Source organism: Barbatula barbatula, assembly GCF_947034865.1.
Source record: "Barbatula barbatula genome assembly, chromosome: 1".
Classification (NCBI taxonomy): domain Eukaryota; kingdom Metazoa; phylum Chordata; class Actinopteri; order Cypriniformes; family Nemacheilidae; genus Barbatula; species Barbatula barbatula.
This window is the reverse complement of record NC_136766.1, coordinates 29379639-29451727: the sequence shown is the minus strand read 5'-3', so window position 1 is coordinate 29451727 and position 72089 is coordinate 29379639. Positions and strand designations below refer to the sequence as shown.

Genomic DNA, 72089 nt, shown 5'->3' with positions numbered 1-72089 from the left:
AATAATAATGGATAATACTATTCAGTAGACAAAATGGAACTTGGATGTCCTGATAGCAAGCTTAAAGGTAAACTTTATTCAGGTAAAATGCAAATGTACTTCTTTGTTTTCATTATAACCCATTGTGCTCGGGGTGGGCAAGTTTTCTTACTCGTCTCTTTTTCTCTTCATACATAAACAAATTGAAAAAGAAAACCTCTTGCTGGACATCCATTTCCCAAAGTGCACACCGGGGTGGGAATTTTTGCAGACTATTGTCTACAAACTCTCAGGAAAAGAATCCTCCGATGATATGTCAGGTTAAGAAGTACTGGAACCAAAACATCTAACTCTCTTTAAAATGTTCTGTGAGTTTATATGAAAAGGAAAGTTCTCAGACTAATACATTCCTTGCAAATGTCAACCAATACCACAAAAAAAAGTTTTACCAAATGGTTTACTGTACTATCAACATATCAACATTGCTTGAGGTTTGTACATTTTAATTCACAGAAATCCTACAAAGTTTGTCTTTTCTCTATTATTCTTTTATTTCTCTATTATTGTCTATCCAGGAATTTATTTACTTTTTTCATTTTTACATCGTGGTTTACAATGGCTGGACGTCGCCTCACTTTCAGCACCCCGAGACTATAACAGGGTGCTGCCTATAGCTATCACTGGCTTTTCTCGTCAGTTGAGCGAGTTTGCTGCAGATGTCTCCCGGGAGTTTAAATAGATCAACGAGAGACTAAGGTTACAGTCTCTGGAAGATCGACTTATTCAACGCGAGTCAAATGACTGCTCGACCGAGGAGTTGAAAAGGAAGAGACGGCTGCACAATCCTAAAATTGCAGTAAGCCAAAATCTTTCAAATGAAATAACCCATGTTTTAATTTGGCAGAAGTGTAAGTTTTGTATCAAAGTATTGGGGTTTGAGCCCGCAGGGCAAGAAACCTATTGTATTTGTCTGTTTTATTAGGGTTCGAGCCCGTAGGGCTAGAAACCTATTGTATTTGTAGGTTCCCTTTCTGTCGGTCTCGACGTTGTGTCGAACCGACAGATGGGGTTCGCCCCTGAGAACCTATCATCTTCTGACTATTTTGAAAAGGCCAATGAAATTGGCGAATGAAATTTGCATGCCGGGCTCCGCCCCCCGGATATCCGGGTATAAAAGGGGAGCCGGCGTGCTCATTCATTCATCTTTTGTTCTTCGGAGCCTTCGCATCTGGTGACATTCTTCGAATTACCGAATTCTACGACGCGGTGCAGCGGAGATTCCCATGGGCGTCCTGGCAGTTCCAGAGGTGTTTTTCTAAAAGAGCAATTTCCTCAGCGTGGCATTGCCCGCTGATCTCTTGGGTGCAGTACACTCATCGAGGACGGGGACGGACACGGTGGTTGCCGCAGGTGTTCGGGGGTCCGACCACTGTGGCAGCCTCGTGGCACTGCGGGCGGATGGCTATTCAGACGTTACGTCACGGTGGCTGTGTTCTGTCAAGATCCAGCCACCACCTTGTTTGCTTCCTGTTCTGTGACCGCAGCGGCTACGGCCCTGCCGTCAGCGGCGGCGAGGGTGATGTGGGGATTATCGTGAGCGTTAATCCGTCAGCCGGCCGGCTCGCGGCCCGCTCGCGCCCCGTCTCGCTTGTTTAGCAGTTCCCCAAAGATGGTCCTAAGCCGTCTTATTCCTCAGCCACGCGCTCGGACACGAGCCGTGGAGATGAGGTGTCTCTTGCAACATCGGAGCACGACCTGCTGGCATCAGACTCTGGTGATTACCTGAAGCTCCCTCCCTCGGGAGGTCGAGCACAGGTGAGAGCAGACGTCAAGATGTCAGCCATGCTCGCTCAGACCGCCGTGAGTGTCGGATTGCGGTGCACCGCAGCCCTGGTGCTCGCGACTGGGTACTTCGCACATTGGGTCCGGGCGCGACTCCAAGCCATCTGTAGAGTTGCGGGTTGGGCTACGCTATACCTCGCAGAGGCTTGCAACCTCCGTGGGGAACCGGCAGCTCGAGTCTTGCCAACAGGTGAGACCAGCGGTCGTAGGGCGTACGCCTGCGCATAGCGCCATTCCCCTTCTTAGGTGGATCAGTGCGCTATGGGCTGCCTCCCTTCTTTCCCAAAGGGTGAAGAATAGGCAGTCCGTCCATCCATCAATAAGCACTCAGGGCGGCGGGCCCGGCGGAGCAGACCTGCTGCCTATGGCCGTGTATTAAGCTGAGTTATTACATATAGCTATAACCGGACCTAGTGCCCCACACGTAGTAACCCCCCACTAGGGTGGTTCCGTCTGAGATGTCGTCATGAGATGGTTCCCCGCGTGGCAACCCATGACCTCCCCCAGGTGGACATCCACCTTGCGGCATTCCGCACATACCTCCCATGAGTTCTCCCCTATTTGGTGAGACCATGTTGGTGTCTCCACTGTATTCCCCCCTATGGTGGGGTGTAGTCCCCGTAGCGCACGTCCACATTGAGGGAACAGCGCTTACCCAGTAGCCCTACGGTACTGGACGGCTTCTCGTGTAGAAAACAAAAGGCCTCCGTCTGTGGTGGCCGAGGGCAGGGGCTACTCATCTTTGCCAAAAGCTCTGGGAGCCCCTGCCTGCTCACTGGAAGGTTACAAATTTCGTGATAGCACTCACGTGTGGCTCGCCCCGGCCGGTCAACGTCGCCTCGCTAGAGATTGTGACGCGGCTTAGTGCTGTGGCGCTTTCAATAGGAACCCCATCTATCGGTTCGACACAACGTCGAGAGACCGTCTGTCCCTCATGCCACAACACTAGCCGTCCGCTGCAGCGATCGTGAGATGCTCTCAGGCTCCTCAGCACAAAAGGTGAATGAATGAGCAAGCCGGCTCCCCTTTTATACCCGGATATCCGGGGGCGGAGCCCGGCATGCAAATTTCATTCGCCAATTTCACCGGGGGGCGAAGTAACGTTTTTGGAGTGCATAAACAATTGTATATCACGTGACATTTGACATATACTCAAACTATTGTTATGATATGATAGCTCTTCTCATTCTGAGCAACTTTGCCTCTGGACATGCTTCTGTCGATTGAACGGTTTGTGAGTTATCGTTGACGTCAAAAACCTACTTTCGCGAACTAGTCCTAGGTTTTTTCGACCGATCGGATCCAAACCAATGCAGATAACATCTCTGGAGTGTGAATGTAAATAATTATCAAAAAAGAAATTCCTTTCATGGTTGCTTAGGGGCGTAAACATTTTAAATAGGCGGAGCCTATTACATTAAAATGCCCATAACTCGGGCACTATTAGAGATATCATCATGGGGCTTGGAACAAATGTGTAGACCATCACTCCGAGATGACTTACAAAATACCGCTGCGTTTGGACACTAGCTGGCGCTATAACAGTAAAAATGGCAAAATTGACACATCTTGGTTGCCTTAACAATTGTGTATCACGTGACATTTGACATTTACACAAACTATCGATATCATATGAAAGATCTCATAATTCCAAACAAATTTGGCTCTTGAACCATTGATGTCGATCAAACAGTTTGTGAGTTATCTGTGATGATGTTAAGAACCTGCTTTTGCGAACTTGTCCTAGGTCTTTCAAGCGATTTCCAAATTTCCACCACCGTACAATTCTCTGGACTCTCTAGATCAATAACTATCAAAAACATGTTCAACTTTTTCATTTGCGTGACCATTAAAGGGTCCTTTATTATATTCAAGTGAACGGTGTACCTGAAAGCTCGCTACTCCTTAAGAAATAATCCAATTGTCTTGCCATTAAGTACAATCATACATCTTATTACACTAAACAAGCATGTTAAATATGATGGTGATCGGACAAGGGATACGTTTCGTGTCTCACAGGAACAAGGTGTTAGACATATAATGCATTGAAGATTAAACGTTGCTTCATATTTACACATCTATAAATATAGAATATGTCTGGCTGGTTGTAAGATGCTGTTTTGCTAAACATAACACACACCTTTATTATGTACACCAGTTTAATTGCATGTAAACCCAAATAGCTACTCAGCAGTCACATGGCAGCAACTCAATGCATTTAGACTGGATAATTTCTTAAATGGATGTGACCAAATGAACCTGAAAAGATGATTCCTCTCAAGTATTTTTCAGGTGTTGGGAGTATCGTCCACTTGGTTGTTTTAGTATGAGAGTCCTCGGCCTACTTGATGCTTTAGATGCCTTAAAAGTGCTCGAACCCGCTAAATGCTGCTTGCAGCTTTAATTTTACTTATATTTAGCAGGAGGCAGTCCGTCGGCTACAAAATCCGAGGCAAATTGTAGGCGTTATGACACGAAGCAAGGGTACGAATGAAAGAAAGGCTAACATGTATACTGTTGTTTCTGAAGCAAATAAACGTGTTATTTTAATTCAATAAATTTAACTTCCACAGATTATGCTCACCATATAATGAGACAGTCACCTCAGTTGTAGTCGGAGCACTGGCTACAATCCCGGAATTGCGCGACGAAGGCCTGGATAAAAATCTGTTTGTTGGTTAGTAATTTTCACTGTTGTTGTTATTTTTATTTTGGCCTTTTCTGTGTAAATATGTTTTGATAATTTTTTTGGAACAAACGCATTTACTTGTTTCTAGTTGCCTGCGCAGAAATTTCCACTACTGCCAGCCAGAGCTAGTCAGTGTTGCCATAGCTAATATCAGGGGTGCTGGATAAACTGGGGTTGGAGATGGCTAACTGTAGTGGGCAGAGCTATGACAATGGTTCAAATATGAGGGGTATACACAAGAGTGTGCACACATTGGTTCAGCAGAAGTGTCCAGAGGCACTATTTATCCCCTGCTGTAGCCACAGTCTGAACCTTCTGTTATGTGATGCTGCATCATCAAACAGAATGTGTCTAACCTTTTTTGGCACTCTCCAAAGACTGTGCACCATTTTTTCAGCTTCAGTGAAGAGGTGGGATATTCTGAAGGAATTTGTGGACATAACACTGAAGCCTCTGAGTGATACCAGGTGGGAAGCAAAAATAGAGAAGTTTCCAGTTAGGGGGCATTCTTGATGCTTTGGAAAAGCTTAAGGAAGTCAGAAAAGACAGCAAAACCGTCTCAGAGGCAAAGTCGCTGTCTAGCGAGATTGTCATCATGGAGTTCCTCGTGTGCCTCCTGGTTTGGTAAGATCTATTGTCAGAGATCACCTATGTCAGCAAGGCAATGCAAGCAGTGAACATCTCGATGGACACTGCCATTGGAATAATAAAGTCTCTAAAATAATTCTTGCTTAAGTATAGAGTGGAGGGCTTTCAAAAATCCCTTGACATTGCACGCCGAATAGCCATTGAGATGCTTCCCCTGAGTTTAGAGAGAGACGTTTCAGAAAGCAAAAGAGATTTCATGGTGATGATTCCAGCACTGGCCATTATGAACAGGAACCTGAGACCCATCTTACGTGCATGGTTTTCAATGCAATTGAAAGGAGTTGTCTGACAGATTTAGCAATCTTCAGCTTATGTCCGAAAAGTTCATTTTTAAAATGGAAAACATGACAAAAGCTGAGTTAGAGGAATCATTGACAAGATATGCCCTAGCTACCAATGTTTCAAGGGATATCATTCAGGAAATGTATCCAGCGAGCCGTCTACTTAGGGGTCATGAAAAGGCTCTGGATAAATTAAATTTCATCCCACTAGAGAACCTTGATTTTGTTTTTTTCCAAATGTAACAGTGGCCCTAAGAGTTTTCCTGACAATGCCTTTGACAGTTGCCTCTATGGAGAGATCATTCAGCAAGCTAAAGCTGATAAAGACATACCTTCGTTCCAACATACGGAAGCCGTAAAGTGCCAAACAAAACAACAAATATAATGGAGTTTGTTCAGCACTACTTTCAAGAAGGACATTCATATGGTGTGATTCTAGATATGCTTCTAACATATCATGATATTAAGATCAGCTTGCGCTCTCTTGAAAGACACCTCAAGAATGCAGGTTTATTCAGACGAAAAAACGATTCCCTATTAATCGATGTCAGGAATGCTTTCAGAGCAGATGCAAAACACCAAATTTGAACCCACAATAAGGACAGTACATTATATATTTGTGTACACTGCCGCCAGCTACTTCTTCTTGATATTCTGTACCGCTAGCTACAGAACTGTACTTCCTTTTTATCTTGATTGACAGGGGTTCCGTCCAATCAGCAGTAACTACCCCGGTTTGACCGACTTGTCGTTGTGTTTTCTGACTTGTCGTTGTGTTTTCTGATTTGTTATTTTGTTTCCGGATTTGTCGTTGTGTTTCCGGAATTGTTGTTGTGCTTTATGGTTTGTTAATGTGTTTTCAGATTTGGTGTTGCGTTTTGCGATTTGTTGTTTTGTTTGGCACTTTACGGCTTCCGTACCAACATGACTAATGAGCAGTTATTTAAATTGAAAACAGTGTTGCACGAACCATTTAATTTGATGCAATACTAGATAAATGGGCAAGTGAAAAGGCACGCCATGTTACAATTTAGTAGAAACTAAAGAGCTCTTCTGTGCTTTTGAATGTTTGGTAGCAACATCGTTACTATATCGGGGATTGAGAACCGGTGACTGACTAGTTCTAACTGTTTATTCTGTTTGTAACTGTTTATTCTGTTTGTAACTTTTTATCATTTGTTAAAATTGTTAATTATATGTATATATTTGTGCACATATACTGTCACAGGTTAACCTGGTGACTATAAACTTGGACTTACAAACACACCCATTTCACGAATACTTCGCATGGCCGGCAATAGTTACATCTGTGTACACATAAGGAAAGTGTTATGGAGTTTTAGTTTGTTTAGTCTAAAGTTTGTTGCTACTGTGTTTTGTTATAGTTTTCAACTCTTTATACATTTTCTTTAAAGATGTAATTATTTTTTCTAAAAATAACAATGCCAGAACACATATTAACTCGTATGGGAATTACCTTTATTTTTCCACATAATTTCCACAAACCTTATTGCAGTTTAACTTCCCGGTTCACACTCAGTACAATCAAACCCATAATCCAGCTTAAACAGTTTTTTATAGAAACCGCCACATCACTTCCGGTGGAGGATACCATTTTAGGGTGATGTCAGAGGGGGAGGGGATTTAGAAACAGTTGCTTTTGCTATTTAATTTGTTGTTAAACTCTTCCTCTGTTAATGGTTGCTGTTTAACTGGTTTGAAAGGTTTAAGTGTTGTTTTGAGTATCTATATTATTTAATTGGATGACTTCAAACTTAATTGTTTGTCGATTGACTTGGTATGCTCTATAGGAGGGGCTTCAGCCTATAAATAGGCTTGCTGGCCGAAAGGCTGGCAGTTCTAATGGTGGACTCTAAGACAGTGTTGCAAACTTGGGCCCTTTGGTTTAGTCAAAATTAGCACATTGTTGCTGTTTTCAATTCCTTTTGTACAGTTTTATTTATTTTTGTTTTCTCCTGCACTGTAAATATTTATCACCTTCCAATAAAACACCATTTTTGGATTTTGCATCAACTTTTTGTACAGCACGTCATTTCCCTTTTCCACTCCAACTGGTTGGCCTCCCTACATATGGTGTCAGAAGTGGGATCTCCCTCCAGTGAGTGACGTGCCGGCATAAGGTAATGCCCTGCTGACATGCCACCCAAAACGAGGGGTCAGCCTGTAGAGGGCACAGATGCAGTAATGGACCAAGGTGCTGTTGGAGGTGTTGCAGAGGAGAGATTGCTGCCTGCGGAAATCCCAGCTGTTGGGGGAGATGCTGCCATTACAGCGCTGGCACAAATGTTCCAGTCATTCATGCAGTAACAAAAGGATGGGGATGAGAGGCAGGAGAGGGATGCTTCTCGCCGTGAACAGAATTACAAGGTCCTCAGCCACCAGGTCACCCAAATGCAGCTAGACATGGAGCGTAGAAGAAATGAAGCTTCGGGAGGAGCGGCAAAGCGGGTGATAGACCATGAACCTCGAATTGCCAAGCTGGAGGACAGTGATGATATTGAACACTACCTTACAACTTTTGAAAGACTTGCAGAGGTGTATCAGTGGCCAAGGGGCGACTGGGCGGTTCGTCTTATTCCCTTGCTAACGGGCAAAGCCCGAAGTGCTTTTGTGGCTATAAACCCCACACAAACCAGAGACTATGACCAAGTGAAAGCTGCAATTCAAAAAAAATATGAAATCGGTGCGGAGACATACCGATTGAGATTTCGGTCCCTTAGTACCCCTGCCGATGAGACTCCTACAGAACTCTACATCCGACTGAAGGACTTGTTCTCCAAATGGGTACACTACGAACAAAGTAATAAGAGGGACATTATGGAGACCCTTGTGCTGGAGCAGTACCTGCGAGTGTTGTACCCTGAGGTGAGGACTTGGGTAAAGGAAAGGGGTCCGGACACCGCTGCAGAGGCTGCAACCTTGGTTGAGGCCTACATTGCTGCACGGAAGGGACCTGTAACTACTCGATATGCTGGCATCCTCCACTCTTTGAAGGGTAAGTCTGATGGATTGGGGGTGGGTTCAAGCTCTCAAAGTGGCCCTAAAATCTTTAAGCCCAGTCATTTTAAACCCCCAATATCAGCCACAATGGCCCAGACAACAGTTAAGGGAGAGATGATCATGTGTTATAACTGTGGTGAGCCAGGTCACACTAGGCCCCTTTGTCCCCTCAAAAAGCCCAAGACAACTGGTCTTTGTTATATGCCACGGCCAGAACAGTTAAGAACACAGCCCGATCGAGAGCCAGTCATTACTGTACTATTAAATGGTAAACCCCTTTCAGCATTAGTGGACACAGGTTGTTCCCATACACTGGTACAGGCCCAATACATATCCAGAGATTCCTGGAGTGAAGGAGACGCGGTCACAGTTTGTTGTGTGCATGGGGTTAGCTGTGAGTTGCCTACTGCTGAGGTTTATATTGAGGTCTGTAATCAATCATATTTGATGAAGGTGGGTGTTGCAACCAAGCTGCCCTATCCTGTACTGTTAGGTACTGACTTTCCGATACTAGCTGAATTGGTGAAAGAGACTGTATGGTATGGCGTTGTCACAAGGGCCCAAACAAAGCAGCTGACCCAGGTTCCACAGCACCAAGAAATAACCCCAGACATTCTGCAAGAAATCCCCTTAAGCTCTGAGACTAGCTTAGGTGAGTCACAGCCTACAGAGCAGGAAAGGCTGCAGAAACGCAGGGAATGGGTTGAGGGGTTGTTAGAAACTTCCGAGCAAGCTGAGGAAGGGGCAGAAGAACCTGAACTCACTGAAGCAGACTTAGTTGTCCCTGGTAATCTAGCCCAACTTCAGCGTAAGGACTCAACTCTGACTGAATGTTTTAAGCAGGCTGAGGAAAATGAGGGTGTTGTGTCTTTGCTTGGTGAGACTTTTTTTGTACAAAATAGTCTTTTGTACCGACAGAGTAAGGAAGAGGGACAGCAGCTAATAGTACCTAAGGCATACAGGAAGGAGGTATTAGAGCTTGGGCATACTATTCCCTGGTCAGGTCACTTGGCCTTTATGAAGACATTAATGCGAATTGCAAAAAGATTTTATTGGCCAAAGATGTACAGTGAGGTTAAGGAGTTCTGTAAATCTTGTCCAGAATGCCAGCTTACTACTGGCCGTACTCCTGCCTACGCACCCCTTATACCACTTCCTGTAGTTGACACTCCTTTTAAACGAATAGGAGTTGATGTAGTTGGGCCTCTGGAAAAGAGTCAGAGAGGGAACCGATTTATTTTGGTCATTTGCGACTACGCTACCAGATACCCTGAGGCATACCCACTTAGGGAGGTCACAGCTAAGCAAATAGCCACTGTACTCTTACGGTTTTTCTCGCAGGTAGGCATACCTCAGGAAGTGCTCACAGATCAGGGTCCAAACTTCATGAGCCACACCCTACAAAAGGTATATCAATTGCTGGGCATAAAGAGAGTACGAACCACCCCTTACCATCCACAGACTGATGGTCTTGTTGAACGTTTTAACCAGACCCTGAAGACTATGCTGAAGAAATATGTTTCTGACACGGGCAAGGACTGGGACAAGTGGCTTCCATACCTCCTGTTTGCGTATAGAGAGGTGCCTCATGCATCTACAGGATTCTCGCCATTTGAACTGTTGTATGCTCACCATGTTAGAGGGCCTCTGGATGTACTGAGGGAGAGTTGGGAGGCCACTGATAAACCAGACAAGAAAAATATTCTCTCTTATGTGCGAAAGATGAGAGAGCATCTACAGAAGACAACAACCCTTGCACGAGAAAATCTACTGCAGTCTCAACAACGCCAAAAGGAGTGGTACGATCGAACCGCCAGATCTCGTACATTTGAACCAGGTGAAAAAGTTTTGTTGTTGTTACCAACGAGTGAACATAAACTGCTGGCAAGGTGGCAAGGCCCCTACCAAATCAAGCGGAAAGTGGGACCTGTGACATATGAGATCGAGATCCCATCTAGGACCCAGCCCTTGCAAATCTTCCATGTTAACATGCTGAAGAAGTGGTATGCTCGTTCCACCCAACTGGATCCTAGGTCTGAGGAAGAAGAGGGAACCGCAACTGCTTTGTTCGTGAGATCTGTGGAGGGAGAGGAGGAAATCGAGGAGCAATACATACCTGGTCGTCAGGGGAACAGTCAGCTGAATTTTGAGCACCTGGAAGATGGTAAAAGGCAGGAGCTTCTACAAATTATCCCAGCCCAACTCTTTATGGAAACCCCTGGGAGAACAAGCGTTATCCACCATCACATAACTCTCAAGGATCCCAACCCGATTCGTCAGCCTGTATACCGGGTCCCAGAAAGACTTCTGCCAGTTATGAAGGAGGAGTTGGAGACCATGCAGAGCCTTGGTGTGATTGAACCTTCATCTAGTGAATGGAGCAATCCCATTGTCCTAGTTCCCAAGAAGGATGGCAGCCTGAGATTCTGTCTGGATTTCCGCAAGCTCAATAGTGTGAGCAAATTTGACCCGTATCCCATGCCCAGAGTGGATGAGGTAGTGGAGAGCCTTGGCAGAGCAAAGTATCTCACCACCCTTGACCTATGCAAGGGATATTGGCAGGTTCCACTAAGTTCAGAGAGCAAGGAGGTGACGGCATTTAAAACACCCTTTGGGCATTTTCAGTTCCGTGTCCTTCCCTTTGGGCTTCACGGCGCTCCAGCTACGTTCCAAAGGATGATGGACCAGATCCTCAGGGGGACTGAGAAGTTTGCTGCTGCATACTTAGATGACATAATCATCTATAGTCAAACTTGGCAGGAGCATATGGGGCATCTGAAGGACGTACTACTGAGAATTAAAAATGCTGGTCTAACCATCCGCCCAGACAAATGCACCCTAGCCCGAACTGAGACACAATATCTAGGATATGTGCTAGGGCATGGAGTAATACGTCCCCAGGTGGGCAAAGTGGAGGCAATCAAGAATGCAGAACGGCCAGTGACCAAGAAACAGGTCCGTTCTTTCCTTGGACTTGTGGGGTGGTACAGGCGTTTTATCCCCAATTTCTCTGAACGAGCCTTTACCCTAACTGATTTAACTAAAAAAGATAAGCCAAATAAAGTTAACTGGACTCAGGACTGTGAGAAGGCATTCCAAGATTTAAAGAACTCCTTATGTACAGAGCCTGTTTTACAGAGTCCCGACTTTGAAAAGACTTTCACTGTACAGACTGATGCTTCTGAGCATGGCATTGGGGCTGTACTGCTTCAGAAAGGTCAAGGGCAACTCCAACCAATTGCCTACATTAGCAGAAAACTCCTTCCCCGTGAATCCAGGTATTCTACAGTTGAGAAGGAGTGTCTGGCAATTAAATGGGCATTGGACACTTTGAGATACTACCTGGTGGGACGCAAATTCTCACTTGAGACTGATCACAGGGCATTGGCCTGGTTGGGCCGTATGAGAGACACAAATGCTCGTATCACCAGATGGTTTTTAGCCATCCAGCCATTTGACTTCGAAATTTTGTACAAAGCTGGGTCACAAAATTGTACAGCAGATTACCTCTCTAGGACACCTCAAGTGTCTGAGGAAGGGGGGAGAAATTCCACAGGTTAACCTGGTGACTATAAACTTGGACTTACAAACACACCCATTTCACGAATACTTCGCATGGCCGGCAATAGTTACATCTGTGTACACATAAGGAAAGTGTTATGGAGTTTTAGTTTGTTTAGTCTAAAGTTTGTTGCTACTGTGTTTTGTTATAGTTTTCAACTCTTTATACATTTTCTTTAAAGATGTAATTATTTTTTCTAAAAATAACAATGCCAGAACACATATTAACTCGTATGGGAATTACCTTTATTTTTCCACATAATTTCCACAAACCTTATTGCAGTTTAACTTCCCGGTTCACACTCAGTACAATCAAACCCATAATCCAGCTTAAACAGTTTTTTATAGAAACCGCCACATCACTTCCGGTGGAGGATACCATTTTAGGGTGATGTCAGAGGGGGAGGGGATTTAGAAACAGTTGCTTTTGCTATTTAATTTGTTGTTAAACTCTTCCTCTGTTAATGGTTGCTGTTTAACTGGTTTGAAAGGTTTAAGTGTTGTTTTGAGTATCTATATTATTTAATTGGATGACTTCAAACTTAATTGTTTGTCGATTGACTTGGTATGCTCTATAGGAGGGGCTTCAGCCTATAAATAGGCTTGCTGGCCGAAAGGCCGGCAGTTCTAATGGTGGACTCTAAGACAGTGTTGCAAACTTGGGCCCTTTGGTTTAGCCAAAATTAGCACATTGTTGCTGTTTTCGTTTCCTTTTGTACAGTTTTATTTATTTTTGTTTTCTCCTGCACTGTAAATATTTATCACCTTTCAATAAAACACCATTTTTGGATTTTGCATCAACTTTTTGTACAGCACGTCATTTCCCTTTTCCACTCCAACTGGTTGGCCTCCCTACATATACCATATAATTATGGTAGGCTTACAGTAGCTGTCTATTATACTTAAACCTTTATTATTTCAAGCCCATACATGATGATGTCCGGCACACTTTTTTATTTTGCCAGGGGGGGTGCCAAAATTGTTTCTACATACCCCCCTAACACTGGGCAGTTGCCCCTGTCCGCGTGGCGTTGATGGAGTGTGGATTGTAAGAGCTCCATCTTTCTGCAGCCAGGAACTCAGCAATCTGTGTGCCAAGCTGCAGGCGAGACTAGAAGCCAGTTCGAAGTATGCAGCATTGCATCACAAGTCTGCAAACTGGACTTCTGTCTAAAATAACGTCACTCCATAGCTAAGAAACATTAAAAAAACATTTGGCACCAAACGTGATGGTATGAAAATATTCTCTGTGCTTTTTGTGTATTCCTATGCTTAATTCATAAAACGCTTACATTTCATCAATCTGTCGTTCAAAAATGCTTTTTCTTTCTTTCCCTAAAATGTTCATTAATGTCCTTAAATAGCCCATGGTATACTTTACATAGTGTACATAATATTAGCATTTGACTATACATATACATATATATATATATATATATATATATATATATTAATGATTATTATAAACTAATATAAACCATAGTTTTATCAAATAACACATGGGAGGGGTTTACTTCTTATGGTAATATAACTGACCAATAGTAACAAATCTATCAGCCAATCACAAATGCTCTTTCCATAAAATAAATTGTTCTTTCATCCTATAGATACTGTAGAAAATTTGAGGTGGTGTCATTCATATGCTGATCATATGAATGATTCGATGTCCCCTTCCGGCCGTCGAGGTCCTGTGCAGCGTCTGCTTCCCAGCAGCCCCGCCCCTTTTCGACACAGGGAGATTGATAATACCATCGGTCCAGACCCCAGCCTCTCCATCGCTGGCCGGTCAGACTGGGACGGTCCCTACCCCATCCCACCAACAGCTGGGCCCCTTCGGAGGCCTAGAGGCCACATTCTCATTTAGAAGAGTTTCCTCTCTCTCTGGGTCTTTCGGGCATACTCAGCAGCAATCAGAACTCTCAGTTGTCGAGCAGTTAAGTCAGCAGAACCGCTCTCCTCTCCGGGGGTCTCCCCACAGCAAGGGAGCCACACTGCTAGCCATCGAATCGAGGTGACTAGAGAGCATTATCCATCTCGGCTACGCGATTCAATTCACCAGGCGCCCGCCCAAGTTTCGGGGCATCCTCTCCAGCTCAGTCAGAGTCAATGATGCTTCTGGCGGAAGTCGCCACCCTTCTGGGCCCATACCTCTTGCCGAGATGTTCTGCGGCCTTTACTTCATTGTCCCAAGAAAAGCAGGGCGTTGCGCTCCCTTTTAGATCTGCGTACCTTGAACAGGCACCTACACAAGCTGCCGTCTATCAGATGTCAGGACTGATTCATGGCGATCGACCTGAAGAACGCATACTTTTATGTGTCGATCGTTCCTGTGGTTCACTTTCGAAGGACGGGCATGTCACTACAGGGTCCTACCCTTTGGTCTTTCCCTGTCTCTAAGGGTCTTCGCGAAGGTAATGGATGCCGCCATGGCATCCGTGTAGGGGGTAGTCCCCCTCAGGTTGATGCACATGAGACTGCTCCAGCACTGGCTACAGAGTTCCCTGGAGAGCACGGCACACCGGCAGCAGGCGTGTTACCATCACGCCTTACTGCCTATGCACCCTAACCCCCTTATCGTCAAGTCAGCTTTATTTATATAGCGCTTTTTACAATTTTCATTGTTACAAAGCAGCTGTACAAGAAAACATTGACTATAAGTAAAACATAAAAGGTTATGGAAGTCAAAACACAGGTCAAATATCAGACACACAATAAATTCCTATATGCAGTGTTAATTAAATAAGACTATCAAATTCTAGCAGCCCCCCCGGCCAGGAAAACAGTGCAAAACAGTATGCAAACGGTGGCGAGGAACCCAAAACTCCATTGGAGGAGAAAAAAAACCTCAGAGGGAGACCAGGCCTAACCAGGGGATTCCAGTTCCCCTCTGGCAAAAACTGCAGCCTCTGCACAAGCTCGACAGTGCTTGCACAACAAGGCAAAATAAAAAACAAAGTTAGATTTAAAATTATCATTAATAATCTAATAGCGACTAAAGTTTTGCAGAGTCGCCACGTCCTTCGTCCAGCATTTGTCAGGTCTGGGAATGGATTGCGCCCTGCCCGCTCCGGTAACCTTGGACTGCGTCCTGCCCGCTCTGGTAACCTTGGAACAATGAGACAAGACTGGCTGAGAGTAGAGTACTGTTCTGCACTCTTTGATGCAACAAATGCATCAGTTGTTATTGGAAGTGTCCCTGGTTCAGGTTGATCTAACTAGTGCAGCCTAGATCTTTAAAATATATATATTATGATAGTCTAGTGTATGCAAGAGTAAAAAGATGCGTCTTTAGTCTAGATTTTTACTGACAGAGTGTGTCTGCCTCCCAGACAGTGCAGGGAAGACTGTTCCAAAGTTTAGGCGCTAGATAGGAAAATGATCTGCCGCCTGCACTTGATTTTGAAATTCTAGGTATTACCAACTGACCTGAGAGCGTAGTGCACGTGATGGACTATAATACGTTAGAAGTTCTCTCAAGTAGTGAGGAGATAAACCATGCAAGGCTTTATAGGTAATAAGCAAGATTTTAAAGTTAAAGCGATGCTTTACAGGTAACCAGTGCAAGGTTGACAGAACCGGGCTAATATGCTTATACATTTTTGTACGCGTAAGAACTCGAGCTGCCGCATTTTGGACCAGTTGGAGTTATTGTAATAGGCCTGCAGGGCAACCACCTAATAGTGCATTACAGTAATCTAGTCTTGATGTCATGAAGGCATGTATAAGCTTCTCTGCATCTGATGGTGACAGCATATGACGTAGTTTAGATATATTTTTAAGATGGAAAAACGCAATTTTACAGGTGTTGGCGACCTGGTTCTCAAATGACAGAGTACTATCGAATATAAAGCCAAGATTCTTAGCTAAAGATGAGGGTTTTATGGAACATCCATCAATAGTTAAGCAGTATTCTTGGTTGTTACGTAGGGCGGTTTTCGGTCCGATAAGTAACACTTCAGTTTTGTCCGAGTTCAGTAATAAAAAATTGCTACTCATCCACTTTTTTATATCGACTATGCATTCCACTATTCGATGGAATTGCAGTGTTTCATGAGGCTTCGAGGAAATATAAAGTTGCATATCATCAGCATAACAGTGAAAGCTTACTCCGTGTCGCTTTATTATATCTCCTAGAGGTAGCATGTATAATGCGAAGAGCATAGGCCCTAAGACTGAGCCCTGTGGTACACTGTACTGGACTTTCGATTTGCGTGATACCTCGTTGTTTATTGCTACATATTGAAAACAGTCGCATAAATAAGATCTAAGCCATTTCAAAGCTATTTCCTTAATACCGACATCATTTTCGTGTCTATGTAGGAGCATGCTGTGGTCAATGGTGTCGAATGCAGCACTAAGATCTAGCAGCACCAATAAGGAGATACAACCTCGGTCGGACGCCATAAGCAGATCATTTGTAACTCTAATCAGAGCAGTCTCTGTACTGTGATGTGCTCTAAATCCAGACTGGAAATCTTCATTAATCTCATTCCTTTGGAGGAAGGAGCATATTTGAATTGAGACTACTTTTTCCAGAACTTTAGATAAGAAAGGTAGATTCGAAATAGGTCTGTAGTTAACTAGTTCCCCAGGGTCCAGATGGGGTTTTTTGACAAGGGGCCTTATAACAGCCACCTTATATGCTTTAGGCATATGTCCTAATGTCAGAGATGAGTTAATAATGCTAAGTAGAGGATCTATAATTTCTGGTAGCATCTCTTTCAGTAGATTTGTAGGTATAGGGTCTAACATGCATGAAGTTGATTTAGATGATCTAATGATTTTAGAGTTCATCGTGATCTATAGTAGAAAATAAACGTAATTTCTCCTTAGAGGCGCTGTAGTTAGTCGTTTGTTCAGCGGGATTCACTTCTGGTTGCATAGTTATAATTTTTTCTCTAATATCTTGGATTTTATTTGTGAAATAGTTCATAAAATCATCACTGCTATGCTGGTATACATAATCAGAAGTCGCTGACGATTTATTTTTGGTTAATTTAGCCACTGTATCAAATAAAAACCTAGGGTTATGCTGGTTTTCTTCTATTAGTGATGAAAGGTAGGCAGATCTCGACGTTTTTAGGGCTTTCCTGTATTTTTTAATACTATCCTTCCAGGCAATACGAAATAATCCACGTTTATACCGTAAGACAATATTAAATCTAAAGTATGATTACGAAGGTGAGTAGGTCCCGACACATGTTGACTAACGCCCATGGAGTTAAGAGTGTCTTTAAAAGCCATTCCTAAAGCATCTGTATCATTATCTACATGAATGTTAAAGTCACCAACAACAAGGACTCTGTCTGCAGCCAGTACTAGTTCTGATAAGAACCCACCAAATTCTTTAATAAAATCTGTGTGGTGCCCTGGAGGCCTATATACAATAGCCAGAATAAATTTTAAAGATGTTTTGTCCTTAGTATTAGGTATTGATGCATCAAGTACCATGACTTCAAAAGAATTGTATTTAGGATTAGACTTCTGAGAAATGCTAAAAGAGTTACGGTAAAGTGCAGCAACACCTCCCCCTCTGCCTTTTAGGCGAGGCTCGTGTTTATAATAATAATCTTGGGGGACAGACTCATTTAAAGCAATATAATCATCTGGCTTTAGCCATGTTTCTGTTAGAAAGAGCATGTCTATTTTATGATCTGTTATCATATCGTTAATAAAAAGTGCTTTATTAGAGAGAGATCTAATATTTAGCAATCCGAGTCGAAACAGTTGATTATCTGTATTATGTTCATGTTTAGTTAGTTTAATGTTAATTAAATTACCTTTGAGAGGTTTACGCATTATTTTATGTTTGCTAATCCGGAGGACAGACACAGTCTCTATTTTATGATGTTTGGGGGAAAGTATTATCGCATGTTGTGTATTTAGTGTGTTCTGCAACGTGAGACGGCAAGCAGACCGTTGGTTAAGCCATTCTGTCTGCTCCATGACCTGGGCCCCAGTGAGTCAAGTTTTAGCATTAAGACTATGTGCCATATTTCTAGACAGTAGAAAAGCTCCAGCCCAGGAGGGGTGGAGACCATCACTTTTCAACAGGTCAGGTTTGCCCTCAAAACTCTTCCAGTTATTTATAAAAACTATATCATTCTGCAGGCACCACTTAGACAACCAGCCATTTAGATATGATAATCTGCTATGTATCTCATCACCACGATAAGCGGGTGTTACGAACACGCCAGGCTCCACCCAAGCATCACGTGTTATCTCCCCCGAGTTCTGATCACGATCACCTGCATCTCATCATCACCTCATCACCACCAGCACTTAAACCACCACAGTTTCCCTCACTCCTTGTCCGGTCTCGTTAACGTCACACGTCAATGTCAAGGACTCCAGACAACCACCAACCTGCTTTACAAGCTCCGGTGTTTCTCCTCGTCTCCCTCGTCGTCGTCCTCCTCCTCGTCATCCACCTCGTCTCCTGTCTCCAGTGTCCTCACTGGTTCCTGTTTGGTCCATCTCTAATCCTCCTCCGTGAGGTCTTAAGTTTATTTGTGAATAAACCTTTATCTGTTTCAGACTTCTGTGTTCCGTGTCTCTCTGTCGTAACAGAAGACCGGACCGAAAAACAGAGTGCCGACATGAGTGCCACAGATCCCTTCCGAGACTTGGTGGAAGTCCTTCAGCGAACACTCACCACCACTTCACCCATCTCCGCATCAACGAGCACCGCTAACACAACCATCACGCCTCCTTCGCCTACGGTAAACGCCAGTCCCATGGCCAAACCGGCGCCCTTCTCTGGCTCGGCGGAGGATTGCAATGGATTCCTACTCCAATGCTCGCTGGTCCTGGAGATGCAATCGTACCTATATCCTACGGAAAGATCCAAGGTGGCATTCATCATTTCTCAGTTATCCGACAAAGCTCTCCAGTGGGCAGAACCCCTGTGGTCCCAAGACCATCCCGTTACACGCTCCCTTTCTGGATTCATCGAACACTTCAAGGAGGTGTTTGGAAGACCCTCGTGGGATTCGGCAGTCGGTGAACAACTTTATTACTTGAAGCAAGGTTCGAACCCGATTACGGAGTATGCCATAAAGTTCCGTACTCTCGCCGCCACGAGTGGGTGGAACGAACAAGCCCTGTTGACGTCGTATCGTCAAGGATTGGATCCTCAGGTACGATTGCATCTCGCTGCATACGAGGATACCATCGGGCTAGAGCGTTTCATACAACTCTCGATACGACTCGCCACTCGTATGCAGTCGTGTATGGAAGAACAACAGGGCCAGCAACTCCACATGCCGGTCCTCCGCCGACCAGATTCTGTCAGCCCTCCAGAACCAGTCCAAGAGCCCCTGCGAACAACCTCCTCCCGATTACCCATGGCAGAGAGGCAACGACGGCTGACCCAGAATCTGTGTCTATACTGTGGAGCATCGGGACATGTCATCACTGAATGTCCCATCCGTCCTTCGCGACCAGTGGTGAGTGCCGTCATCCCTTCCCTTCGTCAGATGAAACCCCTCACTACCACTGTAACGCTTACGGCTGCTAAGTTATCCCTTACAGTTGTCGCACTCCTCGACTCTGGGTCAGCCGGGAACTTCATCTCGGGGCCTCTCTGCCGCCAGCTGAAACTCAAGACGAAGGTCACTCCATCCGTCTATCAAGTACGATCGATCACTGGAAAACCTCTCAGCCGAAGACAGGTGCGTTCTTTCGTGGGCCCTCTACAACTGACTGTGGGACTTCTACATGAGGAACAACAGTACTTGCTGGTTCTGGAGGAATCCACCGCTGACCTCATTCTAGGGCGCCCGTGGTTGGAACAGCACAACCCAGTGATTTCTTGGAGGACCGGGGAAATCTTAAAGTGGGGTGACAACTGCTTTCCGGACTGCTTCAAGACGCTTCCTATACCCACAACGGTACCCCTCTGTTCCACGTCCATAGAAAGTCCGGTTGAGCAGCGGTCCATAGACGTACCAGCCTGTTATACTCCCTTCCAGGACGTCTTCTGCCCCACACGTGCCTCCAAGCTTCCTCCACACCGGCCATGGGACTGTGCCATTGATCTGCTGCCAGGTGAGCCAGTGCCCCGTGGAAGGATTTATCCGTTATCACGACCGGAGGAGAAGGCCATGGAAGAATACATCCAGGAGGCACTTGAACAAGGTTATATCCGCCCATCCACTTCCCCTGCTGCTTCCAGTTTCTTCTTCGTGGCAAAGAAGGATGGAGGACTACGACCTTGTATTGATTATAGAGCACTTAATAAGATCACCGTCAAGTTCCGTTATCCCCTTCCTCTCGTCCCTGCTGCGCTGGAACATCTCCGTGGTGCCACTGTGTTCACGAAGTTGGACCTCCGCAGCGCGTACAATCTTATCCGGATACGGAAGGGGGATGAATGGAAGACCGCATTCGTGACACCCACGGGCCACTATGAGTATCTTGTCATGCCTTATGGATTGGCCAACGCCCCTTCCGTTTTCCAGGATTTCATCCACGAGGTACTTCGAGAAGTTCTCCACAAATCCGTACTCGTCTACATTGATGACATCCTAATTTACTCCAGAAACATGGCTGAACATCGCCGTCACGTTGCGGAGGTCCTCCAACGCCTGAGAAACTTTCAGCTCTTCTTGAAAGCCGAAAAATGCTCATTCCACCAGTCCTCAGTACAATTCCTGGGATATATCATTGATCACAGTGGCATCCGGATGGACGAGAGGAAGGTGGAAGCCATTAGGTCCTGGCCCATTCCCACCAATATCAAACAACTTCAACGTTTCCTAGGTTTTGCAAATTTCTATCGACGCTTCATCCAAGGGTATAGTTCCATTGCCAGTCCCCTCACACATCTTCTTCGCAATCAACCTAAGTCTCTGTCCTGGTCCCCAGCAGCCACGAAGGCCTTCGAAGCTCTGAAGACGGCCTTTACTACTGCTCCCCTCCTCGTCCATCCCAACCCAGAAATCCCTTTCGTCGTGGAAGTAGATGCTTCGACCACCGGAGTGGGAGCAGTCCTATCCCAGCAGCAGGGGAACCCCAGTAAACTCCACCCATGTGCCTTCTTCTCCCGGAAACTCAGCCCGGCGGAGGTAAATTATGATATTGGAAACAGGGAACTACTAGCCATCAAGCTGGCCTTGGAAGAATGGAGACATTGGCTGGAGGGTGCAAAACATCCCTTTTTGGTCATCACCGACCACAAGAATCTGGGATATCTCAGAGAAGCTAAGCGGTTGAACCCTCGCCAGGCAAGATGGGCACTATTCTTCACCAGGTTCAACTTCAACATCTCCTACCGACCTGGATCCAAGAACGTGAAAGCAGATGCCCTGTCCCGTATCTTTAGCCCAGAGGAACGTAAGGAAGAATCGGAACCCATTCTACCAGACCAAGTCTTTATCAGCCCCATTATCTGGTCCGAAGAGACCTTGCCCGCCTCCAATACCTCCACAAAGGCCCCGCCGGGCTGCCCTCCAGATCTCCAGTATGTCACCCGCACTCGTCGTAATCCCCTCATTCACTCTGCTCACTCCTCTTTGGGCACTGGCCACCCGGGGGTCAATGAGACCCTCTCACTGCTAAGGGAACGCTTCTGGTGGCCAAGTATGGCATGCGAAGTCAGAAGGTACGTGAAAGGATGCCAGGAGTGTGCCATGTCCAAGAGTCCCCGCCACCTTCCTTCCGGCAAGCTCCTTCCTCTGCCTGTGCCTAATCGACCCTGGTCACACCTAGGAGTAGATTTTTTAACTAACCTCCCTGCCTCTGAGAAACATACCTGTATCCTAGTGGTGGTGGATCGGTTCTCCAAGTCCTGCCGCCTCATTCCATTGAAGGGGTTACCCACCGCCATGGAGACGGCAGAACTCCTATTTAACCACATATTCCGATATTTCGGCATTCCTGAAGATATTGTATCAGACCGAGGCCCCCAGTTTGTCTCTAAGGTCTGGAAAGCGTTTCTTAAACTCCTAGGTGTGACCGTCAGCCTCACGTCGGGATACCATCCACAGTCAAACGGACAGACAGAGAGAAAGATCCAGGAGATCGGCCGCTTCCTCCGTACCTTCTGCCACGGCCACCAGAACTCCTGGAGCCAGTTCCTAGGTTGGGCCGAGTACGCACAAAACTCTCTGCGTCAACCTTCTACGGGTCTCACTCCATTCCAGTGTGTACTCGGTTACCAACCTCCGCTGTTCCCTTGGTATGGGGAGACATCGGATGTTCCGGCTGTGGATTACTGGTTCCGGGAGAGTGAGAGGGTCTGGGACTCAGCGCACCAACAACTGCAACGTGCTCTCCGACGACGGAGGATGACAGCCGACCTTCGCCGCTCAGACACTCCACCCTTCCAGGTAGGACAGAAGGTTTGGCTGTCTACCCGGGACATCCGTCTCCGGCAACCGTGCAAGAAACTGAGTCCCAGGTTCATTGGCCCGTTTCCAATAATCCAGCAGATCAACCCTGTCACTTTCAAACTCAAACTACCACCTCACTATAGGATTCACCCCACCTTCCACGTATCCCTTCTCAAGCCTCACCATCCATCTGTTTCTGTTTCCCCAGAGTCTGGTGCAACCCCGGAACCCCCCCTTCCACTCATCATGGAGGACGGCGCAGCCTATCTGGTCCAGGAGATCTTGGACTCCCGGCGGCGTGGTGGTCGTCTCGAGTACCTGGTGGACTGGGAGGGGTATGGTCCCGAAGAACGATCTTGGGTACCCAGAGATGACATTCTTGATCCCAACCTGCTCGAAGAGTTTCATGCATCCCACCCGGATCGACCAGCACCTCGAGGCAGAGGCCGACCACCACGTCGTCGGGGTCCTCGGCCCTCGGGTGCGGGCCGTGGAGGGGGGGTAATGTTACGAACACGCCAGGCTCCACCCAAGCATCACGTGTTATCTCCCCCGAGTTCTGATCACGATCACCTGCATCTCATCATCACCTCATCACCACCAGCACTTAAACCACCACAGTTTCCCTCACTCCTTGTCCGGTCTCGTTAACGTCACACGTCAATGTCAAGGACTCCAGACAACCACCAACCTGCTTTACAAGCTCCGGTGTTTCTCCTCGTCTCCCTCGTCGTCGTCCTCCTCCTCGTCATCCACCTCGTCTCCTGTCTCCAGTGTCCTCCCTGGTTCCTGTTTGGTCCATCTCTAATCCTCCTCCGTGAGGTCTTAAGTTTATTTGTGAATAAACCTTTATCTGTTTCAGACTTCTGTGTTCCGTGTCTCTCTGTCGTAACAGCGGGGAGGGGGCCAGAGAATATTACAGTCTCTGACATCGTGCTTGCGAGCTCACACACCTCTTAAATATTATCTTTTGTGATCTCCGATTGACGGAGTCGAACATCATTTGTGCCGACGTGAATAACAATCTTACTGAATTTACGATTAGCCTTAGCCAGCACATTTAAATTTGACTTGATGTCCGGCGCTCTGGCTCCCGGTAAACATTTGACTATGGTGGCTGGTGCCTCTATGTTAACGTTCCGAACAATAGAATCACCGATAACTAGGGCACTTTCAGCAGGTTTCTCAGTCGGTGCGTCACTGAGCGGGCAAACCTGTTCGAGACTGTAGTCTGAACGGTTGAGTGATGTTTTGACCTGCAACTACACCGTCTCACAGTCACAAAGTTTCCCAGCTGCGGGGGTTGTTCAACCGGAACCGAACTGTGCGCGCTAATATTGCTCGCATCCAAAGTGTTTTCTAAGCTCCTTACATTCTTCCTATCCTCAGATAAAGATTGGATGCGAGACTCTAATTCTGAGATCTTCTCTGTCAGCCTAGCTATTTCCCTGCATTTATCGCATGTAAAGCCCTCGCCGCTGACAGAGAAGGCTAAGCTAAACATATGACATGAGGTGCAAGTGACAATAATAAGAGAAGAAGCCATAACTCACCGGGTTTGAAGAGTAATTCCAACTTACCAAGGCTGCTCGGAGATTCTTAGTATATATACGCTTAAGAGAGAAACCGTTAGCACACAAGAAAACTAGAAGGCGAGATGATATTTAGCAGTGTAAACAGAAAGCCCGCTAGCACGCTTGTGCTATGCTAACGGCGCTGAGTGTTTTGGTTTAGGATGTTCAAGTAAATAACCAGGAGATGGTCATTGAGATATCAGGATAAGTTTAGCAACAGCAGTGATAAGTACCAATGTATGCTATGAATAAAATACACTAATATGAAAGAAAGTACAAGTGCAGTGATTCAACAAACCGATTCCGCTGCAGTGAGGTTAATCCTCCTTCAATTACCTTTTTTCAGACAGGGGTCCTTCTTGGGCAGGTTTCGAGGCGTGTTGTGTTGACGACAGATGCTTCCCAGCAGGATTGCTGAACGGGCCCTCGCCTGCATTGGTACATCAATTATTTAGAGTTGTTGGCTGTGCTACTTGCACTGAAGAGGTTGCAACCTCTCATGGTCCAGTTGGACAGCACAACTGCCTTGGCGTATATCAACTGCCAGAGTGGTATTCGCTAACAGCAGTTATCACAACTCGCCCGACGACTCCTCCTGTGGAGTCAGCAGGTGAAGATGTCTCTGCTTGCCACACATATCCCAGGCGACCTGAACCAGACAGCCGAGGCGCTCTCTAGTCAGTCAAAACCCAGAGAGTGGCGAGTCCACCCCAGCGCAGTCCAGCTCATTTAGGTGCAGTTCGGACAGGCACAGGTGGACCTGTTCGCCTCCCTGGACACCACCCATTGCCCGCTATGGTACTCCCTGACCGAGGCCCCCTTCGGCACGGATGCCCTATCGTAAAGCTGGCCACGGGCAAGCGGAAGTACGCCTTCCCCCTTGTGAGTCTCATTGCACAGGTATTGTGCAAGGTCAGGGAAGAGGAGCATCAAGTACTGGCCCAACCAGACTTGGTTCTCGGAGCTAATGCTCTTGACGACAACTCCCCCTGGCCGATTCCCCTGACAAAGGACTTTCTTTCACAGGGGAAGGGCACGTTGTAGCATCCGAGACCAGACCTCTGGAATCTCCATGTCTGGCTCTTGGGTGGGACGAGAAGATCCTGAGAGGCCTACCCCCGGTGGTTGAGATCATCACTCAGGCTAGGGCCCCTGCCACGAGGCGACTGTACGCAATTAAGTGGCGCCTCTTCTCTTACTGGTGTTATCGCTTGATTGGGGTCGTGTTGTCCTACCTGCAAGAGAGACTTGAGAGCAATCTCTCCACTTTCACACTGAAAGTGTATGTAGTTGCCATTGCCGCTCCTCTTGGGACCTCGATGTGGTCCTTGCACCTCTCGCGGCACTCCCTTACAGTCCGCACATTCTCCCATGAGTTCTCCCCTATTGGCGAGACCATTTGTGTGGAAGTGGTCTCTGTAGTGCGTTTTCTCAGTAAAGAAATAGCGCTTACCTGTGGCCCTTACAGTGAGAGAAACTAGGCCTCCGCCTGTAATGGCCGGTGACAGGGGCTTCCCACCTTTTTCAAGCTCTGGGACTCCCTACCTCTCCACTGGAAGGTTACAATTTCGCGCTAGCACTCACGTCTGACACGCCCAGGCCAGTCAGCGTCGCTCCGCTAGAGATTGTGACATGGCACAGCTCGTGGCGTGTTTGTAGAAACCCCATTCTGTTGACACAACATCGAGAGACCAACAGAAAAGGAACGTCTCAGTTACGTATGTAACCTCTGTTCCCTGATGGAGGAAACGAGATGTTGTGTCCTTCATGCCACAACACTGGCCGCCCAGTCCAGCAGTCGAGACACGATTCTCCGGCTCCTCAGCACAAAAGGTAAATAAATGCAGCACGCCATCTTATACCCCGGATATCCGGGGCAGAGTCCAAAAATCCTTTTTGTATTCGCCAAATGTCACAAATATGTTAATTAGCGTGTGGGGCCATCAAGCACCACAGTTTCACAAAAATGGTAATTTTAAATGGTAATGCTGATCTTAGCCAATTATTTTTTCTGTTTTCATCTAAGATTTATTTTAGCACATTTGGACAAAATGTAATCCAGCAAACTGAAAGTAATGATTTGATATGTGTAAAAAACATTTTTTTCTGTCTTCCTTACCTGCCTTTTTCTTTTAGTAGTGTGTATTCTCTCTCTTTCATTGATTGTGCTTTGTGTGAGCGAGAAAACCCTTGTGTTGTCAGCTGCGTCAGGATTAAAAGCTATTAGTTCTGCATCATTGCCACTACAAGTATGCTCCTGAGATTGATAGAGCTGCACTACTGTCATTGGGGGCGGGTTGGAAAAAATGGTATTTATACCCTAATACTTTGGAATTAAATCTGCAATTAAATGGAATTTGTGTATTAAAAACCCAAAACCATTTTTTTCTTTGTTTATTATTGAAGAAATTCAGCACTTCCAAAACTCCTTTGCATGTTTTTTTTTAATTGCATGTCAATAAGTCTCCTTTACTGTGTTTAGCTGATTACTGCTAGGCAGTCCAAACAAGTGTCAGCATTTACTAGAATGTCATGTTCTAACCTTTTCCTCATATTTCATTCCAGGCAATTGTGGGCTATTTTGACATTTTCTTCGGCATACGCTGCGGAAACAAGGTAAGCAGTAGTGCTGTGCTGTTTAACAGTGAGCAATTGCGGTCACGCCTTGCTGTCTTTTAGGCCCGAGGCAATTGCAATGCAGTCACGAGCCTCTCATACCTAAATGCTGAAATAAGCATTTGCCTTTCTCCAGTGACCAACTGGAACAAGCAATGAAATAATCTAAAACCCATCAACTACAAGCGATCGTATGCTGGATTGTGACAATGGCCTTTAAGCAGGAATATGTCAACTGTTTGGCTGTGAGTGTTTTAACATCGGTTTGCTTTAAATGAGCAAGTGGACAACCTTTGTATTATTTGTGTGTTATTTAGTTGAGATTGGTAAAACATTCAGAATTTCTGTTGATTTTATTCCAGTTTTGCATAGGCAGTAATCTCAAATTTTTTATACTTTCATATTATGTACATAAAGACTTTAAAATGATAATATGGCAGCCACAATGATGGGAAAGGTTACTTAGTTAGGTTACCCTTGTAATATTTGTTTACCTTGAGCTGCCCTTCAAGAGCATACTTATTATATTATGCTGTTACTTGGCATAAATTGTTTTTAAGCTGTTGTAATTAAAAATGTAGGTCGAGTTCTCCACGTCTGTCCGAACCGACACTAAGACCCACCGGAAACAAATAGTGTTCATACTGGAGACTCCAATCTCTGTCAAAGCTGGTTTGTTCCATTTTCACAAACACTCTGTATTTAGTGTAATTGTAATCACACCAGTTTGATGTTGCTTTGTGTAGTTATGTCTTTTACATTGCAAATGGGTTTATCTGGCATGTGGGTATGCAGTCATCGCAGTGATTTGATATACATAAGATGATGTGTGTCACAGAGGTATCTTTTCTTTCTCCCTGACAGTTAAGACTGTGACAGGTTATCCATCAGTAAGGTTGGGAATCGAAAATCAATTCCCTTTCTGGAATCAGATTCTTAAGGTGACGAATAAGATACTTGATATAAAACGAACATATCAGTTCCTCTTATCCGTTCCAGCATGCACATTTTTGGACAGAAATTTGCATGTGTTAACTTGTGATCTAAAAGGCATTATGAAAATGCATGTTTTAACTGCAGTAAGGTCAACTATAGTTTTTCAGTAAAGCACATTGAAATCACATTATTATTTTTTTTAAGTTATAGTTTTACTATACTAGTGAAACTTTTACTATACTATATAATAAAACTGTGTAAAATCACATTCCAATTATAGGTACCATACATTTTCAAATGTCACTTTGAATGTATTGCTAAAAACAGTCTAAATGACAACAAACCAGATGTTTTACTTTGTTTTACCACTTTGGAATCTTAACTGGGAATCGGAGTTAATACAATTCAAGTGATACCCAACCCTATCCATCAGTCATTGAGAGACTCATAACAGTCATAAAAATAATATAAACCTTATTTTTGTCTTCGGTAGTTTTCAGCATTTTTAATTCCATTTGACTTTGTAAATAGAACCTTTTTGTTTAGTGTAAAGAAGTGTACAGTGTAAAGAAAAAAAATCACATAATCATAATAAGTTACAGAATAAGAATATTTTGACAAAAGTGTTAGATTGAACCTTATAATGACAAAATGGTAATATGCTTTACAATTCTGGCCACGAGCACATTTTTCAGAAATCACCCAGCCTTTGCAGTCACATTATGGAGAGAAGACGTTTGGCATTTTAAATGTAAAGCAGCAACATGTCATCTTCATTCATTTTAATGACTGTAAGACTGCAGCGTACAAGCTTAGAATTAACATAATGCTATCATCATCGTCCGCTGGTATGGACACAAATATAGTAGTTATTGTTATAGTTATCATAATAGTGTGAAGTATTATATATTTTGATCCAAAAGAAATGTTGCTATTTAAATAAAATGTAATGTGCTTGCACTGCATACAGCGGCATTTTAAGTATATACATTTTGTAGCCCTTAAAGCTAAATTATGAATTTAAAACAAATGTAGTTCAGAAATTAAAGACACATACATAATTAGTAGTTTCTAAATTTCAAGCACTAACAACAGTGACCTCTGGCTTGACCCACTATATGTAATCAATAGTTATTTTAATTTAATTATAATTTTTTGAGTTATTATGAAGTACATGCACTTTTGACCTTATATTATAAAGACTACAAAGAATATAATGTTATATTTTGCTGGTCTAATTGTTAAAATATTAATTTAAAAAGAAGCTAAAGATTAATAAAATCATAGCTGTAAAACAGTTTGTCAAAGCACTTGTTTTATTCATGCTACAGTTACAATGGCTAATGAGGACATTGATGTCTGATTGGCTTCCTTGTCTGTCAATTATGATATCTGTGTGTAACTCTCAAAGTTACATATTCAAAAATATTCAAGCCATTTTCAATGTTTTATGTGTTTAATTTCTTTATATGTGATATTGAATATGTTGCAATTTGTAATGTAATATAATTTTTTCAATTACAAACATGTTGTTTTATTTGCACAAAATACCCAGTGATAGTAGCAAAAAATGATTAAAACACGGTTAGGGAATGTACCTATAGCCTAGTGGTTAGCACACTGACATATCGTGCTTCCATCAGCATCCCGACCCAAGGTCCTTTGCCGATCCTCCTGTTCACCTCTACACCAACCCAAGAAGAAAATGAAATGCTTTTTATAGCAGGTTGCCTCGTGTAAAGTTATAATGCAGAATCTCCAACTATTCATATATATGAGGCAGTGCCACGGCCCCTTTAACAGATGAAGTGTGTCTTATCACAATGACTATCTAAAAAAATTGCATTTGATGCTTGGTTGGATGGTGCTTGAATGCAGCACACTATTACAAATGACTGTTGCAAACTGTAGCTGTCAATGGGCAGCACCACACTCAGTCCCTCCAAGAGCTGTTTAATGATAAGAGAGGACATCTGCTAACAATACTTCTCCATTTGCTGATATCTGCATCAGATAAAAGTTGTGTGACAATTTTGTATGGCTATTTGTAAGTTTGAAATTGCTTTTAAAAAGGAAACGAGATGTGAAAACATGCTTAAAATCTATAAGCTGTGTCTCTTACTTCACCTTGAGGTCCCTGATGATTTATGGTCCCTGATCTTGATTTTTTTATATTTCCTTTCTCCTCAGGCTTAACCCCTCAAGGTTTTAGATGTCCAAAACCACCTGTACAAATGCATAGACGACAACGTGATGTGACATTATACCATACAACAGACATGAATATGAAGCAAAATTCCATGAAATGTATAGAAACATTGTATCTCATTACTAAAGTTCACTTCTATTTAAGCTATTTACAAAGGTTAGGAATGTTGATGCTAAGATATTGATAATGCACTTTTAGGATGTATTTAAGTTAATCAACTATTCTGCGGCATGTCTTCCATAGATCAGCCAACGTACCAAAAACTCTTAGAAACTGCAACCCTTTCTGTAATATGACATTTACATTTACATTTAGTCATTTAGCAGACGCTTTTATCCAAAGCGACTTACATATAAGGAAAAATTGGAAGCAATTATAACATAGGCAACAAAATACATAAGTGCATCAAACTAGTCCATTAAAGCCTAGCACAGTATACAAAGCTAAGAATAGTGAGGTTAGTAAGTGTTTTATTTTTATTTTTTTAAAGAAGGAAAGGGAAGAGAATTAGGAAAAATCAATCAGCGACGTGTTGACGGAATATGAAAAGATCATTGAGGTGTCAGAGTAAAGTTCTGTTAAAGGGAGGTGCAGTTGTTTGACAGATGGGCCACTGCAGTGTGTTGGTGATTCTGAAGGCCTATTTTATGCATCTTTACGGGAACAGCAAATTTACATGGTAATGTGCTGCAGAGAGAGTCTTTTTTCAAATTTCAGCTTTTTTATTCAGTATTGCAGTATTTGGGCTTACTTTTTGTCTAAAACTGCAATAATGATTCAATATTAGATACATTGATATCTCAATTTGCCTAAGTCACCCTTGGTAGCAATAGTGCTTTGAATTCAAATAATACTGTATCACACCCTTTGGAGCCATCTTTGTTTTCTTTGAATGTTCCAATATCTTTCCCAATACAGTCCCTAGACAAACATCAACAATCTTGCTTTTGTTTTTATTCAGTACTTTTTTTCAGTATTTTTAAGCAAATGTGAACTCTAACATTACCGACCACGTTTACAAGGAATCACAGGGTCAATGAATTGCTTTCTCTTCTTGGTTATGAGGACAAAGCTTGAAAGGCTATTTTTCATGTATCAATGTTGACACGTACACCAGTTTAATCATGCCTTTACACACATTTCAATCAAGCCATCCCTCCCTTCACCCCAATGTGAATTTCTTGTCTTTAATTGATCTTTCTATCATTTAAGTTATACTGGCGATCACTACATTGTGGTCTGTCAATTCCTTTCTCGCAGTTTATACTAAAGCAATGGTTTTTACAAACTATCAAGACTTTTGCTTGGTATGTGCTGTTTTGAGGGGAAAAAACGAATTACTAAATTGCTTATTTATTAAACTTTTCATTTAACTTAGTATTATAGAGGCTTCTATCTTTTCAAAACATTTCAGTAGCTGAGTTTTTCAGTCTTGTATTTTTGTGTAAGAGTTGGCTTCTTCTGTCCTTATCTTCTCTACCTGTCATTCTTTTGGTTGAGGTATGATCAATTGGCATTATGAGAGTACAGTACAAATGTGACAGTTGCAGTTCAGTGCAATGGCCACATCTGACTGCTCTTCATTGCCTTACATCAAATGCTATAGTCAGCATTTTTCTTCAATTTAACCTGGATACAATAAAAGAAATAACAGAGGGAGGGCTTGTTTACCAAATGGGTAAACATTCATTTACGCCTGGCAGTGAAACGTGAAGTTAATCAAAGTGATTATCTGGTGTAATCATCGCCATTGTCTTCAGGCAATCCTGATAAAGCGTGCCGCCTATATTCATACTGTAATCATACTGTAGTGAGCAGCAGCTTTAGTTGCCATCTGGATTCAGTCGGCTCGTCAGCCTCCCTTCGATTCTCTCAGCATCTGTTCTATTTCAATAGGAGGCAGATCTTTTTTTCTATCTTATCCTTTGGAAAATAAAGCCCTGCAATTTGACAGAAAGGTGATGCAAGGTGACGCCATTTTAACTGCAACTATAAATGTATTAAATATGGCTTAATGTAATTATATAGACAGTTCATGTTTATTTAATCGGCCAGTGTTAAATCCTCCTTTTTTCCCTCTCTCCTTGATGTTGTACATGAGAAGAACTTCCGGGTCATATTACTGTGCTTAAGAACAAAAATGACCCCAGAGCACTGCTCTGGATATTTCCATTCGAAACCAAACCTACAGCCTCCAGTTAGAGAACACATTTTATTTGGAAAGAACAGCATACAAGGAGGTATGGAGGCATAATTTCTTGATGTAGAACATAGGGTGGCGTTCAGGAACCCCTGGTGGTTCATGAATAAATTGCAGGGTGTTCGTTAGTTGACGCAGCACACTATTTACACCGGTGTTGTTTCCATTACTTTGAAAAAAAGGTAAATTGCAAAGAAATGTTACATGTTAAAAAATAATAGTCATGTAAATACTACTGTAAAATAATAACTTGAAAGGGATACAAATAAAGGTTTTTTTAGATACACATGCAAATGTGTACTTAACAAAAGTGTTCTCAAAATATATTTTTTAAATTTCAGGGGGTAAAACATGCAAAAAAGCACTTCAGCAGACAAAGGGTTGTAAACCCCCTGATTTAAAATGTTTTTTTTTATTATTTATACCAAGAAATTCTAATGTTTTTCTATAATGACTGGGTAAGCAAAAATTTAAATAACAATTTATTTGGCAATGTCTTATTATCGTTTTACTTCTGGGTATAATAAAAATCGGCTTAATATGAAATGTTGTCCAGTGTAAGAAATCCAGTTGGAATCAAATAGCCTATATTGTCACAAACAGCGATCTTAAACTAAAGTTTTTTTGCAACCCTCTGCAGGTTTTAAGAGTTGAATCGGCCTACATACCTTATTTTGCTAAAGGCACATTCATTTTTTAAATTAATATAACTTATCAGGAAAAATTTTGTGTTTCAACAACAGAAACTATTAAGACAAATTACTTTATCTGTTGATCCTTACGCTAATCGTATGTAATACATTTTCGGCAATATATTCGTCAAGCAAAACTATTTTGTAAAATAAATACCCGAATACCATCGTTACTACACAGTCAGTTAAACAAAAGGTCCCTGATTGGAAATTGTACAAAATACGTGGTGAAATGAAGTTACTTGTTTGAACTGTAAGCTACATATAAATGTTAAGTAGCACTGAAAAACCACGTATTTCGGATACCTCTTTCTTAAAGGCGCAACCTGGTTTTCTTTATACGTGTAGGCTACGAATGACACGGATGGAAAAGCAGAAATCAATTACAATTATTCTCTGTTGACAAATTAATTAAACCTCGAGATAAGAGCTAATCCAGCCGTATAGAGGCGTATCACTCGCAGCCGTAGATGTATGATCTGCAGCAGTGGTAGGGTGACATAAAGACAGAACAGACTAAATATTTATATTTTCAAGTCAGCACTGTTATTTTAATAAACTGTTATTAATAAACTGGTTGGAGTGAACAGATCAATAGCAAATAAGCATATGCATAACGTTTTCTGTGCATTAATAATTAAATATTGCTTATTCGAATGTGTGTTAGAGTTGTGAATTGTTAAAATTATGTCCGTATACGCTTAATACACTGTAGTGTCACTGGAAATAAACCCGATAATAATTATTGCGTAAAAATATTGCGTAAACGTTAAATGACTACCTCCACACCCACTTTTTACACTTGAGCAATATATGTAACAGTGAAGCAGAAGGCGTTCATTCCTTTTTCTTTGCGTGTAAAGGTACGTGAGTGTTCGTTTGACGTAAAAACTTTAACAATATCAGTAGAACTTCTATATAAATTATTCTATATAATTATTTTTCATAATTTTGTAGTCATTGTTTTGTTTGATTTTGGCAATAAATGCTTGCAATTGCTACTTTCTTGCTAAATTAAAGTTTCCTATTATTCAAATACTTTTACATTGGCTATTGTGTTTTGATTATCTGGTCAATAAGTCAGATATGCACAATCAGCCTGCGTCTGCAGAATCCTCTTCAGCCTGCGTCAGATGAACATCTTTACAAAGTCCTGGGGGACAAGTTTATTAATCAGTCACGAGTCCGTCCTAAAACGTAATCTCGCGCTGTCTTGTGTGTCACGAGCTCCCGTCCTCGCGTGTAAAATCAGAATTCAAAGCCAATGATTTATCAAACCCCATTATAAGGAAAATGTCACGGGAAGGGTACAGTACTATCCACTGACGCAGAGACCCGATTTTTGCCACGGAGATATAGGAAGCTTTGCACGACCAAATTCCGTCTGCCTGCCTGCCGTTCTTTCAGCTGTTTATACCCCACGTTTGTTGACTCTGCACAAATGGTGAGTAAAGCACATTGATTTTTCACCCTTTTTTTCGTTTACAAATGAGAACAATATTGACGGAGAAAAGTAAGTAACTGAAGTGCGCTGTTAACTAAGACTCTATCCATGGTGCTGAAACTTTTTTAAATGACGGAACCTTCGTGCTGCATACTGTAATATATATATATATATATATATATATATATATTATACGTATTTACTTACACATACAAAGTAAGTTTACAAAGACAATGACTTTTAATCAAAAACACGATTACGTTATCGTTACAAGATTGAAGATGCACAATAGCCAGGAGAACGGTGCAATAGAACCGTGTTGTTTTTTCGTTCATCGGATATAAAAATAAATGAGAAAATTGTAACCTTTAGACATTTGAAGAGAGTGTTGTCCTATGGTGCAGTGTAATTGTTGGTGTAACGTTCCATGCTTTCACTCGCATTTGCACTGCACACTTACATCAGGACTGGTGGAAGCCGCAGGGGGGAAAGTCTCGGCTGAGCACGGCAGCTTGTCTATTGCCCATAAAACCAAGGGTTGTGCAGGGCTTGAATGACAGGAAGGAAATGAGGCGTAAAATTAAAGAATTTTTCTCTAATGGTAAAAGCAAGAACCAAACAGCGATCGTCCGTGAGCTGAAAACCAAAGTGGAGAATGTATGTCCGGAAACGATCAGCCTGCTCTCGTATGATTTTCTGTGCTGCCGACTTGCAGGTTTGTGATATAACGCAATTTACACTCCACATTTGTTCCGTTGCAGGATTTTTCTGAGCAAGGAGAAATGTTAAAAAAGCCACCAAACAATAATCTGCCTCAATCTTCGGGGGGAGCGGTTGGAGCTACAACTAACAAACCAGATAATGGTAACGTGGTGCCACAGCAGTCTGCAAACGAACGGAAAACTTTCTGTACTCCCGAAAACAAACCCTGTGAGTTGGATTCCAGCAAAGCCTATGGGACGTTTAAAAACGTAACCCCTGGACCCACGTTCGCTTCCTCTGCTGTGCGAAATGATTCAGTAGGTATGGACGGTTCGACCACTCACGGTAAAGCCACTTCGGACGCGATGTCTAATGACCAAGGTGCTGTAACGATCTCCGCGGAGCATAATAACACCACTAGTGAATGGACCTCCATGAGCCAGACCACCATCTTACTGGATGCAGATGGTAATACATCTGTTCTGCCTGGCACGGTGACGGGGGTAAGTGGTTACAAATGAACATTTTAATTCCTATACAGTCAGTCAATTACCACTGGGTTTAAATCGTTCAGACGGGCAGAGTATTGAGCAAATCTATATATTTATGTCTGGCTGGTCACGAGACCCATATTCTGTATTTAACATTTAAATTATTACATTATTTACATAATTACAAATTTAAGAACTGAATAAACGAATATTAGGACTACTGTGGAATCAGAATCCAAAGAGAGCTAATGTCAATTGTGATTAAAAATAAGACTCATATTCTAGTCCTAATTTGCCTTCGACAGATTTTTCTTATGTAGTTTACAAAAGAGGAGCGAAACGAAATCTGTTCCCAGTATTAAAATTATTTTAATTAACTTGGTCTCTTTGCTGAGAGTGATTATTTCTGACAACAGTAATTACAAGCGTTTTCGCTATTAGGTCAGGTAAAGACAATGTGGCAAGTAGGCTGTAGAAGGAGTCCATTTGAAAACATAAAATACTGCACCACTATCGCACTAAAGCAAAAAACTAAATATAATTATAATTTAATCGACAACGAAGTTGCATGTCTGCTTATATGAACTGCGAGGATTGCCCGAAGTTTCTGCTGGCTGCAGTTTTGCAAGTTCATGCGTTACATATATATCTGCTTTTACCTTGTATCATTGAAAGTTGTTATGCCGTTCGCCTTTTTGTTATTTTTGTTGCTTCAGATATATAATGTTTGTGTATAATTTTGATAGCCATTTAGATATCTTGAATGAGCCTATAGCCGAATATTACGTTTTTTTCCTACAGGATGACGATGATGATGCAGGGGGAGATGAAAATAAGGCCCGGGGAAACTGGTCCAACAAAATGGATTTTATTTTGTCTATGGTGGGATATGCCGTAGGATTGGGAAACGTGTGGAGATTCCCATATCTTGCTTTTCAGAATGGTGGAGGTGAGAAAAGTATATGTATATACAGCATATTTTGTGAATATTGGGTCGCTTGAAAGTTTGAAAAAATCTAATGAATATATCGTTGTAAAAATAAGTTTTTATGATCGCTTGGATTGCCCTTACGAATTTTACTTATGTTTTTACACAAAGAGACGTGTTTACTATACTTTTACTATCAACAAAAAGATGGCTGACTTTCTTAATGGTTATTATGGTATTTGTATTGGAATTGGTGTTGTTCGTTCACATTTTAATTCAATTAAATTTATGTTGATAAAAGGATTTAAACTTTACATTTATACAAATACTGCTAGTAAACTCTGTTAAATATTTCGTGTTTATATGAATCTCTACCACTGTTTGATTACGCGTTTGTTGTTTTGTAGGTGCGTTTTTGATTCCTTACTTGATAATGTTAGGCCTCGCCGGTATACCTATATTTTTGCTGGAGGTGTCGCTGGGTCAGTTCGCCAGCCAAGGTCCTGTTTCAGTATGGAAAGCAATTCCGGCTCTACAAGGTAATCATTATTAGTTGTGAATAATCCTAATGTGTAATGGGCCGGTGCTAATGTGGTAAATACGTGTTTTCAGTGAATGGACCTTCATTGAATGGACGTGTCATTTATATTATCTGGTTTCATTTTGTTGTTATAGGTTGCGGGATTGCCATGTTGATAATATCTGTCTTGATAGCTATATACTATAATATCATTATGTGCTGGACATTGTACTACCTGTTCGCTTCGTTGAAGCAGACACTTCCATGGGCCACCTGTAAAAATGAATGGAACACCATCGGGTGCAAAGACAAAGACATGCTGCTTTTGGGTAAAGACGAGCGCCTCTCTCTCTCTCTCTCTCTCTCTCTCTCTCTCTCTCTCTCTCTCCAACCCATCATTCCCCTTCTTTTCCTAACTAAAATGCGCAATGCGCAACCTGATTCCACAAAATAAACTACAACGTTATTTGGAGTGATTCTTTAAAGTACATTGCCGTAAATAAGCAATAAAAAAATATTTTATGTTTTACTATTTTAAAATCGCGAAATTGGAAGAAATCGTGTGCTGTGTGTCAAAAGTACTTTAAATAATAGAGGTAAGGTTTCATTACCAGTTTAATTTGTTTAAAATAGCCCATTTCCCTTTTCTTTAGCGTTTTTTGCTGGTAAATTCAGCATTTTTGCTGGTAAATTCAGAAGAAAAATCTGCTTGCTTGACAAATTTACTGTAAGGGTTGGTGCAGTGCCGCAGTGAGAACCACTGCCATCTTGTGGCTTGCTTGCATAGTGCTACCAAATCAGATAAATCAATGCTGAATTGCAACCATGCTTTACAATTATGTATGTGTGTATATTTTAAGCTGATTTAATTTTGGGCTTGGCATATTTTGCAACAGGAAAGCAGAGAAAAAATACATTTATTTTAATACCAAGTTCATTTCAAGTTATATCATTGTCTTCTTCTTTCAGACTCGTGTATACTAAGGGAAAGAAACATTACATCAATCAAGAACACAACATTTTGTTTATCTGCCAATGCTGTTGGGAGTTTAAGTAAACTATTGAATGCCACAACAGATAATAAAACCTATGTCAGCCCTAGTGAGGAGTATTTCAAGTGAGTGTGCTTTCTGTTCATCTGTCAGTTAGTCTCACTGTTGTTTAATGTAATTTTATACATATATTTCTCTGCTTAATTCACAGATATAATGTGTTGCATTTTTCAAAGGGTATTGAATACCCAGGAGACATACGTTGGCCCTTGGCAGGTTGCCTTTTTCTGGCATGGCTTATTGTCTATGCCTCTTTGGCTAAAGGGATCAAGTCTTCAGGGAAGGTATAAAAGACACGTGCACTGCATTCAATTTGTATTAAATTTCTCTCATATCTTATTCAAGGTGGCTTTATTAGGTCTTCTTCTAGTGCAATGCAAAATGTTCTTGAGTTATATGACTTGGATTGAATAACATAGAAACACAGCCATTGATGCCATTCTTCAATACTATTAAATAAGCAATCCCAAGTTGCTCAAATGTAACATAGTCTGATGTATTTTGAACGTATTTGCCAGTTACATTTTTGCTCAATGTAGTTTTGATGTGATTACTTTTCCAAAATGTAAAGGTATTCATAAAGAATGAAGTTGCTTACTTTTGAGTGCTAGTGTATATTTATGTATTTGGCAATATCTTTTCCGAGAGCAGCTTAGAGAAAACATAAAACAAGACCTCCTGCTGGTACATAACTTGTAAGTTGTCTATGAAAGCCTGTAGATTTTTTATTTAAAGGCCTCAAGATGGTTGTGCAAGCAATGTGTGTACTTAAGTGTTAGCAGTAAATGCTTGCTACAGTTCAATTACCGGCCACTGGAGTCGCTAATAACAAGGATTTTTAATGTGCCACTAAACGTAGGTCATCCTACACATTGAAACGGGTGATCTAGATTTTCAAGTGGAATTGGACTGCGGGTTGTGTTTATTCATGGGTTGGTAAGAAGGTGGAAGAATTTAATTTGTCTTAGTTTATTTATTAAAGTTAAGTTCTGTTATTTAAACAGGGAACATCACATTAAGCACATTATTTTGTTACGCAGATGTGGTAAAACTGCCAAGCTGGTCTTTGAACACTCAAGAATAAGTGTGTCAGAGATACGTCTTTGACTGGGTGTTATTTTTGTACAACAATATATATATATATATGTATTTTTACAGCCAGCCATGACACAGTGCCAATAATTGTACATTAGAAAGTCTTAATCGTACAGTACCAATAATATGCCTGGTAATTAAATAGTAGCTATTTAACTAAAAAAAATGTCTAGTTTGGTACATAATGCTTTCCAGGACAGGCTGTAATCAAGCGATAAGTTCTTCACTTTTGACAAAAGATATTGTGACAACTAGTCACAGAGAATTCATGTTTTCAGGTGGTGTATTTTACTGCCACTTTTCCCTATGTGGTTTTGGTCATCCTGTTGATCAGAGGGGTCACTCTACCTGGCGCCAGTTCTGGTATTCTTTACTTCATAACGCCCAAATGGGAAAGACTCAATGATGCAAAGGTAAAGCAACGAATGCTTTTATGCTTTAAAAATTTGATTGTGCGTGTGTGTATACAGTGTACTGTATATATTGTTATTTGTGTTCCTGTCTGTTTTTCAATCCAGGTGTGGAAAGATGCTGCTACCCAGATTTTCTTCTCTCTGTCTGCAGCTTGGGGTGGTCTAATAACACTCTCATCCTACAACAAGTTTCATAACAATTGTTACAGGTAACCAGCACTTTCACCTCCTACATCAATGATGGGTTGGTTTCCGAGACAGGGGTTAGATTAAAATAGGACTAGGTCTTAGATAAATTGGAGCATTTACTGTAAGTAGTTTCTCCAAACATGTCTGGCACTAAAACATTACTGGTGTTTCAGAGTGCCCGGGAGTTTGCACTCTTGTTTTGAGAGAGCTCAAAGCGCGTCAACATTTATACAACAAACCTGAGTAAATGACCGATCATATCTAGTAATCCAAACTACAAAACACAGAAAACATATCATTTACATGTTAATGTCCATTTGACGAGACAAAAACATTACCAGAGCTTTCCTAGTTCATACTAAACTGTGTTGCTTTGACTCGGGTGTTTTTATAGGTTGTGGTTAGCCTATTAAAACAACTATATGGTGTGCAAATAATTCAAATGCATCAGTTTTAAACAAATGCTCGTTCTTTTATTCTGTTTCTATTTTCTATGTTCTGTTTGAGAAAGCTACAATTTGAACTTGTTGTTCTTGCTTCTGATTGGTGTAACGTTACTCTATTTAAAAAAAATATATATATATTTTTAAATCTGCACCGTAGTGTTGGGGGAATCCAAAAAATTTAGGAATTATGGGAGGATGGTGAAGAGCTGGCAAGGGACATTGAAAAGTAGAGGCCAGGTGGAGCTCTTGTGGGACTTCCAGGCAAGGGAGCTGACCGATGGAGGCGGTAAAGGTGGAAAACCCAGGCAGAGCTTATATATAGACAAACCAGGGTCACTCTCCAAAGGGGTGTATTCTTTGCCACAGCCATCAACAATTCAGATTTCTTAAAATGTGGATCTCATGCCAATCTCATATGAATCTTGAGTACCTATAGATTCACTTAATAGGCCAAGGTGTTATTATTTGTGTTCAGGGGAATAGTGATTCTAGAAATACATACTTACCTTTCTTTGCTATGTGGCAGGGTAAGAGACACTACGGACACAAGACGACAGATGTAAACAACCCCTGAGGGGAATTTTATTAGAACAAGTCTAGAAAACCCTGGAAGCTCGTGATCAGGAATCGGCCGGTCCATGCTCGTGCAAATAGTTCCTTTTCCCTTGTGCATTGGTGTCCTTTACTCTTGACATCCACTGTAGGTAGTAGCGCAGCTCCAGGACTGCCCACTTCACGGCCAGAGCCTCCTTTTCCGCGGCGGCGGTCTCAGCCGGCGTCAACTTTCGGCTTATAAAGGTGACAGGGTGTTCTTCTCCTTCCTGGACCTGAGATAGGACGGCCCCCAGGCCGGTGTCAGAGGCGTTTGTCTGGAGGACGAAAGGGCTGCTGAAGTCCGGGGCGTACAGGACTGGCAACGAGGTGAGGGCTTGTTTAAGGGTCTGGACCAGGCCGCTTCTGCCTGGTCCGTCCACTCCAGGGTCTCCGGTAGCCCTTTCTTCGTCAGGTCGGTCAGGGGGCTGGCTGTCGAGGAGAAATGGGGAATGAAACAGCGATATTAGCCCGCTAAACCTCAGAATGCACGCACCTGGGTCTTGGTGGTCGGACGAGTCGCCAACCGCACAGCCTCTACCTTCTTTTCCTGGGATTGGCTGAGTCCCAGACCGATCTGGTACCCCAGGTACTTGGCTTCCGTCAGAAACAGGTGGCACTTCTTTGGGTCCAGTCCGCCATAGCTGGTCGAACACCCTCCGGAGTCGGTCCATGTGTTCCTCCCAGCTCTCGGAGTGCACCACCACATCGTCGATATAGGCCGTAACACGATGTTCATCATCCTCTGAAACGTTGCAGGGGCCAGATGGTAGCCGGATGATAGGACTCGGTATTGCCAGTGGTCACTGGGGGTGCTGAAGGCAGTCTTTTCTTTGGCCCCGGCCGACATGGGTACCTGCCAGTAGCCCTTGGTGAGGATATGTACCGAGCCCTACCAAGCCGATCGATCAGCTCGTCCACCCGCGGCATTGGGTAACCGTCGAACGAAGAGACTTCGTTGAGCTATCTGTAGTCATTGCACAACTGGAGGGTGCCGTCTGGTTTTGGGACCACAACAATCGGGCTGGACCACGGGCAACGGGATGGCTCGATGACCCCTAGTTGGAGCATCCGCTGTACCTCTTATACGGTAGGGCCGTTGCAGTACGACGACTCCAGGCTGGGCGCGGTGGGCCACTGCAAGGTGTTGTTTCACAAGGGGCATCACCCTGTCGATCCGCTCGCGCATCTCTGTCACATGTTCTATCACCGTCCGATGGGGCGTGGGCTGCTGTTCCAATGCTTCCCGCGCTATGTCCAGCAGTCCTCTGGGCTGACGGCCGAACAGCTGCTCGAACGGAGTCCGGTGGAGGCCTGGGGAACTTCCCGGATCCGAAACAGGACATAGGGTAGCTCTTGGCAACCACAGTCCGGGAGAAGCGGGGCGACGGGGGCCGCCGGCCTACTCACTGGTCGAACATTACCCTCCGGCCGTTGCCTGTCGAATCCACCGCTCTGGGGTGCCGTCCTCTTTCTCTCTCCAGCGTCTCGGGCGGATGAGGTCATACTCACCGGTCGTTGGAGGTGTCGGGGTAGGGCACCAAGAGACAGTCGATCAACATCCTCTCTGCGACCTGCAGTGCTGTGGAGTCGTCCGCCAGCAGCCAGAGGTGAACCAAGCGCATCAGCTGGGCGACTTGCTGCCGTACCTGTGGACACTCGTCGTAGCCCCACCAGTGAAACTGTTGAGCTGCGATAGTTCCCCTCGGATCTTGCTTTTCAGCACCCGGTAGTCGTCAGCCTGGGCAGTTGGTAAGGAATAGTAAGCTTGTTTGCGCTTCTCCCGTCAAGAATGGTGCTAGAATGCTCGCCCATGATCATTCCTCAATCCCTCCCTGGTGGTGGATATGTATGCAGATATGCCTCGACATCATCTAGGCCAGACATCTTCATCAGCAGTATGGTAGCCTGGTGACGGGGTACGGCTAGTGGCGCTTGTGATGCTGCTGCATGGAGCTGTTCACGCTCTCGGTAGGCTCGCTCTTGTCTGGCCACCAGCTGTTCAACCCTTTGTTAACCCCTGGTCCTGTTTGGCACAACATTACCAACACAGTACCAAAATCAACGCAACCAGAAAATCAATGCCAACCCATTGGCTAAGGCTATTATAGCCCCACTGGCACCATTAATACATGCTCAGTGCCCCTGGTCCCGCATGGCTTAACATTACCACATAAACAAACTCAACGCAACCAAATGCGCCAACCCGTTGGCTAAGGCTGTTATAACCCCACTGGCACCGTTAATGCATGCTCAGTTCCCCCGGTCCTTTATGGCATAACATTACAACACACAACACCATTTATTATGTGGTCATTTGACAGCCCATATTGTGTCCTTCCATTTCATCCACAACCAGTGGCTGCCTCTCTCAGCAACAGTGACAAGTTCTTTGACTACCATCCGGCGGGCCTGTCCTCTGATTCCCACATCTTTAAGCAGCCTTGTAGTGGAATTGGAAACAAAGCCCCTGCAGCCCACTTTCCACAGGGAACACTTTGTCCTTTCCCCGCTCTTCAGCCTCTGCTGCCAAGTTGGCATACCAGAGATTCTTTCTTTCAAATGCTTCGGTAATGGCCTCCTCCCAAGGTACAGTCAACTCAACTATGAAGACTGACCTACTGTAGCTGGAACACAGAACTATGTCCGGCCGGAGGTTGGTAGCTGCGATTTCCAGGGGTAAAGTACGTTTGTGGTTTAAATCAACTCGCATTTCCCAATCCCAGGCTCTACTCAGCAGGCCTGACTTCTGCACTGAAGTGTCAATGAAGTTGTTACTCTTCAGAAATCCCATCTATTGGCCACAACGCTGAAGAAAATCTTACCTTCCACATTCAAGAGGCTAATTGTGTGAAACTGGTCAATAGTTGAGGAGTTTTTCTCTTTGGGGATCAGTATGCCTCCTGCTCTACTCCAGACCTAAAGGATACTAAAGTATCACCTGCTTTTTCCATGCCACAGCCATTAATATCTAAAGTTTGGGCGCAAACGTGATATTGCTTGCAATTAACATTGACAAATCAACTATTTTAACATTGATTCAATGGTTGCTTGCTATCTGGGATATAACCACTAAATGTTGGATTCAATCTTTTTGTCTACTTGTTTTCTTCCAGTTAATACTGGCTTTGTGTTTCTTTTTTTATCTGAGCTTACTCACCTTAGTGTGAAACAATGCTTCTTTCACGCATAACTATCACACTAGTAATGCTATTTTTTTTTTCAAAAACGCACAAGATGACACTTGTGGTGATCCTTGTTAAAAAGGACTCGCCTTTGAATGCCATAGTGAAAGATCACAAAACATGACCTTTATATCGAAATTATTTTATTTTCTGAAAACGGGTCTTAAGTTATACTTGTGCTGTTCCCTTTCAAATTTCACCAATAGACTTGAAAAAATTATCTAGAAACACATTAATACTGTCATACAGACATATATTTCATGGAACATCTTGTGGGGCCCAAACTGTTCATAAATAATATGTATGACAGTGTCAGTCTGTTCTTTTTGTTTGTCACAATGGCAAGATTTGACAGACCAGGTGGTCATTGATTTTTGCTCCTAAGTATTAACTGAAAGAAAACAAGTTGACAAAAAGATTGAATCTAATAGCCTAATTTGACTGTCTTTTGGTAAGTGGGTCATTTTGACCCGGGACAAGTGTTATTCTGTGCCATTTTGTACCCAATAAAAGCATTTCAAAACAAACTTCCTGGTTAAACAAATAACTCTTAATTAAAGTAGACTAGCTTGAACAACAATGCAAATTGTGTTCATACTGTATTTAATATTGCCAAGATTATTCACAAAAAAAAATATTTTTGGTCAAAGGCCGAGGTACCTAAACTCAGATTAACTAGGCCTATGATTAATCAGTTTGAAAAGACACACAAAACCAATTTGACAAAAATATTGAATCCAATATTTGGTGAAAATGTAGCATAACAAGTGATTTATGAGCTATCCTTGGTAGTTGGGTCATTTTGACCCGGGAACACTACAAGTGTTATATGATTTTTAACACAGAACAAGGGTAAACAGCCTGTTTCATGAGAATTGATACACTGGTGTAGAACATAGCTGCAATATAAAGCATTTTCTGAAATTCAAAACATGGGTATCTTTTGTTGAACACCCAAAAACACAATCAAATATTCAAAAATAGGCAATGACCCCTTTATCATAATAGTAGCTTGATGGTTAAATGTGCTATCATCATGGTGAAACGTGTTGTCACCACGTTTAAAATGTCATCCCCTGAAAATATGCAAGCTTAATGTTAAATCATGTTAAAAAATGCTAGCATAATGCTAGCATACTGAAAGAACATGGTAAAATGCATGTGTTTATGGTAAAGTGCAGAGGCGCTTCAAGGATGAGTGTATATACAGGGGTTAGCCCTGAGACATCCATATACGTATGTATATCAGAATACACAGAATACAGTTTAAAAACATGGGGCCATTTACAGTTCACACCTAAATAGGCACTGGAAAATGCAAGTCACTCTGCTTTCTCATTTTATTCAAAGTGCTTGTGCGCTTGCAGCATTCTAAAAATGCATGCACCTGGAGACAGGAGCATTTGTGCTGCCACCACATGATTCTCCAATTTAAGCTCACTTGATGCATGTCTACATTTAAAAGAGCATCTAACAGGGTGTCACTTGCTGTAATGGTGCCCTTCATGGAGATGTGAAGAAAAAATTGGATATACTCGTCTTGAGTTTGTTGTACAGATGTGGCCGTACAGATGTGGTACATCTTCACTTATTACAGTCACCACTTTCACTTTATTTGTATCTGTACAAAATATATTGTTGATCAGGTGCTATGATCATTACAGAAAGAACTGCTTTCATACCTTATATCTAAAACAAAATTGTTTTTCATCACTTAAAAGTTAATTAACATAGCTCTCTGAGATTTAGTTCTACATGCAAATTAGCACAACCTAAAAAAGTTAAATCCAAGTATAGCTATACACAGAGACATCAACAATCAGACTATGACTCTCAAGAATGGTAACAAAAATAAATGAATGCCACAAAGCATGTTGGGAAATATAATAACACAATTCATCTGTGACTCCAGGCATGTATTGCAGCATTAATACATTTTGCTACATAACTCTACTATCAAAGGATGATTTGTGCTGATTACTCAATTCTTTGGAGAAGAATAAAACTCTTTTGATGTTCTGAGTCTTTAGCTATCAAACTCCTCTTTCAACAATGCGCACATGCAGCTGATGATAGACAATTGCTGATTAATGAAAGTCAAGACCCATACAGAAGCAAACAGTGATCACTATAATGGTGACATCAAACCAAACTTGTTTTCAATAAAATACAAAATAGATCAAAAGTCTGTCAAGACTCACTGGGATCTTTTGTACACCTCTGAAAGTGATGTTTGTAATAAGAGAATATTGTAATGGTGTTTGTGTTTAAATCTGGTGAGATCTTGAAAGCAACAAGATTCCAGTCAAGTTAAATGTATTATGTTTTCAGGTATCAGTGTGTGGGCCAGATCTCATAAAGCAGGTTAAGTGCAAACTCAGATTAAGTTAACCCCAGAAAACGGGATTCTCTGGGTTTTCCGTTTCAAAACGCGAGGTATGTCAAACCCAGTAGTCAAGCCCGTTTCAGAAATTGGGGTATCTTATACTCAGAGTGAGTAAACATAGAAACATACTCTGGAACCTATCCTGGTAGGGAGCAGGTTTTATTCCAGTTTGTTACAATCCCCGCCCCCTTTTCGAAGTGCGAGCGGTGTTGAACTTGCCTACGCCGTTTGTTTTTTCATGAGTTTTCCTTTATCACGCACAAATTCGTCACACAGACATTAAAATGGCATGTCAGTTTATTCAGTAACCCGTAGATGAGGAAGCTGCATTAATACAGAGAGAGTTAAATTTACGCCGGGAGAGAATGGTGAGGCCCCGTTTGGATGTTTTATCATATCTGAAGGATTTTCTCTGGTGGCCATTGCAACCAATGATGACTTTCATTGGTTGAGGTTTCTAGGACTATACCAGTGCATAGCTGTCATACAAACAGGATTTAGAAGAACCAGCCATGACTTTCTTAGGGGAGAAGGTGCGAGCATGGCCAGTTTTCTGTGTTCTATAGCCACAGTGCTCGGTTCTCATATCCTCATAAATTTTAAGGCCAGTTTACTTAATAGAGTAAACATTTCCCAGTCAGGAATTCTACTAGCAAGAGCTTTTATTTCTTTAAACTCACCTGACTGAATTATGTTTCATTTTCAGCTGCTGCCATGTTCTTTTTATTGCACCTACATGAAATCTTAGGTGTTTATAAATATATATATATATATATATATATATATAGAGAGAGAGAGAGAGAGAGAGAGAGAGAGAGCGAGAGATATTCACATTTTAACGGTATCAACAAAATGAATATAAAAGTGATTGATAATTACAATCACTTTTATATTGATTTTGTTGATACTGTCAAAATGTGAATATATCTCTCTCTCTGTGTTGCTCTTCTTTCTAAAATGTGCTCATATTTGCTGTACGCTTGTAACAGTACCTCCAATTGGACTGGCGAGAAATAAACAGAGCGTTTTTTGTCACGTGCCGTTGCCATGGTGAATCGTGCTATCTTCGCTCATTTGATGATGGCTTTTTAAAGCAGCGGTGTATGCGTGTTAACTAGGATGAACTTACTCAGAGTAGATTTAACTAATTTAAATCAGCTGTTCTAAAACAGAAAACTCAGAGTAGCAATTGTCTGAGTAAATCAACTCAGAGTTCATATTTTAACTCTGTGTTGGTTTAACCTCCTTATTGAAACGGACCCCTGGGCCAGGGACCCAGCCAGTACTGAGACAGAAACTAACATATTGTGGCCCACAAGTGAGCCAGAACAGTTTGCAGCATTCTGAAAAGATGAAATATTTTCAACTCACTGTGATGTGATGCACCTGGAGTAATGAGCATGTGGCACAGCCTTCGCACAGAGACCATATGATTTGATTTGTTGTGGCAACTGGAAAAGTAAAATTTCTGGATTCATTGCCACAACGTAACTTTGTCAGTAAGTTACGTTGTGGGCTACTAATCAGGACATGATCACAACATCATCTACATCCTAAAAATATATTTTTAAGTTTTAACCTGTACATGACCTTAAGCCAAATTCAGACTATAGGATTTTAAAAATCCTGACCAATTAAGAAATCTGGTAGCAGCACACTTGATTCTTGATTCTCTTTTATAAAATCTTAAACATGCTCATAGTGAAAGATTTAAAACTCTTGGTGCATCACACACAACAGGAGGATATCATACCAGTGGACACGCACATCACGTGATCCGCTAATCTATAAGCGGATATAAACATTGTGTAATGTATATATGAGGACATCTAGTGGTATTATGGTGTTATGTCAACTGATGGTCATGCAGGCCTGGGATATTTTGTTTCTGGATGCAGTTAAATAAAGTTGAGTGCTGAAATTCCTGTAGTCTGAGCAAGGTTTTAGGGTCAAATTTTGGTAAAATCATTCTGTTTTTATAATGAAAATAGTTTCTTTAAACAGCAGTACAAGGAGTGGCGGCTCCAGACAATTTTGATTGGGGGGACAATGGGGGATCCTGGTCATTTAAAGGGGGGTTTCATGAAAACCAACAGAAAATACAGTGGACACGGGTAATAACTGCATATTAATGCTACTAAACAAATAAAACAACACAGCATATCAACTACTTTGTTTTTAATTAATTAATCAATTGTAGTTTGCAAACAATATGCTCGAACTTTAATTGCCATATCCACACCCAGTGCCGCTGCTAGCCATATTGGTGCCCTAAGCATAATTCCATTATAATGTCCCCCCACCCTGAAATTTGCCAGTTTAACTTATTATTACCAAACATATAACTCAATACCAATAACACAATAGCAGCATCTCAGTATAAAACCTAGGAACACTAAATAGAGAAAGTAAAATCTTCACAGCTTTCCTGACTTTGTAAACATATGTAGAATAGCCAACACACACTACACATTTGAAAGTGCAAACTTTTCTTCAGTAAACAGAATTAGTAGCAGCAAATCCACATTTCCTGAATTTAAGATAATTAAACATGGACATACCTGCATGTGATGCACACTCATCATCTCGCAGTTTCTTCTTCTTTCTTTTCTCTGATGTCTTTTCGGGGCCATTTCCAAATAAGTTGCCTAGGCTACCGTCTGTCAAACTGCGTCAGGCGCACGTGCGATCAACCGGCGCTGCCGCGCGGAGCATACATGGATGGGTGGTGGTGATATGGGACTGTTCGGCCGGGTTTTTTTTACAAATACATGGCTAAAATGTGCCTGCATAATCATTTTTCTATAGCTTAATGAAATAATAATAGATTTGAAAAAAGATTTTTCATTACACTATTTTTGGTGCCGCCTCAGCACTTGGTGCCTTACGCACAGCGCGTGGTAGCGGCGGCGCTGGCTACACCCATGACAGAAAACGTATTTACAATCCTAAAGAACGACGCGGGTATGATTTAAGTTGGTCTTGGACAAGTCTTGGTTTCTCGGCTGGGCCATGGATTAAATCCCCTGTTAAATCCTCTCCGCCGTCAGGATTCCCACCATCCGTGCCCGCTGTAGCGCTCGATGAGGCGCCATTTCTTTCCATCTGCTCACCTGTCTCCTTTGCCCTTTTTAGGTATGACAAAAAGATAAATTTTTAGCTTCAAGAAAAGTGCGTAGCAGCTCTTGCGGTCTCGCGACAGCGCCTATTGTTCTGCGTAGTTTGAAGAGAACGACTTTTAAATCTTTATCCCGGATATATATATTTTAATATATATCAAATATTTTTTAATCAGGAAGGGGTGGGGGGTCTAATGGGGGATCAAGGCGTTTTTTGGAAGGGTCTTGAGACCCCCCTGGCGCCGCCACTGAGTACAAGGTGGAGCTACTTAACACGTATGTTGTGGCAAAGTGCACAAAGATGTCACAATCCTGCCTCTCCTTGTCTTGGTTTTCGAGTCTTGTGGCAGGATCATGTCAGTTCCATGTGTTTTGTGTATAGAAAGAGCATTGTTTTGGTTTGTCACACCATGCTCTCTTTCCGGTGTCGCGTCCTTTAGCCCCACCACTTTGTTTCCCTGTTAGTGGCGCATTAGTGTTTAGTACTGTCACCATCCCTATACCATCTTCCCCTTAGTGTTTCATTCCCGTCACCTGCCTCATGCAATCATCCTGTTAGCTTTCCTTTAGTGTTTCATTCATGTCCACTCTCCCTGTGTGATCAGTCCTCGTAGGTGTTTCCCTTTATCTAGTGTTACCCTTTATCCCTTTACCTTCGGTTCATTGTCATTATTGTTCATTTTCACTCACCAGTTGGATTACCCGTGTTCCTGTGCTCAAGTTTGTGGACTATAGTTTATTTATTATTCAAAAGACCTTGGGCCTGTACCATGAAGCTGGTTTAGGTGGCTAGCCAGCTATGTTTCAGTTTAGTTTGTGCCAACCTTGGGTTTTAGGTACCATGAGAGTAGCTCGGCTTTATTCGGTGTTCGTCGCCATGGTATCTTACGCTGCACGGCTAACCTGCTCCGGGGCAGATTATGTTCTGGATTCAAGATCTCAGACTGAAGTTTGACCAATCAGCTGTGAGCAAAGAAACATATAGGTGACGTAACTGACTCACAGTGCGTGTTAGAATGGCTAGTTATTTTTTATACTGTTTAATAAAATAAAAATACTAATATAAAAATATTTATTACAAATATAAAATAAAATATTGTTTACTATATAGGTAAAATCTGATTTTACAGATTTGCTGGCTTTCCCTTACACTCACATGAAATTCAATTTACTTACTTATATTCCACTTTTATTGTATCACGTGTATTTGCATTGCAGTTTTTACATTCTTGTCTGTGGTGCAGAACATCTAGAAACACTTTCAGTTTCACTGTATTAGGACATTTTTCTGAACCGTAGTTTTTATTAAGGCTTCATTGAAATGACTGACCCTGGTTAATGGCGCAAAGACTAGTCTATTAAAGGTAAAGGCTTATGCATTCTGTTGTAAAAGCAGGCCGTTTTATTAAGTGTTATTCTTATATTTTCTTCCGCTTCTCTGTGTTGCAGAACACACCGCTATTTATAATTCTGAGCTCCGTTGTCTTTCTGGAAAAAAATAAACTAGTTTTTTTCCTGCAGAGCATCATATAAAGACTAAAAGGAGACCAACATGCACCAGTCCACGTTATTTTTTGGGCAACTTGTTTGACACGCATTCATTGATTTTAAACACGTAAGATGTCAGAGTTTACAATGCAGAAGCGTTGTGGTGTCATTTGCCTGTCAAATTATCCGTTTACAGCGTTAACAAATTTGTACAGAAGTTCAGAATATATGAGAATGAACTTTATTTGCACGCAACTCCTCTCATGTGTACTCGGAAGGGAAATGATGAAGCAGATGTAAGGTTAACTTTCTTGCTTCTGCTGCCTGAATGGAATTTTTTGTCCGCACGAGGTTTAAAATTGCAATATGCGGGAGCTTCAATTAACATTTGTTGTAATATTTCTGTACCCATGCCTTACATAAAAAAAGTTGCCCGCAAGGACACGGACCCCTTGTAGTTCCACCGAGGACCCCGCGGATCCTGTTTGCACTACAGTAAATGTGTGTACTATATAGTGTTTAACTTGCGCATTAACGCAATCAGCAGTGTTTCTGAAACACTTCTCTCTTGCTTAGACAGCAGAAACATATCACTCCATGGCTGAAATTCATTTTTGTGTTCATATTGTGGAAATCGCTTTATCCATTTATAATGCGATTGGTTTAGCCATGCTGACGTCACTCGTTCATGTGCACGCGCGCGCAAACTAATCTTAGCTTCAGGATCAAAGCTTGAGTTGACAAAGAAACTCCATGAGCTGCTTCATGGTACCAACAAAGCTTGATCCCGTTGGTTTCGTTTTGTCAACCCAAAACTAATCCAATTACCCTGAGTTTGTTCAGCTACATTCATGGTACAGGCCCCTTGTTTGTTTTGTTCCCCTTGTGGAAAGTGTTCTTTTGCATCTTTGTCTTGTTTGGTTCTTGTTTTCCCCATCAAGGGTTTTTGGTTTCATTAAAGTTTTGTTATTTAATACTCGTCTGCCAGCGCATGGGTTCTGTCCTAAATCCTGACACAAGATCTAGTGGGATCAGCAATTGAGATAAATTTCAGCAGTATGAAGTTAATTATGTTACGTTTGGGAGTTATGTAATATTAATATGTGAATGCAGAGTTATGACACAGTTTAAAGAGATTAAAGCAGTGTTATTGATAACTTCTAGAACAAAGGCTTTTCACAAAACAGTTGTATGACATGAAGAATCGTTGTATGAATTTCAACAATGGTTACAATCAAGCAAGAAAGCTACATGCTAGAATGCAGGCTGGGTAAAATCATTGTACAAAACTCACCCATGACTCCCAGCATCCATTGCAGTTGATCTGTTTATCTGAATTAGTTTGATGATTGTCGCCGTTGTTGTGGTCTGACTGTGTCAGCAACGTATTTAACAAATTTTATCATCTCTTTACTTTTATAATTGTGAACTAGAATTCACACAATAGAATTTACATGGACAAATAAAACTATTTTTTTATATTGATTCAATTGTTGCTTGCTATCTGGGAGCCTTAGCCAACGGGGTGGGTTTTGCAACAAGGTTGTGGTAATTTGTTGTAATGTTATGCCATATGGGACTGGGGCCACTGAACATTTATTAACGGTGCCAGTGGGGCTATAACAGCCTTAGCCAACGGGTTGGCGCGTATGGTTGCATTGATTTTGGTAATGTGTTGTAATATTATGCCATATGGGACCGGTGGCACTGAGCATGCATTAACGGTGCCAGTGGGGCTATAACAGCCTTAGCCAACGGGTTGGCGCGTATGGTTGCATTGATTTTGGTAATGTGTTGTAACGTTATTCCTTATGGGACCGGGGGCAATGTGCATGCATTAACATTGGGAAGTCTTGCCCTTACTCGTGATCAGAAGGTTACTGGTTTGATTCTTAGGGCCAGCGGGTAAAGACTGACCTTGAGCAAACCACCTTGCCACAACCTACCTGGTGCTGCAGCGATAGCTGCCCACTGTTTTGGGTGTATGTGTGTTGATGTGGATGGATACAGTATGGAAAATTGCGGAACACATGACAAAAGGGCAGCTCAGTGGTTGCATAGAGGTTGGTTATCATCTGAGTGGAATGATTCTGCAGGCTTTAGAGGATCAGTCGACTACTACGAGAATATGTATGAGAATTCGATGGAAGCAGGTCTGTGAAGAAATCTGTTCCGATGTGGGACCAGGGGCGGCAAGGAACGGGTAATGGAACTAGTTTGCCATGAGGTAGGAGACGTGGGGTTTTGGATATGGCACAGACTTATCACGAATTGGGCGGTATCTCAGGCCATGTTGGGCCACCAGTATCGATCTTGAAGGAGCAATAGGGTTTGCCTAGGTGTCCAGGGCCTGGAGAAGAATAGAAGAGTGATACAGATTGAGGGTGGGATAAGGGCTGCATGATAAATCGTTAAGCAACCGTGCAGGGTTAGTCAATTTACTACGATTGTTTTGGCACAGTTTTCAGTGATGTACCATTAAATGTTGCTGCGTCTGAAAGCTCTCTTACAGAAACTCCAAATAAGCACAGCATAAGAAGTACACGAACACCATACGTAATTCCAGAAAATGCTTATGGGGATCTTTCTATCTTTGCATTTCAAGCCTTCTCAGGCATTTTCATGATAATAAATAATATATATAATGATAATGTTTGACAGGTTTTGTTTTTTACAACTGCATGTTATAAGGGCCTAAAAATAATGATTTCAGATGGGCCAGCACTTACTACAATCATGTACGGTGGTTCCACATGTTTGAGTTATATTATCTGAACATGAATGTATCAAGTAACCTCAACATGAAATTAACGTGTTGAAGACCAAATTACCATTATTGTGATCAGTGTTTGCTTTAGTTGGGCTCTTGATTTGTATTTTAATATTCATTTGTCTTCGTAAGTCACTTTGGATAAAAGCATCTTCAAAATTACTAAATGTAAATGCAAAGAATTCAGGGAACAATAAGCATGATGTTAAGAGCAATAGTACAGTAGGTGTTAATACAAAATAACTAGTTTCAACACCTTTTGAAATCATCTAGTTATACATTTGTTGTGGCAAAAGTTATTTCTTCAGTCTTTTATATAACTTGAAGAAACACAGGGACTGATGCTGTATTAACTCATATTGGCTTTACTTAAGATTGGGCAGTTTCTACTACACTGTTAGCCTTACATACACACAGTAAGAACGATGAGAATCTTCTAGTGTTTTGCACATAAACTTCATATATGTATATATCACATATTCCTTCCCGCTTAGTAAGGTTGTATACCTACATTTATACATGATTTTTTTTCTTCTTTTGACTTTAAATGCTTTACGCTTGTTCTGTTGTTTACATAAAGTAAACTTTACAGACTAAAGCTTATCGGATGTTTAATAGTATGTTCTGGATAACACTTAGTCTCTGTGTGTGGATTGTTTAACACAACCTCAGTGACCGTAGTGGCTCATCCTGTTGGAATAGGAACTTTTAAATTAATTCTTATTGGCTTCTATATTTTACAAACATCTTTAACTGTTCTCTTGTGAAACAACACTTAAATTCTGCTTTATGTGTGCTTTCATTAAACACAGAAATCAAGAGGAATTAAATTAACAAATGTCAAGAGTCAAGGCCTAACTAAAGCAAACTCTGATCACAATAATGGTATGATGAAATTTCAACATTTCAAAAATAATTTCAAGTAAAAATTGGGACTGTTTACCCATTGCTGTAGGTTAAAATAATTAATGGTTATCAGAAAATCTGTCTGTAGCTGTTTGGATGGTCAACAAAAATGCACATTAAATTCACCTACCAGCAAAAACTAGTCATATACAGTTATCAACTTACCAATAAACTCAATTCTACAATAAACCTACAAACTCAGTGTGGTGGCCAATATAACAGAGCTAGGACTATCTGCCATTCCAAAAGTAATAGTTGAGTTTTTTTTGGATGTGGCTTATATATGTGGTTGAAGATAGAGGCCGCAAGTAAGGTTTAAAAGTTTGCCTCCTCCCCTTCCAGTGGCCCGGGAGCATAGTAAAAGCAATATTCATCAGTAATACGTTTAATTAATTCTCCTACATTTACAAAGGTTTCATATATACATCATATAGATGTAAGTCTTTTTGATCAAAGATTGAGTGTTGATCAAGGCCATTTTTGGTGAGTGCAGTGTGTAGTGAGAGTTAGAGGCTTTGCTCACCAGTCAAAGAATAGGAATATTTACCACCAAGCAAAACGTTGTATAATAGTCTGCGGAAAACTTCAGTAGAATTATCAGGTTCTTGAAAAGGCTGGCCGCACCTACCAACACAATGACGGGCGCAGCAAAACCTGAACCACAAGGTGATTTTGATCCGTAGTCCGGGCATAGGAGAAACAGCTGGGATGGACGCCAGGTCATAGGTAACATCTTCGACGCTTTCGGGGATGAAGATTTGCGGCCAATGACGAAGAAAAGATGGAATATCTTGTATAATATTCCTATATGGGTTTTCAGCTTAGTTTACAGAAAGCTCACGATGAAGTCAAAATGTAACCTCACAGCAAACTTACAGTGTGCTCAAACTGTGATCTTAAAGGTTTAGATGTGACTGGATTGTCACTTAAGCTCACCATTATGTTGATGAGCTCTTGACTCTGTTTACTTTATAATGCACGTTTGTTATGTTGAGTAATGCAAAAGGAGTCTTTGATGCTCACATAATCATGGGTAAATGTTTATGAGAACAGTGTTGTGCTGCCAAATGTGTGATAGTAGACAGTGAGATTCAGTGGTTTTGCAACAAACATTTAATATAAAGAGCTTCTAAATGAACACACATAAACAGTTTTTAATTAAGACTCAAATACACCAAGACTCAGTGTGTGTGAACCTCAACAATGGTAAGAAAAACTGAAATGTTTCATGCTGCAATGCATCCTGGGAGTCATGAATTATGGTGTTACCAAGCATGCATTGCAGAGTGTAGTTTTCATTCTGCTGATTGCTACCATTGTTGAGTTTAATATGCTGATTCTTGATGTATTTGTGTGTAAACCATTTGTTGCTAAATATGTGTGCATAACGCATTTTAAAGACCTTTGAAATATCTGATAATCTCTAACCACTCTTTTCCTATCACACAAACTGACAGTTATCTCATTCAACATTTACCAATTATTTTATTATCATCCGAAACTCCTTTGGTATAACTCGATAAAACTAATATTCTCTACAGTTAAAGCAGCCAGAGGAAGAGAAGTGAAACACTGTAGAGTCAAGAGCTCAACTAAAGCAAACACTCATTAACATAATGGTGACTTCAAATGACAAACCAGTCACATCTAAACCTCTAAGATCACAGTACAAGAGTAAGATCACAGTTTGAGCACACTGTGAGTTTGCTGTGAGGTTACATTTTGACTTCATCGTGAGCTTTCTGTAAGCTCATGGTGACGTCACTATGAGATTGCTGTGACATCATCGTGTTGACTGGGAACAACACCATTCAACGACTTTGAATGTCCAAAAGCGAACAGAGATTATATGTATCTCTGCTTCAACATAAAAGCACATGCGCACAGCAAAAGTAGGACACGGCAGAGACCAAGCGGCAAGCCATCCACATCGGCATCATCTTCAAATCACTTTCATTTGAGTTCTTCGTGTAAATTGAATAGCATCAAAAAATTATTGTTTGAGTGCGTGACAAGGATGTATGTCTACCATGTTTAAATGTTGTATGATAAAACCATCTAGCATATGGCCCAGTCTGTAAATTGGCCCATTTACCCATTGTCTCAAATCAAAGGAATCGATCAAGTTAAAAAATTAGTTTGAAACTGCATCGTGGCCACAGCATTATTGCACATAAAAGTCCCCAAGGATTAAAAAGCGATCAAACTGCATGGCCAGTCTACCCAAGAGTTAATCAATTAATAAAATCTTTGTTTAACTTTGGAGGGCGATATAAAAGTGCAACCTGAACAGGATTAATCAAACATATCTGAAACAACTGAAGCTCAAAACTGATAGACAAGCCAAGCATTGTTGACCAACACTGAAAAGTCAAGAGTCAAAAATATCCCTACAGGAAAAGATATCAGTGTTACTTTAGTAGTGTTGATTTAACACTGGCCATTTTACTGTGTGCTGTAACTGTTTTATCAGATCTATAAAACCAGATTTCGGGGCTGAGCCCTGTCTCGCTGTGCTCCGTGCCAGTGTGTACCTCTTTTAGTGTTTTGAGCCCCAGTATATATCTCGAGTTTACACCTCTTTGTCAGTGTATTCATTTACATTGATAATTGTGGAAAAATTTGTATGCAACGTAGTTAACCGTGTGTGTGCAAAATTCATGTATGCATGCGCCTGTGTTTCCTTCCTTTAGCGCCCAGCTGCCTATTTACTGCTTAAAGTTTAAGAGACACATGTTTTTAACTAAAACATAATGTTAAATCCGGCCCATCCTGCATCAGAAGTGGACACTGAACTTGAGCTTGTCTATTGCGCTATACCTTTGACATGCAGCGCATTTCGTCCAGTGCCCACTGCTGTTTTTATAAACTGCTGTAAATTATAATTTATCATTTACAATGAGCTGTTTGGGATTATGTAATTTTTATAAAATGCATTTTCTTTTCAGGGTGTGTGCAGGAATGAAGCACAAGGTGATAGGTCATCGTAGTTGTGGCAAGTTTTGACAGAAAATAACAGAAAATAAACATGTCATACATAAAATTCTGTGGATGTCACAGAGACTCCGGGCCGTCAGACTCCCTCACCTTACCGGGACGGTCTTCATCACAGGGATACTGATTCACCACACCTGCACCCAGTAAACAGCACCCTATAAAAACTCTCTACACTAGTTCACACTAGTATCTGGGCTCAAGGCATTTACCAGGTCCTCTTACCCGCTTCATCTTTGGAAACAGCCATCGCTAGTCTGTGTTCGCCAGTGTTCCTGCAAACGAACATTTTTACTTTAATACAAATACTTACCTGTGCTTATCCTGCTGTTCAACAATCCTGTCCTCCAGTCCCTAGATGATTTCATGCTCACTGCCCTTATAACATCTTATGGCGCCTGTGTATGTGGCATGCCGTTGACCAGTGGTTTTTTCAGTTTACTTAGTTTTTCCAAAATACCTCTCCATTGTTGGTTTATGATCGCTATCAGCTTTTAACCATTCAAGCAACGGGTGAGGCTTTTTTCAAGAATTTCTCTAATGGATTGCATTTCCCTCCACCACCTCTGATGGAAAATACTCCTGTTTACCTGTTTTGCCCTCCTTTAACCTTTGAACAGTGCAGACGCGGGTGGAAGCTAGGAATATATGGTGGAGTCATTGTTAGATTGAAGCACATCTTTGGAGCTTGGAATTAGGGGATGTCAAAATGCCTGATTCTGAATTCCATTGAGGGACAGGTGGATGGCCCCTGCCGGTTGTTCCTGATGGTGGGTTTCGGATTTACTTGAGAAGGGTTGACCAGCAATATCTTGAGCAGTTGACGACCAGTGGTCAGGCTCGAATGTTCAGGCTGTTGGAAACCAAACTTTTATACTGAATGATTTATTTGCGAAGAACATGGTGGATTTCTTGTTTCTGTCTGAAACAAGGCTGAAGTTATGAGACTTTTCCCCGATGTCTAGTAGTGCTAAAGATAATGAGGCAATTAAGTGATAAATTAAGGGATGATTAAGCATTAAAGACAAACACCTGCTGTTGACAAGCAGAAACACTGAAAAAACGAGAACCACAAGAACTACAACTGACATCCAATCATAATAATAGGCATTACATTTATCAAGATCTGAGTAAACAACAAACATGATTAACAGCTTAAAATACTAAACCAATGTTTTTTCTGTCAAAGGTTTATATGTTGACGTTTTATATTGGTCAAAATATGATGTCACAATTATGGTGCTCTTGACCTAAAACTACACACACTAGCTTTTCTCTGCAACCATGTAAGTGTGCTTTGGTAAAGCTAGCAATTGCTAGTGTCTTAAACAGTGATCTGGTCATTGTGGCTTGTGGCATGAGGACATAATTTATCATGTGTAAATTAAACTGATAAATAGTTTTACTTGGATGCACACAGACATCAAAAATCAGCGAATGAATCTCAAAAATGGTGACTATACACGAAAAGTTTCATGCTGCAATGCATGCTTGGTACCGCCATAGTACAAAAATCTCAGCATGCAAAGTGTCATGTATAAATTATCACAACTGTTGAGAATTGTAGGAAAAGTGTTGATGTTAATTCTTCAGAGGCCTAAGTAATTTCTTTTTTAGTTTTCCTGTCAGTTATTTATTAGAATTTATTTTTTTACAGTCTTGTAATACATGCGCCATAGTACATAACCCAAAGAAAAAGATGAATCTACATCGTGATATGCATTCTTAAATCTTATTTTGTGAGTGCATTTCTTTAGCCATGCTCAAGTGTTTATCTTAAAACACTACTACAATTGATTAAACCATTGCTTTAAAAAGTGAATGTGCTAAGAGCACCATAATGGTGACATAATTTTTTCAACCAATTAAACATCAATAGCAAATCTCAACAGTGACTTCTGTGGAGGTCTGAGAAGTAATAAGTGAAACTGTAATGTTGTTTGTAGAGTTGTTTATTCAGATCTTGCGAGATTTAATATCTTCTTTTATCTTCAGTTGACATCATCTAATGTTGTGATTGGATGTCAGTTGTAGTTCGTGTGTTTCTCATTCCTTCAGTGATTCTGCTTGTTAACAGCAGGTGCTCATCATTAGTGCCTAATTAATCAATCACTTAATTGCCTTTATCTTCAACACTACATCAGTGTTACTTTATCACCCTGTAGATATATACTCAGAGAAGTGTTGATTTAACACTGGCCATTTTACTGTGCAGTAAAAAAATTTGGATGGTAAATCAGATAATATTGCAAGAAGATGACTTGTTTTCTTACGTAATCCTTCTGTTGTAATGAATGGAATGCACATTTTTGTGCAAATATTTATGCAAATATATTTAAGTAAAAAATTATATAAAAATGCTTATTTTATATTGGCAAAAACGGGGTTAAGAATGTCAAAATGCAAAAAAAACGGTGTTATGACATTTATTAAAAATGTCAATTGGGAACACAATGCAAAAAACAACTCTTAACTATTTTAATCTTTATCTAGAATAGCAGCATAATTATGCACACAGTTTAATCATTTATTAAAATCCTTAATGAAGAATTGAATAGAAATAATATTAAATCATGTTTCTTGTCTCTTGCTTTGCAGGGATACTCTCATTGTCGCATGTACTAACAGTGCAACCAGTATATTTGCTGGTTTTGTCATTTTTTCCGTAATTGGCTTCATGGCTCATGAGCTCAAAGTTCCAATTGAGAAGGTGGCAGACGAAGGTAGAGTTTGTGTGTATGTGTGTGTGTGACTATGAATAACTATCAAATGATTGGATCGTTGATGCTTTAATAGACATACTGTATATTTAACTCTATTTTGTGAATACTTTCTTTTTGTAGGTCCGGGCATAGCATTCGTTGTGTACCCAGAGGCTCTGACCAGACTGCCCTTGTCACCATTCTGGGCAATTATCTTTTTTCTCATGCTGCTTACACTTGGCCTGGACACTATGGTAATGGCAGTGATTTAAGTTTCATTACCAATTTCTTTTGCAATAATTAATTTACAATCTTTGGATTTAAGTATTGATACTAAATACTGAAAAAACGATGACTAATTTTTTGTGTGTATCCAATGTCTTCCCGATTAGTTTGCCACCATAGAAACTATAGTGACTTCTGTTTCTGATGAGTTCCCCAAGTACCTGCGCAAACACAAGCCTCTGTTCACTTTGGTTTGCTGTATGTCCTTTTTTGTGCTGGGCTTCCCCATGATCACGGAGGTACAAACTGTAATTTTATTCCAAGATGCAACACCATATGCTTGTTAAGTTATGACGTAAGGAATACTTTTTCCGGGTCCAAGCCTCCACTCGTTTCAATTGAGGCGACCAGGGTTTGAAATGTATGGGGAATGGGGGTTCCTTGACCCCCATAAAATAGAAAATAATCAACTTTGGGGTCCCCTGGTTTTCGCATTCCCCTGAGATTATTTTGCTCTCCCTTTGCCAACACGAGCTCCAACTTGATCAACATTATCAGAAGATTGATCACCTTATAAACACTCATTTGATGACTGGCTGGTTTGACAGCAGTGTACAGACAGCCACTATTGACGTGTCCTCTCCTGCGCTTTCTTTTATAAGTTAAAATAAAGAAAAGGAGCCACATCTCATTTCAATAACATAAAGAACAAGGAAAATAAAATAATAATAATATACACTATGTCAATTAGTTAGAAAAATGTTATCATAACTGTTGTTATCAATTAAATTTAGGAGATTTTACAATAAGCTAAATCTCAGCAAGAAAAACATCTAACCCTGGCAAAATCTTTTTTACAGCCAGATCAATAGCATAATCACTGCAAAAAAAAAAATATATATATTTCAATCTCTCGCTCATAAGGAGTGAAATAATTTAATGGATTGTCAACATTTTTAGAACATTTATTGCTTGAAATGTGATCAAATTACTGTGATCCAAACTATAATGTCATTTGCCATCGATTTTTGTATTGGGGGCCGGTTAGTTGCCCCCAAATAGCTTTAACAAAATTCGAACACTGGAGGCAACCGTTTAAACAGTAATTTATGAGCAGTTTTAGTCGTTTGACACATTTAAACCCAATTTAGAGAAACTCACAGAACATTAACAGATGTCTGGAACTCCAGGATTTCGTTAATAAAGAAATACATTTTAAATCAAGGTTATTGGTCACGGAATGCTGTAGTATAATAAGTACACAACGCAGTTAATCCACAAGGGGTGACTTTTACATGCACACGTAACAATCATCAAAACTGGACAATGAACTAAGGAGGGTATAAATACACGATGGAAAACACAATCAGAACAGAAACGGGTATGGGACTAATTAACAATTATGGAAATTAAAGAGGGTGGGGAACAGAAACACACAATTAAACCAAGACAAAGGATATATGTGACATTATTACTGTGGATTTTCTTTGTTTGCCTATGGCTTCTGATGGAGCACTTGGATGTGGAAAAGGTGGTGCGTTACGTCAGATTTACCAAGCGAATAGAATGATCAAATTATATTGGATCTCTGGAAAACAAACAGTAAAATAGATAAATATGACAGGTAGACAAGTAAATAACATTATTACAATTCTCCTTTTATCTACAGAGTGGAATGTACATGCTTCAGCTGGTGGACACATTTGCAGCCTCTTATTCTCTGGTCATCATTGCAATATTTGAACTGATTGGAGTCTCGTACATTTATGGTAAGTTAATTGTTACGGTAACATTTCTTCAGATCATTCCAATTTGTATAATTATTTTAGAGGGAAATAATTACATATATTACAACTATACATGACAAATAACAACAAATACGGTTAACAATAACAGAATTGTACATATTATTTATTTTGAGTTTTAAATTTCAATCTCTAAATTTAAGTGTAACAAGATCCATAAAAGGAAGGAAGGAGGCGAGAACCGGCGAACATAAAAATACTTTTAATAAAATAAACAAACAAAGTAAAATGCCGGCAGCTCCCATACGGTCAACTGCCACCCATACAAACATAATAAAACACAAAATAAAGCCCAGGCCTGGTTCTCTCTCACTGACGGTCCGGTCGCTCATCCTCTTATGCTCCCGATCTCCTCCGTGATACGAGACCGGTTGCACGTACAGCTGACGCTAGTTATCACTCACGCACCGGCCTCGAATCCCGGCTCTCGTCCCTCCTACCTCACTACATTAAGGAACTTTGTAATATTTTGCTTTTTCTTTATTTTTGTATTCTTTTGCAGTTTAGTGAAATTCCAAAGTGCATACTGATGAAACTCAATATCCTCTGTTAATTTGTAATACAGGTCTAAAAAGGTTTTGTGAGGACATTGAGATGATGATTGGGTTCCAGCCAAACAGGTTTTGGAGAATCTGCTGGGCATTTGTTACACCTACAATTCTTACAGTATGTTCCTGTACCTACCAGACACTTTTAGACTTTATACACTATACAGTACATAAGTCTACTACTAGAGCAGTGGTTGTCAGCTGGTTTGACCACGGGACCCACATTTTACCATGGTCATCAAACCGCGACCCACTCGCTCTCTCTCTCTCTCTACATATATAAAGTATAAATATATATATTTTTCTGTATATAGAGTATAAGATTAATAGGGATAGCAAATTTCTTTCAGACACTCTTTACTTAAGCTGCCTCTTTCAACAGCTTTTAAACAGTTCTTTCAAAATAAATTTCAGTTTATTCTAATGTTCATTTGTGTTTTAATGTTTTTTCTTTGACTGTACACTCTGTGACCGACTTAGAATGGTCCTGTGACCCACCAGTTGAGAAACACTGTCCTAGAGAACAACATAGAGTAAATCAGTGATATTGCCGCACATGTAATACCCCTTAACTCTTTCTTTCTCCTAGTTTATTTTAGTAATTAGTCTGTACCAGTGGAAGGTGATGACTTATGAGAATTACACATATCCAACTTGGTCCATGGTACTGGGCTGGCTTATGGTCATCTGCTCTGTTATATGGATTCCGATTATGTTTGTTATCAAGATGCACCTTGCACCCGGATCATTTGTTGAGGTAAACAAAGCTAACATTGTTGAAAATAACTCAGCTTTGCTTTGATTCCAGTAACTATAATAAGTGCATTATATTTTGAACATGTATTATTTTATTGATTTAAGAAAATATTTTTTCCTGTAGCGCTTGAAGTTAGTATGCTCTCCTCAGCCCGACTGGGGTCCGTTCCTGATGAAACATCGAGGTGAACGCTACAAGAACATGATTGACCCATTGGGTACAAACTCCCTTGGCCTCAAACTCCCCCCCAAAGATTTCCAGCTATCAGCCCAATATCAGTAGTCTTTTACTTCCCTGCAAGTGCAAAATCTTCCACAGCCTACAAGGGTGAGACCTGCGCAAATGTAAAACTTTTTCCTCATTCTGTTTTCTTTTAGCCATGGTCCCCTTCTTCTGGCACTTTGGAGGGGTTTTTTGAGGTGGAAAGCACAGACAGCTTCCAATGATTTGTGTTGCTGTGTCTTTTTTCCCGAATAAGAATTTGTATTCAGTGTGACAGTGGAGGTTTCTTGCACATTCTGATACACCAGTCACAGCTAAACCTTTTTCTCAGAGGCAATATGATGATGCTGTTGCAACTGTTGAGGCAATATTTGACTGATTGTGTATTACGCAGGGGTTGTTATTGTTCCATGACAAAGTAATTGCTGATAAAAAAACTATTGAAGAGGAGACTTAACATTATTTATTGTCTAGTTACTTGTCTCTAAATGTAGCACACCTGCTGTGTAGTCCTCAATTAACTTTTCTGGTATATTTCTTGGGCTTTCTATCTATGTCTACTTATAGCCATACCTTGTGCCTCAGACTATCTCTGTCAATAAACTATTCCATAGTACAGTGCTAATTAAACAAATCATACTACATTGTGGAGGGACGTTAGCTATGTACCTTTGGAAATTATAAGATATTCTACTCTTTCTATAAATTTACTAATCTTGCAGAACTTTCCCTACAAAGTTACAGAGGCCCAATTTATATTTTCATGCAGTTCAGATTTGTGTCATTCTTTAGGGAAGTCAAAAATGTTAGCCATGCAAAAATAGAACAAAACATTGGTTGAGTTCTACTCTAAACACGGAATAGTAATATTTACAGTATGGTTTAAAGTGTGTTGTAATCTGCTCATATTTTTAGGAAGGACACATTTATGATGGAGTATATATATATGAAAAATAGAGGATAAAGACAAAAGTGTGATATGCCTGGCCAAACATGAGGTGAAAGACGTACTGTTTCATGAAATGTCGTGTAATTTTAGAAAATACCTGTTCAACATGTTATAACACTGAGTTAGTAGTGTTGACTCTCTGTAATATTTTAACAATTGCTTGCAGAGGAAAAGTAGAATAGAAGAATAGAAAAAAGTTAAATTTGTTCATCCTATGATATGTGTTTGGAGATCATGCACCTTTAACATTTTCCATTGCTGTTTGTCTTTATGAAACAGGGTCTCAGGAATTACTCAGTTTCATCAACCTTATTAGATGTTTTAAGTAGAGTGTGTAGAAGCATCATATGTATTTGCGATGAAATATGTAGACAAATTCCTTATACAATATGTAAAAGTTGAAATAATGCCTTGAATATTCTACCATAATGTATGTTGAAATCCCACATTTAGAAACCTTGCAAGACATCTGAAATGTAAATATGGTTACTCTTGAAGTATTTTCGTTGAGCTGATCAATCAAAGTTGACAAAACGTATTAAATATTAAAAGCAAATTACTCGAACATCAAAATATGTGGTGGTTTTCAACCACAAATGTATATTAATCTAGTTAATTACTACAAGTAAAGCCTGAGAGCCAAACTGCTCAGGCAATGCCTGTAATCCAGTACTATTAAAATTAATTAAGAATAACTACTTTGCCTGGGATAACTGAGTAAAGTGTTTTAAAAGCCATGTAATTTGCAGTTATAGTTATACAGTATAATACACTAATCATACACGTATTTATAACAGGTACACAGAAAGAAATATATATTCTTCAATATAACATTGCCACAAAAGAGATGTTGTTAATTGTTTAGTCAATCTCTCTGTGTACTATATGTATTTGCTTGTGAGAATGTGATTATTGTGCAGCGCTAATTGCTTCAATTTATACCAACCATTACAAAAAATGACACAAGCCACGAGAGGCATTACTGCCTTTTATGGAAACAGAATGTCCCAATGTAATAGGGGTTTTGTAGCACAAAAATATACAAAGCACATATTAATGTCTGAGTATGAGTAGACAATGTCTGAATGCTGTGATTATGTGATTACTGTTGCAATATTTAAAGTTCTGGGTGGTCATTTCATTAGTCTGTGTTGCTGTAAATCTTTTCAAGAGATATTGTTACAACCACTTTATCTAACAAATCTTTTCGAGAGATATTGTTACAACCACTTTATCTAACAAACATTCAGTGAAAAACAAGTCTTGCATGTGCTGTTTGTGTTGCTGTGGATAATTTGTCCATGTATACTTACCCCCTTTACACTCCTATTCCTGTGTATCTGCCCAACACTTAGAATTGATCACCTTTTCCTACCTACAGGCGACACTGGGCAGTAGGCAACCAAAGAAGGAGAACTTCTCAAAGGTTCTAAAAAAACTTTAATAATTATAAATATTATATATATATATATATATATGGGAGTTAAAAATATTATTCTTTGTACTTAGGAGACTTAGGAGAGATACTGCCACTCATCATTCATTTAGTGGTCATGTTTTATGTGTGTCAATATATGACATCTTCAGGTAGCATTTGGCCTTATAGATGTCCTCTGGTATTATACTATTGTATGTATTTTAGAATAATGAAACAGAGTAGCTTCCAATCAGTCATTATGTGGTAAGTCTATATTACAATGTATGTTGTGTCATTTGTCACTTTATTGTGGACCTAGCATAGGTCAAATTTCTTATTATTTGTGTAATGTCATTTATCTCTGTGTTTTACATGAGGTAAATCTGCCTATGGACACAGATGTGTATCTCCAAAATGGCATCATTTGATTTGAATTATAGAGTATGAAATATATAAATATATGATAACTTATGGGCAAGACAAAAAACCACTAAAATATAAAAGAGAAAATAAATATGATAAGGGATATTTTATTTAAAATGTGATTAATCCTTGAGGCCCTACCTCAGATTTTGTATTTATGTATAGAAATTCAATTTGAATCATAGTATCTTTGCCAATAATACAATAAAACAATGTTTATCATAAAATGTATGTACAACCTCTTAATCAATAAATAAATGTTTATGTTTTCAACTTCAGTTGTGTTGTTATACTTGGCATGTGAAATGATTGTTTCGAAAGCTACATACTGTACTATAAACCACACACACACGCCTGCACGCAAACAATTCAATTACATTTTGTTTATATAGCTCTTTTCACAATGTGAATTGTTCCAAAGCAGCTTTACAGTTGAAAATAAGAAAAACCGATTGGTTCAATGTGAATCAAAAGCTTGCTGCCTCTCTGTGTCTTGTTTTTATGCTCCCAGATCTGCAGAAGAATTCTCTAACAACATCCAACCTATTTATGATTTGATTTTAATGGTGATCCAAAACAAAGTGTTCGAAAGGAACCTGAAGTTTAACACTGACTGAACCTTTATTTCTCTTCGTAGTCTCCATAAAGACAGTTAAAATTAGGCTATATATTATAAATACATCAGGTAATACGCTGCAAATGAAGGAAATCGCTTTTCTGAAGAGATCTGCTCGAGAATGTATTTACAATAATGTTATGCGAACTTGCGATTGCTATGCTTGTGGTACAGTCAGCTGCGGTTCAGCCGTGCGAGAATGGCCAAACACGTCCGTCTAGCTTGTATTATGTTTGAATTCGTGATCAACAGCCTGGCAGGCAATTAGAGGGGTGGGGAACACTGGGGAGACCATCATCTTTCAGACCCCTGGATATGCCACTGTTTCCCAGCCTTAATAACACTTAATAACAACCTAGCATTTATTTCAGTTTAGTTTCATCCTTGTACATTGCTGTACATTGCATAATACCACATACTGTCTTAAATGTTTCCCTTTTTTAAAATATGATGTATGTAAAGCTGTTTTGCAACAATGAAAATTGGTTTGTTACAAGACTGTTCCTTGCTGGTGTCGAATACATTCCCAGAACATTCAAAGGTGTGGGGAAATTATTTGATGGACCTTCACAGAACCTTCAACACTGATTTGTTGAAATTCAACACTATGTTAACATTAATAGCATGGTACATTTACATTTCGGAAATAAACACCTTTAACTATTTCTTTAAACGTATGTACCCAGAAGAAACGTATGTACCCAGAAGAGCCTTTCTAGGCTCTGCCCCGCAATGGTTTAAACACAAATGCTTTTGTTTAAAGCTAAAAGTCTGTTGAAAAGACGGTTGAAGCATCCACTTCAGTTCATTAATGTGTGATATCTTAAAAAGTTTTTATGATATAAGCCAAGAAGCTTATGATTTATACTGTGATAAGGAAAACAAGCAATGAGAAACTCACACATCAACATTCATACCACAAACCCCAATAATGGTGAAAAAAAACGAAATAAATGGTAAGAGAGTTCATCTGCATACTTTATTCATACATTCATTCATACATGCATTCTGGGAGTAATGGGTGAGTTCTGAACTATGTACCCAGCATGCATTGTAGCATGAAGCCTTTCAATCTAGGTGGGCCCCCCTTAATATATTGTCATTAATTATGCAATTTGTACAGGAAATTGAGATCGCTTTGGCACCTTCTGGTCACCATTAGGCCACGACTAAATTTAGGGACTGTCATATAATAACAGTGTTCATGTGTGTGTCTGCTATTATGCACAGATTTTAGATTGTTGATTTTTATTCAAATAAACCGTCAAATCATATGCAAATATTAATTTTGCTATTAAGATTTAAAGTGGAAATGAAACATCCAGTCAAGTTAACATTATTTATTAAATTGGTTTCTACTTCAATTAAAAATGATATAGCAAACCAGATTAGTGTTATGCCACCTCAGCTGACCCCTCTCGATGTGGAGCAGCAGCGGCTCTACTCCGAGCTCCTCCCGGGTGACCGAGCTTCTCACCCTATCTCTAAGGGATCGGCCAGCCACCCTGCGGAGGAAGCTCATTTTGGCCGCTTGTATCCGGGATCTTGTCCTTTCGGTCATGACCCAAAGCTCATGACCATAGGTGAGAGTAGAAACGTAGATTGACCGATAAATCGAGAGCTTCGCCTTGCGGATCAGCTCTTTCTTCACCACGCCAGGCCGGTACATTGACCGCATTACTGCAGAAGCTGCACCGATCCGTCAGTCAATCTCCCGTTCCATCCTTCCCTCACTCGTGAACAAGACCCCAAGATACTTAAACTCATCCACTTGAGGCAGGAACTCTCCACCAACCTGAAGTGGGCAAACCACCCTTTTCTGACTAAGGACCATGGCATCGGATTTGGAGGTACTGATTTTCATTCCAGCCGCTTCGCACTCGGCTGTAAACCGTCCCAGTGCATGCTGAAGGTCCTGGTTTGAAGGGGCCAACACGACAACATCATCCGCAAAGAGCAGAGACGAGATCGTGTGGTCCCCAAATGTGGCGACCTAGGGCAGCCCTGCCGGAGTCCGACATGCACTGGGAACAAGTCCCACTTACTGCCGGCAATGCGAACCAAGCTCCTGCTTCGGTCGTACAGGGACCTGACAGCCCTTAGCAAAAGACCCCGGACCCCATACTCCCGAAGCACCCTCCACAGGACGCCGCGAGGGACACAGTCGAATGCATTCTCTAAATCCACAAAACACATGTGGATTGGTTGGGCAAACTGCCATGAACCCTCCAGCACCCTGTAGAGGGTGTATAGCAGGTCCAGCGTTCCACGGCCGGACGGAAACCACACTTTTCCTCCTGAATCCGAGGTTCTACTATTGGCCGTATTCTCCTTTCCAGTACTCTGGCATAGACTTTCCCGAGGAGGCTGAGAAGTGTGATCCCCCTGTAGTTGGAACACACCCTCCGGTCCCCCTTCTTAAAAAGAAGGACCACCACCCCAGTTTGCCATCCCAGAGGCACTATCCCCGACCGCCACACGACGCTGTAGAGGCGTGTCAGCCAAAACAGCCCCACAACATCCTGAGACTTGAGGTACTCTGGGCGAATCTCATCCACCCCCGGTGCCTTGCCACCGATGAGTTTGTTGACTACCTCAGTGACTTCGGCTTGGGTGATGGACGAGTCCACCTCTGAGTCCCAGCCTCTGCTTCCTCAATGGAAGACGTGACGGCGGGATTAACGAGATCCTCGAAGTACTCCTTCCACTGTCCAAAGACATCCCCAGTTTCCCTCTCCTGAGGCGCCGGACGGTTTGCCAGAATCTCTTCGAGGCCAGTCGATAGTCCTTCTCCATGGCCTCAGCAAACTCCTCCCAAGCCCGAGTTTTTGCCTCCACAACCACCCGGGCAGCAGTCCGCTTGGCCTGCCGGTACAAGTCAGCTGCCTCAGGAGTCCCACAAGCCAACCAGGCCCGATAGGACTCCTTCAGCTTGAGGGTTTCCCTTACTTCTGGTGTCCACCACCGGGTTCGGGGGTGGCTGCCTCGACAGGCACCGGAGACTTTACGGCCACAGATCCGAACGGCCGCTTCGACAATGGAGGTGGAGAACATGGTACACTCAGACTCAATATCTCCAGCCTCCCTCAGGATCCAGTTTTTATAGCTCTGCCAGAGGTGGGAGTTAAAGATCCAGCACCCATCCCAGAGACTCCAAGAAATTCGGGTACTCTGTACTGCCGTTCGGCCCTTAAGCACAAACAACAGTGAGAGACCTATCCCAGACCCGTAGGCGCAGGGAGACAACACTCTCGTTCACCGGGGTAAACTCCAACACATGGAGGGAGAGCTGGAGGGCTATAAGCAAACCCACACCAGCCCGCCGCCTCTCACCATGGGCAACTCCAGAGTGGTGAAGTGTCCATCCAAGCCATGCGTAGAGGTGATCCCAACTATTACTAGTCAGAACCTCTCAACCTCACGCACCATCTCAGGCTCCTTCCCCGCCAGCGAGGTGACATTCTACGTCCCTAGAGCTAGTTTCCGTGTCCAAGGATCGGGTTGTCGAGGCCCTCCCCTCTGACTGCCGCCCGATCCACTATGCACCGACCCCCTATGGTCCCTCCCGCACGTGGTGAGCCCACGGGAAGGCAGCCCCACGTCGCTCCTTCGGGCTGAGCCCGGCCGGACCCCTTGGGGAAAAGCCCGGCCACCAGGCGGTCGCATAAGAGCACCGACCCCGGGCCTGGCTCCAGGGTGGTGCCCCAGTTGCGCCATACCGGGGGACGTCACGGTCCTTGAGTTATTTTTCATCATATGGGGTTTTTGAACCACTCTTAGTCTGACTTGTCGCCTAGGACCTGTTTGCCTTGGGAGACCCTACCAGGTCCCTAACCCCAGACAACATAGCTCCTAGGGTCACTCGGGTACTCAAACCCCTCCACCACGTTAAGGTGACGGTTCAAGGAGGGGATTTACATTTACATTTAATCATTTAGCAGACGCTTTCATCCAAAGTGACTTACAAAGAGTTCGGGGAGCAATGAGCAATATGTCATACAAAGAGTAATAGTACAAAAGTTACTAGTTTCAACAAAAGCTAGACCACTACCTGTAGAGAGAAGAGGGTTAGTATACTTTTTTTCATTTGTCTGTCAAGTATTCGGCGAAGAGATGTGTTTTAAGTAGTTTTTTGAATGTTGTGAGAGATGTGGTTGACCGGACCGCATTGGGAAGAATGTTCCACCAGGAAGGAGTTATGAAGGAGAATGAGCGGGAAAGGGATTTAGTGCCCTTATGAGAAGGCATTACAAGGCGCCGCTCGTTTGCTGAACGCAGGGTTCTTGATGGGGTGTAGGAGTGTAGTAGGGTGTGAAAGTATGCCGGCGCAGATCCAGTAATAGTCCTGTATGCAAACATCAGTGACTTGAATCTGACCTGGGCTTCAACCGGTAGCCAGTGGAGAGCGATGAAAAGGCATGTCATATGAGCCCTTTTGGGCTGTTGGAAGATGAGGCGTGCTGCTGCGTTTTGAACCAGCTGAAGTGGTTTGATAGTTTTTTCAGGAAGACCAGCAAGGAGAGCATTGCAGTAGTCCAACCTTGAGATTACCAGGGCCTGGACAAGGAGTTGTGCCGCATGCTCAGTGAGGTAGGGTCTAACATTGTGAATGTTAAATAAGGCATATCGGCATGATCGTGTTGTCCTTACAATGTGATCATTGAAGGACAGCTGTTCATCAAATATTACTCAGAGTTTCCTGGCTGATTCGGAGGGAGTGATAGTGGAAATGCCAAGCTGGATGTGTTGGACCGTGTTGGATCGTTTTGGACCGTGGGGTGTGCCAGAAACACGAGTAGTTCTGTCTTGGCCGGGTTCAGCTGCAGGTGATGCAATTTCAACCAAGCTGAGATGTCATCTAGGCAGGCTGCCCAGTCAACACGATGATGTCACAGCAATCTCACAGTAATGTTACCATGAGAATACAGAAAGCTCATAAAGTCAAAATGTAACCTCACAGCAAACTCACAGTGTGCTCAAACTGTGATCTTACTCTTGAACTGTGAACTTAGAGGTTTAGATGTGACTGGTTTGTCATTTGAAGTCACCATTATTTTGATGAGTGTTTGCTCTTAGTTGAGACCTTTTGGCCTTTGAAGTTTTCTTATTACAATAAAAGTGACC

At 41.5% G+C, this 72089-nt stretch overlaps 1 protein-coding gene across 1 annotated transcript; it reads left to right on the top strand.

Moving 5' to 3' along the window:
• Positions 1-34593: 34593 nt before the first annotated feature.
• On the top strand, positions 34594-64180 carry slc6a5 (solute carrier family 6 member 5; the record flags this gene model as incomplete). The annotated part of the gene is made up of 16 exons (XM_079469573.1): positions 34594-34683; positions 34788-35231; positions 36021-36168; positions 36555-36686; positions 36823-36996; positions 37637-37784; positions 37871-38003; positions 39093-39227; positions 39333-39436; positions 59900-60024; positions 60145-60257; positions 60396-60527; positions 61898-61997; positions 62599-62699; positions 63171-63338; positions 63462-64180. 16 exons carry the CDS (start codon positions 34594-34596, stop codon positions 63618-63620), a joined length of 2406 nt encoding a protein of 801 aa, XP_079325699.1. The 3' UTR covers positions 63621-64180.
• Positions 64181-72089: the final 7909 nt, after the last annotated feature.